The sequence below is a fragment of the Nomascus leucogenys genome, chromosome 18, assembly GCF_006542625.1.
Source record: "Nomascus leucogenys isolate Asia chromosome 18, Asia_NLE_v1, whole genome shotgun sequence".
NCBI classification, from domain to species: Eukaryota; Metazoa; Chordata; class Mammalia; order Primates; family Hylobatidae; genus Nomascus; species Nomascus leucogenys.
Genome location: NC_044398.1, coordinates 53,053,913 through 53,114,860, shown reverse-complemented (window position 1 = coordinate 53,114,860; position 60,948 = coordinate 53,053,913). Strand labels below are relative to the sequence as shown.

General features: G+C 42.2%; 1 non-coding gene across 1 annotated transcript; it reads left to right on the top strand.

Moving 5' to 3' along the window:
• Positions 1-813: 813 nt before the first annotated feature.
• Positions 814-36,810, top strand: LOC105738955. Its single transcript, XR_004026797.1, has 5 exons — positions 814-869; positions 1,525-1,663; positions 2,638-2,788; positions 28,182-28,217; positions 35,058-36,810. It is a non-coding gene; the product is annotated as an uncharacterized LOC105738955 (transcript).
• The last annotated feature ends 24,138 nt before the right edge of the window (positions 36,811-60,948 follow it).

Here is a 60,948-nt window from a genome sequence, read left to right as displayed (position 1 = left end):
TATGAGGAAGGATCAGAGAACAGCTGACCCCATGACTAACACTTAGTATGTGCAAGCTTGGCTTATTTTTGTTTCTCTCCCTCCCTTCTCTTCTGATTAATTTTATAAAGTTTATAGGGACAGTTTCAGGGGTGATAGATGATGATGGTATGAGATTTGCAGTAGAAGGGAAGGAGAAGGCTCTGGAAGGGGAAAAGAGGACCAGCAGGGTCCCTCCATCACCTCCAGGTCTGCAGGAGGTGGCAGGAGGGCCTGGAATGAAAAACAGCCAGCGGCCGGGCGCAGTGGCTCACGCCTGTAATCCCAGCACTTTGGGGAGCTGAGATGGGCGGATCACGAGGTCAAGAGATCGAGACCATCCTGGTCAACATGGTGAAACCCTGTCTCTACTAAAAATACAAAAATTAGCTGGGTGTGGTGGCGTGTGCCTGTAATCCCAGCTACTTGGGAGGCTGAGGTAGAAGAACCACTTGAACTTGGGAAGTGGAGGTTGCAGTGAGCTGAGACCGCACCACTGCACTCCAGCCTGGTGACAGAGGGAGACTCCACCTCAAAAAAAGAAAAAGAAAAACAGCCAGCACATGAGAGAAGAGGTGAGCATTGTCCTCAGGGAAGAGTCAGTTTTTGTCAGAACAAGGAGGGACTCTTTGGAAGTTAGATTTGGGATGTGAGGCGTTTTGCTATTAGTGGATCAGGCTGATGGCACCGTGGAGGGGTTTCAGGAGTCAGGAACAGGTGGGAGAAAGTTTCCCAGTGCGGGTTGTGCAAGCCTCCTGGCCCGGAGAGTGTGGATGTGACGAGTGGCTTGAGAGACAGGGATGAAGAGCATGAATGCGAACGTACAGCACTGAGCTCGCGTCTGCCACATGGTAAGCTCTTAGAAGACCTCGGCTTCTTATTCATTTTGTCACAAATTGATTAATTATTGTGCTGAAGGACATATTAGAAAAGGGTCAATAGCAATACTTCTAACTTCCAATCTGTACTTACGCTTGGCATTCAATCGATGTTATCAAAACCTGTGCCAGCTCCAAGGAAAAGAGAACACTGTTTTCTGATTTAGTTGCTTCCTGAAAGGAGCTGAGAGCTGTAAAACGCAGGCAAGATTGGACTTTTCAGTAATGCTTATATATTGACTTGCAAAAACAATATTAGAACTTTTTTTAAATGCACACATTATCTCCTTAGGGTAAGGGAAAAGGTTTTATCTTTTTATTTTTGCATCTCCCCTTTGAGTGAACATGGTTCTCTTTTCCTTAACTCACAACTTTACAAGGTATTTGGAAAAATATAAGGGAGAGATAGTTTCTGTTTCTCATCTCTTTAAGCAATATCCTCTTGTATACCAAATAATATCTTCCTGTGGTTAATGATATGAGAAACAGAATGCCTCTCCAGAAACCTTTTCACATCCCAGATTCAGAGTTCCTGGGCCCAGAATGTAATCTGACATATTATACTACTTAGGTAAATCCCTAATCTCAAGAGTGATGAGAGTCAAGTCTTTTTCTGTTTGTTTTTTAGAGATGGGCCTCCTTCTGTCACCCAGGCTGGAGTGCAGTGGTGTGATCATAGCTTGCTGCAGCCTCAACCTCTTGAGCTCAAGTAGTCCTCCTACTTCCTGAGTTGCGACTACAGCCATAAACCACTGCATCCAGTTCAGGTTTTTTGTTTGTTTGTTGTTTTTCTTAAAAAACACTAGTGATTCTATTTTGATTCTGACAACTTTCATAAGGTCCAGGGACAAAATAAATGTGTTATTTCCTGGGAGGAGATGGATTTATAAGCCCATGGGCACCATTCAGAGGCCATGTGCCCTGGAAGCACCAAGGAATGTTGCTTGCTCCACCTTCCCAGGTGCTCGAGGCAAACCCTTGGGTCATCCTTGACTCTTCTTTTGCTCTCACACACACATCCAATCTATGAGGAAATTAACTTGGCTCAGGTAGTTTAAAAATCTATCCGAATGTTGCAGCCAGGCATGGTGGCTCATGCCTGGAGTCCCAACTACTCAGGAGGTTGAGGCGGGAGGATTACTTGAGCCCAGGAGCTCGAGGCTGCAGTGAGCTATGATCATGTCACTGTACTCCAGCCTGGGCAACAGAGCAAGGCTCAGGCTGGTCTTGAACTCCTGGCCTTTAGTGATCCTCTTGCCTTGTCCTCCCAAAGTGTTGGGATTACAGGCACGGGCCACTGAGCCCTGCCTAAAATGTTCAATGTCAGTGACTTGGAAGAATGTTCTGGTGGATGAGAAAGCCCTGGATGGGGAGAGGATTCAGGCATTTGAGAGGTCAGAGAGAAGCAAGGTATCCAAGGACAATGGAATTGGCTGCTTGTTGCTCAGTTGCGTTGAGGCTCTACAGTAGGATAATGAAAAGCTGTAGGCAGTTAGGGAGCAATTGAAAGCCAAGTGTGAAGGCCTGAGGGCCTCCAGGAAAGGGGCCCATATTCTCTCCATTCAGTGTAGAAAAAGCAGAAGACCAAACTATGGATTTAATAGGCTTGCCTAGCTTCAAAGATGATCATCATTACACAAAGATCAGAGCACTGGTTGGGAAAACATGGAGCTCTTGTGCACGGGATGGGGACATTTGGGTGGATGCCTCCAAATATTTTGAGCTCTCAAACTCTTCTAAGCCCTCAGAGCCTGCAGAGGTGGCTCACCTTTCCCTGTTATGATCTGAAACTCCCCATATGGGCCAACACCACAGAGTTCTGTCCCCACAGGCCAAGGAGGGCTTCCCAGGATCCTCAACTTCTTGCCTGGTTGCCAGACCAATCACTAGAGGTAAGTCACAACATCACGAAGCCGAGAATATTATGGCAACATTGATGAGCTAGAAAGAGACTGTACCTCCCCCAAACTGTGAAAAATTCACCCCTATGTACTAGAAGGAAGGAACTGGATTTTGAAGGTGCTTGATCAAGAAGGCAGGATAAAGGAGAGTAAAGGGACGTGAGGGCATTTTCTCAGGATATGGGACTTAATGCTTGGCAAAGACCCTAGAGGATGGTGCAGACTTGCTGCTTGGGTGGTTCAACAAGCCTGGAGGGTCCATGCTGAGTGGAACTGAAACAGATTTTTAAAGGCTCAGGGAAGTGAACATGCTGGTATATTATGGTGATCAGAAGACCCATCAGAGGATTATGATGCCCAGGGAGGTCTGGAGAACACAGCACTCACCAAGCCATTGGGAAATTAGCTGAAGGCTTTCCTCTGCAGACCACAACTGGTGGTGTGAAAGGCTATTGTGGAGTTGAATCCACAGAGAGTAGTGATGATGGGGTGAAACAGATGGGAATCTTGTGAGGATACTTCTTAATACATCTAATCAAAAGATAGCCAACACAGGCCAGGCGCGGTGGCTCCCTCCTGTAATCCCAGCACTTTGGGAGGCCGAGGTCGGTGGATCACTTGAGGTCAGGAATTCAAGACTAGCCTGGCCAACATGGTGAAATCCTGTCTCTACTAGCAATACAAAAATTAGCTGGATGTGATGGTGTGCACCTGTGGTCCCAGCTACTTGGGAGGCTGAGGCAGGAGAATCACTTGAACCCGGAAGGTAGAGGTTGCAGTGAGCTGAAGTCGTGCCACTTCACTCCAGCCTGGGCGACAGAGTGAGACCTTGTATTAAAAAAAAAAAGAAAATCCAACAAGGATGCACAGGAGGCTGAGGGTGTTTGCTCTATCAAACATTTGCAATTCCTTGTCTAGTACCTGGAACCTGAGGCAGTTTTCAGACCTGGAATCCCCCCAATAGAAAGGGTGGCCATGTTCCCAGGATGAAGGACCCAGCAACACCACACCAAGTCCACGATGATATAATTCCTTTTGTCCTTCCCCAAAGGACATTTATTCAAGTGACTCTACTCTGAGGAAAAACTCCCAGATGTTTTGAAGATTACTGGATGCCCTGCAGGGATGGATGGAGGCAGGCATTGAGGTGTGCAATGACTCAGATCCTCACTGGAGAAAGGACTTATCTGGCAGCTTCAAGGAGTGTAGGCAGCCAACAGCTTCCAGCTGCAGCACCTGGAAGATCTGCTTTTGAACTAAGGCCACACTTTTTCCAGGCAGCTCCCAGCCAATACCAGCACCATGGCGGTACCAAGGCCGTGTCTGTCCAACACAGGAATCCTCTTTGCTCCAGAGCTTCCCATCATGTTGGCCAAATCCGTGTCTGACCCACCAAAATCTGAGGCTCTCTCGTCTATCTTGTTTTCTACCCTTTTTCGTTTTGTAAGTGTCAAATCTGCATCGTGATCTGAAGGCTTTCCATGCTTGGGCAATCTTGATATTTCCTCTTAAGCTTTTTACAAACATTACCCCCCACCCCAAATCTCTTGCACTTCTAACTCAACCTCATTGTCTGCTTTCCTTAGGATGCAACTGACATGATGCTCTGGTCTGCTGGGTTGTAGTCTGTTTAGCTACAGATAAGGCAGTCGGGTGCGGTCAATGGCTTTGCAGAGGCTCACTAACACATGGAAATGTTTATGCCCATTTAAAAAGTTGATTCACAAAGTAGTACCAGATTTTCTCATTACAGTATTTTAATGCAGGGGCTCTTACAGTTAAAATATTCTGGAAGTTAAGTAGGAAAACTACATTGAAGATAAATCTAAGTTAATTACAGATGCAAAATTTTTGTTTTAAATGTAAGCATCTACCCTACTTCCTTCGACCAGAGTTAGGCTGGGGTTCTGTGAATTGCACACAGACGTTTCTTGCTTGTTACGGAATTTGCTTTTTGTATTTCGGAAGCAGCTAAATTCTGGCAACAAAACCAAACTGGTCTCACATTTAGATTAAACACCTTCTATGGCTGAGCCACTTCTTCTTGAATGTTTGATAGTCACCCAAAATTAAGGACGGTGGTGGATACACTCTTCACCTTCTGTTTCAACACTCTCTTGCCTTTCTTATTTCCTAGTGCTATTTGTGGCACTGCAATCATATATGTTTACTAGGTTTAGACAACAGCAACATCTTGGCTGCCACTTTATTTTATTTATTTATTTATTTATTTTTGAGACAGAGTCTTGCTGTTGCCCAGGCTGGAGTGCAGTGGCGCGATCTCGGCTCACTGCAGGCTCCGCCCCCTGGGGTTCACGCCATTCTCCTGCCTCAGCCTCCCGCGTAGCTGGGACTACAGGCGCCCGCCACCTCGCCCGGCTAATTTTTTGTATTTTTAGTAGAGACGGGGTTTCACCGTGTTACGCAGGATAGTCTCGATCTCCTGACCTCGTGATCCACCCACCTCGACCTCCCAAAGTGCTGGGATTACAGGCGTGAGCCACCGCGCCCGGCCTTGGCTGCCACTTTAAAAAAAATATTTGAGATCCTTGACAACAGCTCAATTCCTCGGATTTAGGAAGAGGTCACATGGCTTCTCCCAATGGCTGAGACAAGGGTGGGAGTGGGAAGGTCTTTCCGTTTCTTCATCCAGGCACTTAGTAAATAAAACCAGTTCCTCAAAATAGCTTTTATACAAAGAACATAATCTTTTACCTAAGATTCTTTATTTAGTTTTCCATCATCCAGTCTTTTCCTTTTTTCTCTTTTAAAGCTCGAAGCCCATGGACTTTGAGATTTGTTGCATCTTTATCCACAAATCTCCTCCCTTTAATAACCAATCTTCTCAGAACTTAAATTCCAGCCAAACCAACACCTTCAATACACCTGGGCCATTTTTCTTCTTCGGATGCTATTACTAGACCGTTTTCCAACCATTCTCATTTTATCAATATCTCCTTCAATCTTGAGATTCCTTCTTAAGAACCATTTCCTTCTAAAGGTCTATTCTAACTGCCTCCAAATGATTTCTTCTTCATCATCATTATCTTAATGCTTCCTTAGCCATGAGCTTGTTTGTACAAGTGTAAAGATAAATGGTGACTGGCAGAATGCCTGTGCTTGAAAGATGCAAACGGGCATATTTGCCAATTTCTTCTCTCTTATAGAACTGTGGTCAAACTACTCCGCCTTCATTACAATCACAAATGTGTGAGAATGAAGGAGAGGCTGAGCATGCCTGTAATCTTGGCATTTTGGGAGGCTGAGGTGGGAGGATTCCTTGAGCCCAGGAGTTTGAGACCAGCCTAGGCAACATGGTGAAACCCTGTCTCTACAAAAAATACTAAAAATTAGCCTGGCATGGTGGTGCATGCCTGTGGTCCCAGCTACTCAGGAGGCTGAAGTGGGAGGATCACCTGAGCCCAGGAGGTGGAGGCTTCAGTGAGCCCTGATTACATCGCTGCACCCCAGCCTGGGTGACAGTGAAACCTCGTCTCAAAAAAAAAAAAAAAAAAGAATAAAGGAGAATATTCAAAATCACCATCTGAAATTTGAGGATTGAGGGACTAATTTGGCTACTTTGTAATTGTTTTATTATTATTATTTTTTTTTTTGGGACGGAGTCTTGCTCTGTCCTCCAGGCTGGAGTGCAGTGGTGCGATCTTGGTTCACTGCAACCTCCGCCTCCCGGGTTCAAATGATTCTCCTGCGTCAGCCTCCCGAGTAGCTGGGACTACAGGTGCACGACACCACGCCTGGCTAATTTTTTGTATTTTTGGTAGAGATGGGGTTTCACCGTGTTAGCCCAGATGGTCTTGATCTCTTGACCTCGTGATTAGTCTACCTCGGCCTCCCAAAGTGCTGGGATTACAGGTGTGAGCCACTGCACCCAGCCTGTGATTTTTACATAGTTGTTTGCTGTCAGAGCTAAGGATTTTACTTGAGTTAACAAATAACTATGCTATAAGTAAGAAAAATGCTGAGCCAAAGACGTGCTAATACTTTTCCTGGTATTAGCTGGTTTCCCCTTGAGTTAGAACATACCTATGAGAACACACAGGAGGAAATCTCTCAAAATGTAACTGACATCAAGCTATTTATGTATATCTGTTTGCTTATCATCCATTGAGTCAGACATCTGACATCTTTGTTGCCTTTTTGTTTCTAGGTCTTGGTACTGTTGACATTTGATCAATGTTTATTTCTCGATTTTAATTCTTAGCCTTTGTTTCATTTAATACTTTAGTTCTTCACGCCAGAATTGTCTGGAAGGCAACTGGAAGTTTAACAGAGATAAAGGAAATTGAGATCTCAGTATATTCCTCATAGTTCTAACATCTGCATTTCAGGAACAGAAAACAAACGTCTTAAATGTTTTGCCAACTGCAATTAAACAAAATGATCAACTACTTATCATGAGATAGTTCAGGGATGTATGTCTGCAATTCACACATTTCATTTCCTAGCTTGTTCTTCTTTCACTAAAGAGGTCACAGTGGGAGTGACTTTTAGTCTAAGTAATAAACGGTTACCTTTGCCTTTGTTCTCTTGTAATAATTGTTGCATTGGGTAAGGATTACATGTGATATGTGCATTGTGATCTGCTTCAGAACAGGAGAGGAAATGTGTTGGTCTTCCCCAGGATCACCTCTGTGAGCCACTTAAAACTCTAGTAGACAGAGCACTGGAGAGTGACCCCCAGAGAACTGTTTTAACTGGCTATCTGCCTCCTCACCATCTACCCCTAAATCCTAATGAGACTAAATAGTCTTTTGTTTTTATGTGTGTAGAAGCTATTCCAAAGCTTTTTAGATTCATTGACTAGTAAATTTCCAAAAGATATTTTTGAAGCCTTGCTTAAAGTTTTTTAATATTTTTATTTTCTCAGGTAAAAATAGTTTTTAAAAAGAGTTTGTCAAACAGATATTTTTTTTTCCAGAAATATTTACTGTAGCAGATATTCCTCTCTCCTTCCTTTTTGGCAAAACTTCAATTTCATGTGGGAGTTTATTCCTTTCCCGTATGAGTTAAAGTTAAATCTTGACAAGTCAAAGCCTCTAAGTCAATATCCTTGACAGTGATTGGCTTAAGGGGAAGCATGAGATCCTTTTCTGGACACTATGTACATGGGAAGGTCTGTTAGGGGTTTATGCTGGTCTGTTTCCATTTGTCCCACTCCATCCAGAACTCATCTGTCTTTTTCTGTTTTTCTCTGTGCCCCAGGAGGTTGACCTCTAAGGATTGCACTGTGAGGTCTTCCTTGTCCTCTGGCATTCCACTGGATTTGGCTAATGGAGGCATTGCTAGGAGGGCAGAGTATTCATAATTCCACCTCAGACTCCCTTCCTCCTGGCTGCGATCCAGACAGTAGCCACATTCCTCTAAGGCACAGCTCCCGAGTCGGGCAAGCTCTCTTCCTCAGCTACAGCTCTCTTTATGAAGGGTGGAAACTTCCTTTCTCCTTTCTCCTTCAGGACCAGAAGCAGGGTGGACTCCCTGCTATAATCCTTGGCACTTCACCTTTTCTCCTTGGTTCTCTTAACTTTGCTTGCTTGCAGTCTTTAAGCAGCCCCTCCATTAAATTCACATCTATTAAATTCTCTTAACAGTGCGAGCTCTTCCCTGCTCAAAGCTTGACTGATATAGGGGGGCTTCGAGGAATGGTTCTTGAAAAGACTCACAGAGGAGGAAGACATAGTCTCTCTTGTACTGGAGGTCATTGTGTCAGCAGGTGACCCTGGGACCTTGGAGGCAGCCATTTTGAACAATGAAGGGATCCAGGTGAGAAAGACCAACATGTTGTGGATAGCAGAGTCAAAAAATGGAAGGGGAGTGTGTCCTTGAGGCCACTGTGCCTTTGAATGAATCAATTTTGGAGGTGCCCTGAAAGGGGACAGTGTGCTCTATGATCTAGTACACATTCCTGATGCTTTATGTCACTTTGAGCAACAGTCTTGTGTTCTGTGAAGTTGAACAATTTCTCTCTCGTGCCCTTTTTGAGATGGGGTCTTGCTCTGCACCTAGGCTGGAGTGCAGTGGGGGGATCAAAGCTCACTGCAGCCTCAATGCAGCCTCAAACTCCTGGGCTGAAGTGATCTTCCTACCTCAGTCTCCCCAGTAGTGGGGACTACAGGCATGTACTGCCACACCCAGCTAATTAAAAAAAAGTTTTGTAAAGAGGGAACTCGCTATGTTGCCCAGGCTGGTCTCAAATTCATGGTCTCAAGCAGTCCTCCTGCTTCTGCCTCCCAAAATATTGGAATCGCAGGCATGAGGAACGATGGCCATCGGAAAGTTTTCTTGAGTCTGATAAAGCAAACCCACAGGGTGCAATAACAAAACAATGGGATAGGTGTGGGGGAAATGTACTTAAATAGAGTGAACAGAGGTACATCTAAAGTGACTTGAACGATGAGAAGCTCAATGAGAGATGAGCAGGTGGGAAAACTATCACTACTACTTCAGAAAGAAAAGGGACATTTAAACTCCAAATATGCAGACAGAACATAAACTGAGAATAAATGGAAGGGCTAGAAAGTTAAATGGAATATTAAGGACATTACTTTTATTTTTTCTCAATATTTGGTAAGCACTGGTGTGTGGGTGTGTGGGTGTGTATGTGTGTGTGTAGTGTCTTTTTCCATGGCTTATGGCTTAAAATAAATTTTTTGGTTGAAATTATACAAAGCACTAATTGCTGCATGCATATGTAACCAGGTGGCATTTAGCCCAGTTTAGGCAATGGGGTAAAGTCAGTGAAGGTTGGTGCCAGGACCCTGTACCTGTAAGACTGAAGTGGTTTTCAGGACCCCTGCTCCACTCCCACGTGCTTCACCAGTTCCTGGTCTTGTCTCTGCCTCACCCCGTTCTGGGTTGCTCTGCTCTGGTCCTGGTCATGGGCCCTGGCCTCCCTCCCGCCCTGGCCCTCCAGGCTGGCTTGCCCTGTGCTCTCCGACATGCAGTCCTGGGCTGGGGTTCCCCTTCTCCTTCCTCCTTATCCTTCTACCTGGTATTGCACCTCTGTGATTCTCTAGAATAAATTCTCTGTCCTTGAACTGCTATGGTGGTGATTTTGGTCTTGGTAAGCCCTTCTCCTTAAAAAAAAATAACTTTTTTTTTAAAAAAAAAACAATTTTCTCTAATATATTTTGGGATAATTTTAATTTTAAAAACCCCTGTATGGCATTTTTTTCTCATGGGCTGTAAATGCTGAGTGTGTTTTATGCTTGCCCCCTCTCTGTGCTCCTTGTCTTACTCTGGCCCCTTATTCTAGACCTTCCTCCAGCTTATGGCCCTCCTTTGCTTCTTCACCTCTATTTTTGAGACAGGGTCTTGCTCTATCACCTGAGCTGGAGTGCAGTGGTGCAATCATAGCTCACTGCAGCCTTGAACTCCTAGGCTCAGGTGATCCTCCCACCTCAGCCTCCTGACTAGCTTGAACCACAGACACTCACCACCATGCCAGGCTAGTTTTTAAATTTTTGCTAGAGATAAGGTTTCACTACATTGGCCAGGCTGGTCTCCAACTCTTGGCCTCAAATGATCCTTCCACCTCAGCTTCCCAAAGTGCTGAGATGACAGGTGTGAGCCACTGCACCTGGCCCACTCACCTCTTTGAATCACTGTCTTCTCAATTCTGAGTCCTTCTAAATTTTCCTCACCAACACTAGATTGAGAAGTGGGAAGAAGAAACAAGAGAATAGGAGAAAGAGAGGCCCAAAACGATTACTTTCTAATGCAAGCAGAAGAGAATCAAGGTGAAAGAAAAGATCTTTTGAGGCCTGGAGTTGAGTGAGCCCATGAGCCAAAACTTAGAAGGAAGGCGGGAAGCAGGGATTGTGATTTCTTCTTGGGTGAGCTATTTGCTTAAATGATGCTGGAATTGTAGGCCATAGATGCAAATTATAGAATCATTCCCTGACTTGCCCACTAGGTTGGGCAAGTTGGGGAAAATAATCAACTTATCCCTTGAAAATTAATTCTTTCCGTTGGACAATAGCGAAAGGGCCTAAGAAGATACTGAATAAATGCTTTCTGCTGATGTGGGTGCAGCCAGGAGCCATTGCACTGATGTCTTGAGGCCTTTGCAGCTGTAGAGTTCAAGAGTTCTTAATTAGGAACACATGTTCTGAGAGTCCACACAGTCACCTCTTGTCACCGTAAAGGAAGATGTTAAAGGGTATGGCTCTATAATGAAGAATGGCCTGGTGCAGTGGTTCATGCCTGTAATCCCAGCACTTTGGGAGACTGAGGCGGGAGGATCACTTGAGTCCAGGAATTCGAGAACAGTCTGTGCAACAAAATGAGACCCGTCTTTACAAAAAATAAAACAATTAGCCAGATATGATGGTGCATGCCTGTAGTCCCAGCTACATGGGAGGCTGAGGCAGGAGGACGGTTTGAGCCCAGGAGGTTGAGGCTGCAGTGAGCTGTGTTTGTGCCACTGCACTCCAAGCTGGGCAGCAGAGCAAGACCTCTCAAAAACATAAAAATAAAAGGAACAAACTTGCTCCTTGTGATGTATGGGGCAAGATGTTTTGACCCTTTCCTTTTTTCTTGGCTTTGGGACCTTAGAGGATTCACTTGGCCTCTCTGGGCTACCAGTGTTGTAATCTGTAACACTGAGATGATTAATTCTGTTCTGCTCACCTCTCAGGGTCGGAAAGGATCAAATGATACAGATGACAGCATGTTGTGGCACATAGCCTTCCACACTAGTGAAAGGTATCACTGAGGTTTTACTATGATGTGTGACCCAGTTGCACAGTCACCAGGCACTGTGAGTGCTACTGGCCAGGTCCCTGCTGCAGAGGAAGGCCAGAGCAAGCTGCAGTCCTCCCCATGGGTAGCTTCACTTGGCTGGAAAAAAAAATCACTTACCCAAGGTTGTGTGCCTAGACTGTGCTGAGAAGCTGAGGGAAACCGAGAGACATCTCAACCAGGGCATTTACAAACCAATGCCTGGGAGTACCATCAGACTTACCAAAGGACCCTCAGGTTAATATATTTGATAACATAGCCACCTGGCAGTTCAAAAATGAAGTCACAGTTGTTTAAGAAAATTATAAATAAATGTGTTTTTGATTCAAGTTCATCTTCTTGGCCCCTTCTCCTAAGCATTTCTGCAATCTGCCCACTTCTCTCCATCACCACCACACCTTTATTCCAGGCCTGCCTCACCTCCCATGTCCATCAAACTCTCAGCCTCCCACTTGGTCTCTTTTGTTCCAATCTCTTTCCCCCAGCAACCTACTGTCCATGCCCACCCTTCATCTTCTCTGCCTTTAGTCAGATCCTGTCACTTCCCTGCTTAGCATCTTCTAGTATTTCCCCATTCCTCCTCCTTCTCTACGGAACTCAGACTTCCAGCCTCCCTAAGGCTGGACTAGGTTGCTCCTGTATGCTCAGTGGGCATGGTCACCCACCTTCCCTCCTTGATCTCACTTGGTGGCCTCACATCACACTTCTCTGAAGAAGAACTCTCTCAGAGTCCCACTAAATCTTCTCATCAAAACTGCTGACTTGAAGCTTGGACAAGAAGGTGGAAGAGGATATGGAAAGAATTATTGCATACCCCCACTAGATATCAACCATGTGTCTTTTTTTTTCTCTTTGAGATGGAGTCTTGCTCTGTCACCTGGGCTGGAGTACAGTGGCACGATCTCGGCTCAACCTCCACCTGTCAGGTTCAAGTGATTCTCAATTCTCGTGCCTCAGCCTCCCGAGTAGCTGGGACTACAGACGCCCGCCACCACATCCATCTAATTTTTCTATATTTAGTAGGGACAGGGTTTCGGTGTTTTGGCCAGGCTGGTCTCGAACTCCTGATCTCAAGTGATCCACCTGCCTCGGCCTCCTAAAGTGCTGGGATTACAGGCATGAGCCACTGCACCTGGCCCATCTCCTACTAAATCTATAATCATCTCCCTCCACTGTTTCCCCTTTCTTCCCTCCAGGTACAATTGTCATGCATCCCTTCCCTGTCCAAGGCCAATTCCTACGCTCATGCCTTGCACACAATCCTTGCACCATCTCAGGGACTTCCTTCTTTTATTATCTCCTCTATCTCTAACCTCATCAAGCTTCCCGTTTCTCCTGGATTATTCCCATCAGCATGCAAACATTCTGAATGTTTTTCCTTGATCCTTTAGAGGATGTCCAGCTATCATTCCATTTGGCTGCTTTTTATGCCTAAAATTCATGGAAGAGTAAGCTGGGCATGCCATCTCACCACCTCACTTCTTCTCCATGCCAGTCGGGCTCCCCCTTCTGCTGCTTGATGGTGACTCCTGCTCCAGGTGAGCAGTGAATTCCTCCTTCTCACACTCAGGGCTCAGCTTTCTTTTTTCTTTCTTTCTCTTTCTTTCTTTCTTTTCTTTCTTTCTTTCTTTCTTTCTTTCTTTCTTTCTTTCTTTCTTTCTTTCTCTCTCTCTTTCTCTCTCTCTCTTTTTCTCTCTCCTTCCTTCCCCTTCCTTCCTTCCTTCTTTCCTTCTTCCTTCCTTCCTTCCTTCGTTTCTCTCTCTCTCTCTCTCCTCTCTCTCTCTCTCTCTCTTTCTTTCTTTCTCTTTCTTTCTTTCTTTCTTTCTTTCTTTCTTTTCTTTCTTTCTCTCTTTCTTTCTTTCTTCTTTTGAGACAAAGTTTCACTCTGTTGCCCAGGCTGGAGCGCAGTGGCGCGATCTTGGCTCACTGCAAGCTGCACCTTCTGAGTTCAAGTGATCTTCCTGCCTCAGCCTCCCAAGTAGCTGGGATTACAGGCATGTACCAGCACGCCTGCTAATTTTTGTATTTTTAGTAAAGTTGGGGTTTCACCATTTTGGCCAGGCTAGTCTCGAACTCCTGACCCCAAGTCATCTGCCTGTCTTGGCCTCCCAAAGTGCTGGGATTACAGACATGAGCCACTGTGCCTGGCCTCAGCTTTCTGCCTTCATCTTGTTCCTTGCTCAAGGGCAGTCACCACCTCCCCTGGATTTCTTTGTCTTTCCCAGTTCCCTCGCTAGCTCCTCCTCCCCCCCTCCTAACACAGCTATATGACTGTGTTCCTGAGCCCTCCACTGCTCTTGCCACACTCTTTGTGGGTGGTCCTAACTTGACCCATGGCTTTAAATAGCATTTATTTGCTGGTGATTCCTGAATTTATAGCCTCAGCTTAGACCACTGTTCCTCTGAACTTCAGACTTGTGTATCCAACTGCCCACTCTCCACTCCCATGTAGCAATTTCACAAGCATCCCAAAGTTAATATATCCCAGAATGAACTCTTGATTCCTGCCACTTCAATCTGTTTCTCTCCTGTCTTCCCTGTCTCAATAAATCACACCTTCATCCACCTGTGGCTCCATTCAAAACCTGGATGGCCATTCAGAATCCTGGATGGCCTCGGTGTCTTTTCCCTATACTTACCTTCATAGCCAATTTGTCAGAAATTCCGGACTATTCTACCTCTAAAATACATCTTGAATCTGTCCACTTATTACCTCTTCTCTCACTATAGTCCAAGCCACTGCCAGTTTTTTCTTCTCCTTCTTCTTCTTTTTTTTTGGGGGTGAGGGGCATGGTTTTTCTCTGTTGTCCAGGCTGGAGTGCAGTGGCACAATCATAGCTCACCGTAGCCTCCACCTCCTGGGCTCAAGCAATCCTCCCACCTCAGCCTCCCAGGCAGCTAGGACTATAGGCCAGTTAGCTACTATGCTCAGTTAATCTTTAATTTTTTTTTTTTTTTTTGTAGAGACAAGGTCTTGCTATGTTGCCCAGGCTGGTCTCAAACTACTGTCTTTAAGTGATCTTCCTGCCTTGGCCACCCAAAATGCTGAGATTACAGGTGTCAGCCACTGTGCCCAGCTCACCGTAAGCTTCTTAAGTGGTTTACCTGATTCCACTTGTGGAAGGCTTCAATTTCTTCCTATGCAGCATCCAGGGAAAGTGTGATGCCTGTATAAATCTTTCAATGGCTCCCCATTGCCCAGCTCATATGGCCCTACTTGGTTTGGCCTCTGCCTTTCTGTAAGCCCTCCTTCTCTCACCATGTCTCTGCCCCTCCTCTTTCCACAACCCACGGCTGGCCCTCCTCATATCTGTCTGTTTCACTGATTAATGCTGTCTCTGGTAACTGCCCCAGTGCAGAGACTGTGCAAATTAATATTTGTTTTGATTGTTGAATTTATTGCCACGTGTTAGATCTTAGAGTAACTAAGATGAACTAAAGAAAGCTTCCATCAAATAGAAGCTGTCAGTCAAGTAAGTGACACAAATGTGTACACAGAGAATATTTACAATTCATTTTGATGGGGTGAACATGAGGGGAAGCCAAGTAAAGGCTTCTCAGGGAAGGAACACTTGAATTGAGTTGATGAACCTCCCCGTAAATCTAAACCATCGCATAAAAACAATAACTTCAGGAAATAGAATGGAAAAATATGCTAAATTATTAATATTAGCATCCCTGGCTTTTAGCTTGGTGGAAGTTTTTTTTTCTTCCCTATTTAGATATTTCCAAATCTTCCAGCATGAATTATAAAAATAGTGAGCTTTTTTATGATAAAAAAGTTAAAAAAAAACCTGGAGGAAATAGTTCTTACACACACACACACACACACACACACACACACACGATAAAATAAAAACAAATGAAAACAAACAAAAATCCCTGTTGAGCAACGCAAACACACATCACACTTTGATATTAATAAAATGAGACACACTGGGGTGTCTCATTGTGCATTTTCTCATGTGTTTCTGAAGTCAGCTACAGGTACTGGAAATGAAGCTTCTTCTCAAAATAAATTTTCCAAAAACAACAAAAAAATTTGAAGAAAAAAGTGAGAAAAAGGATGAGAAATGTTGAAATCTTTTTACTGAGTTTATGAGTTGAGTGGGTAGCAGGGAAAGGATGGGTTGGGAGGGAACGGGGAGGAAAGGAAATAGGAGTTTTTGGTGATGTTCCACTCATAAAAGTCAGTGGATATTTTTACAGGTACCAGCTAGTCCTTCCTGAAAATCCTCTAATGGCGACAGGCTGTGAAGCAGCAATAGGAAGATAAATGCTTTTCTGAAGAGTAATTTTAGTGTCGTGTGGAAAATGTGAAGGGGAAAAAAAAATAAAGATCGAATGGAAAATCCATCCACGGGCCAACCCACACCACAGAAGCGTTGGGGACCTTGCGTGTCCTAATTAGCCCCTACACCCGGAGCAGCAGCCCCAGCAGAGGCCTCTCTCTGGGCAAATGCCCTCGTCCTTTGTGGGGGGCAGTCTGTGTAAAAAGCATTCATTTACTCCACATGCCTTGAATGTGGCTATCATTTTGAGGGTGCAGAAGAATTGGAAAGTATAAAAAGCTAAGACCACCAAGCAGTGACCTTTTCCCCTTATTCTACAATGCAAGTCTATTTTTCCATTATTGGTATTTAGATGTTTCTGAATGGAGCCTTCCTAATGCAGGCAGTGTTGCAGGGAAGCTGCTTGCAAACTCGAACCACTCTCCAACTCAGCTTTTTTTTCTACCCTAGTCAACCGTTTCGCAATCACGATGAAGTTCACGCAGATCTCACCAAGACTCATATCTCTTCCTTTTGTTTTCTCTCCGTGCTGAGATGATCCTCATATAGTGCTCTTCAGAAGTTCAGAATTTTCCCATGCTCCTGTGGCAAGCTTTAGAGTTTCCAGTGCTGGAGCACCACCCAGCTGGCAGAAGCTAAAAACAAGATGGCGTCGTCATGAAATAAACCCTAGAGTATGTGGGAGATTCATAGCTTTCTTCCCCTCTTCTTTACTCATACAGCTTCTCTTCCAAGTCAGAGAATTTGAGATGATAGAAAATTCTGAGGATTTCCTGAGAGCTTTGTACTGAGACATCTTTAAATATCTAAGAGAAACATGGGCAACTGTAATTTCCTTCCTAGGACCACCTCACTAGATGATACCGTTCTGTTTTAACAAGGGTAGCCAAAGGCTGAAAATAAGAGTCACACCCCATGTTCAGAACATTGCCATTTTATGTTTTGAGGTACAATTAACCCTTGAACAACTTGAAGGTTAGGGCGGTATGCATACTCCTCCATACTCCAAATTCTGTGTATAACTTTTGCCTTCCCAAAAACTTAACGACTCATAGCCCACTATTGACGGGGAACCTTATCCAAAAGATAAACCGTTGATTAACATATATTTTGTGTGTTCTATGTATTTTGTACTGTATTCTTACAATAAATAAGCTAGAGAAAAAGAAATGTTATTAAGCAAATTATAAGGAAGAGAAAATGTATTTGTTATTCATTAAGTGGGAGTGGATCGTCATAAAGGTCTTCATTCTAGTTTTCTCTGTGTTGAGTAGGCTGGGGAGGAGGAGAGAGAGGGGAGGTTGGTTTTGTTGTCTCCGGTGTGGCAAGGGTGGAAGAAAATCCACATATAAGTGGAAACTTGCAGTTCAAGGGTCAACCGTATATATTTTTTTCCAGTCAAAGGGACTTTCTAGTCCCACACAGGCAGTCACTGAGTTCTAATGGTTGACTTTTAAAACACAAAAACTATAGGATTTACAGGAATAATTTCACATTTAATTGAAAACAGGAGACAATCCCAAAGGACTTAGCATAAAGGAGATGGTTCCTGGTCCAGTCTTAAGCCACCTGCTGTAATATGTCCAAAGTCCCTTTTTGGTCCAATAGTCCAGGCAATAACTTGGAATGTTTACTTCTCTTGTCTTTAATCCTTAGCCTAAGGGTTTGTCTGTTTCTGAGTTTTAATTGTTGTCTTTTGAGGAGTTTCATTCAGGTCTGGCTAGATGTAGAATTAAGTTGGAACCTGATTTGAAGGAGTTTACTTTATTCCTTTGGCTATAATTGAAAATGGTAGCTGGGACCAAGGGGGTGCTGACAAGATTGCTATTTTGGCCTCTTGTGACCAAGAACCTGACTTGATGAAGCAGTGATGTGGGATTATCGCGTTTGAAATGATGAACTCACATAAGCTTTGGTACAGAAGTCGTCAAGAGCCTCAGGAGCACCAGGATCCAGCCTCGCCCAGCTGACTTAGGGAGAGCAATGGTTCCAGGTTGCTGGGGACTATTCTGGGTTTAAAAGGGAAAGTCTCAAGCTCTGAAAAACCCCTTAGTTCTGGGCAAACAGGAGAGTTGGTCACCTGGAATTTAAGTCTGAACAAATCAAAACCAAAAAGCAACTAGGGAAACACTGATGATATCAGGTTTGAGTTTTCCTCCTGTGTGGGATGAACCCTGTTCTCAATCATTTTTCTAATTGGGGTGGAGAAGAATGAGATAAAGGGAGGACAGGTGGAATATATATATGTGTGTGTGTATATATATATATATATACACACACATATATATAGTTTTCATGACTGTGTCTCACTCTGTTGCCCAGTCTGAAGTGTGGTGGTGAGATCATGGCTCACTGCAACCTCCACCTCCTGAGCTCAAGTGATCCTCCTGCGTCAGCCTCCAGGGTATCTGGGACTACAGGTATACGCCACCATGCTTGGCTAATTTTTTGTATTTTTTGTATTTTTGGTAGAGACTAGGTTTTGCCATGTTGCCCACACTGGTCTCGAACTCCTGGAGTCAGTGATCCACCCACTTTGGCCTCCCAAAGTGTTGGGATTATAGATGTGAACCTCCGTGCCAGGCTTACATACATACATATATGTGTGTGTGTGTGTATATGTGTGCGTATATGTGTGTGTGTGTGTATGTGTATATGTGTGTGTGTATATGTGTATATGTGTGCGTATATGTATATGTGTGTTTGTGTGTGTGTGTGTATACTTGCAATGAGACTGTGTTTTCAAGGCAGCTTGTCTTCAGTAGTGGCCAAGGTTAGAGAATGGACCAACCTGTGATACCAACAGAGGTTGAGCCTAAGCTAAGGAAAGCAATTTGGGATGAAGAATGAGTCTTTCCTTCCTTCCGTCTTTCCTTTCTTCCTTCCTCCTTCTTTTTTGTTTTTTAATTTATGTATGCTGTGTAGACAGCAAGGCTGAAACTATCAGAATGTGGGAGAATCTCCTTCTCCAGAGGCAGCCACCCTCTGTGCTCCAGTACTTGACATGAGTGTTCATCATGGGTCTATCGCTCCAGAAGACCAAGGCTGATTCGGGGGCTGTGGTCAGCCTTCATGATGGAACTTGGCCTTTTGGCCACTTCATTGTGTTTGTGAATCTGTCCTGGATAGTGACCAACTCTCATGGTTTGTCCAGAGCTAAGGGGTCTTCAAAGGCTTGAGATTTGCAGGTTTGGGCTGTAATATTAATATTATTTGTATCTCTTTCTCATCTACAGGGGTTAAATTGAATCCAAATAGTGTGCTGTTTACCTCTATTTCTCTCCATCTTTACTCAATCAAAAGTGAGAGCATTATTCACTAAACTGTGAGATATATATATATATATATATATATATTTTTTTTTAAACTCTCTGGCTCTGTTGCCCAGGCTGGAGTGTAATGGTGTGATCTCGGCTCACTGCAACCTTCACCTCTCAGGTTCAAGTGATTCTCATGCCTCAGTCTCCCAAGCAGCTGGGACTACAGGCATGTGCCACCAAGCTCAGCTAATTTTTGTATTTTTAGGGAGAGATGGGGTTTTGCCATGTTGCCCAGACTGGTCTCAAACTCCTGGCCTCAAGTGATCTGTTCACCTCAGCCTCCCAAAGTGCTGAGATTACGGGTGTGAGCCACTGTGCCCAGCCCCACTGTGAATAATATAAAACCCAGATATGCCAGGGTTTCTAAAAAGGGACATTTCCTGTGGACAAAAATGGCAGGACTTGTAGTCCTGCTCATTGAGTCTTTGACACCATTGTGTTCAGGCTAAACACTTAAACTTGAGTTCAACAAATGGAAAGGGACAATTGCAAGGATATAATTCTAAAGAGGAACATGATGTTAAATAATCTGGCTTATAAAATCATATCACTACATTTTCCAATTACTGTCTGTTCTTGGTCACCTTCCCACATGGCTTTACCCCTGTGTTCACAGGACAGTGGCATATTTGATCCTACCTCCTGGGAGGGCCAGCAAGAGAAACAAAAGACAGAGGCCCATAAAGACAGAGGCCCATAAAAACAGAGATATTCCTTCTCATTCCTTTTTTTCTTTTTTGAGGCAGGATCTCACTCTGTTGCCCAGACCAGAGTATAGTGGTGCAGTCACTGCTTACTGCAGCCTCAAACACCCAGGCTCAAGCAATCCTCCCACCTTGATCTCTCAAAATAGTTGGGACCACAGGCATGCATCACGATGCCTGGCTTATTTTTAAATTTGTTGTAGAGATGGAGTCTCACTATATTGCCCAGGCTGGTCTTGAACTCCTGACCTCAAGTGATCCTCCCACCTGGGCCTCCCAAACTGTTGGGATTACAGGCATGAGCCACCACATCATACCCCCTTTCATTCCTATCTCGGGACATTTTCAGGGTTCCATTTTGCTTCTAAGATCCTTCCTCCTCTCTGATGCTGGGATGTCCACTCCCTGCAGGGAGGGGCTAACTCCCACCCTGAACTTCGACCACTCTTACTCCAAGTCCTCAGTAGGGCCAGCATCAGACTCTAGCAGACCAAGCCCGATGGCCACACAAAAGGCAGATGCCCCCATCAGAGGACGGGGCATTGTGTTGTCATATGACACTTTCCTATTTTCCAGAGTATGGCATGCAGATTTTTAAAATAGAAATCAGGGAATGGAGAAATTATATAGCTGTGCGTATGTGACTGTATCTTACCTGGACATCAGTTTGCCCTTTGCTTATGGTAAAATGATATAGACGATATCGTCTTGAGGGGTCATGGAGATTTTCAGACTCTTTGAGCAGACCTTTGAGATCTTCCTTTGTGAAACCATTTCTTAGTGGATTAGTATCCTTGTAAATTATGAAAACATGGCACCTAACGATGAACGATGACCTCAACACAAATAAAATGACGAGAGCCAGGCTGCTGTGGACCTCAGAGGTTCTAGGGAGGTCTGTTCTCATGACCGCATGCATTTGAGTTGGCCTAAAGATAAGAAAAATACGCTCCAAAATATTAGGCTGCGGTTGCTTCACTGATCAAAAGGAGGCGGGAGTTGTTTTGAAGGTTTCGTCTGGTTTCTACCAGGGTGGCATTGCAGGTCCACTCAGACCAGTTGTTTTGTATCCTCAGTCAACATATCCAGATACTGAAAGGGCCTAATGCCTGAAAAGAGAACAACAAAGCCCTCCAAGCTGGAGTAAATCTGACAACAAAACAGATTGCAGCAATAATAAGAAAAAAAATCATTAAGCCAGACATGTTTGAAATATAGGGACTCCCTGTGGAACCACAATGAAGACAGATCATACACAAAAGCATTCAGTGTCTCCATTGTAAAATCAAAGCTCCAGTTTATGGGGCGACTTTGAACATAGTTGAAGTAATAGGTTCATTATTCTGCCTAATCCCCACTTTTCACTGTGAAACAATGTTAAATGTTAGGATTTTTTGGAGGTATGAATTAACAAATACTGAGTTTCCGTGAAATTTTTAGGGACATGTTTTCTTTTCCCCATTAAAAATTTCAGCTGTTTCTTTAATGTGGTTAATCTCCAATGTTTTCCCAAAGAAGCAACTGATGATTAGACAGCGAAGTCAAACAGTTAATTTTAGGAATATGTGCTATGACCCAGAATTGGTGTGTAACGTTAGTTACAGATATAAAATCTGAAAGTGGGAACTGCCATGGAATCTGGCAGGAAGAAGGTAGCACTTGGGCTAAAAGGGGTCCAAAAACGAGTGTCATTGAAATTTTCACTACATCTTAAAATAATGTGATTTTTGAAAGATTATTTAAAAATTTAATGAAAACCTTAGTTTACACAAAAATTTGACAATTAAGTAATATTTGTAACAGTTTGGTGGGAGTAGGGCAGGAAAAAACTTTGCCAAATTGGACTTTCCTTTAAAAGAATCTTTAGAATTAAAATGTTACCACTAATGATGACATAATATATTGGCAGAAGGAAGATATGTTGGAATGATGTTAAAACGAGCAAGTTCAACGTATTTCTTGGCCGTCTTATGATCATGGACATGGGTTTATTAAAAAATTGTTCTTGTAATGATTATGGGGAAAATTGTAACCTCGAATATCAGACAGTCTAAATTTAAACATTTCTTTTTATAGGTTTCTGTGATAAATTGTTAATATAGTGCTCCTTAAATAATTGGTTATTAAATATGGCCCTGGGTTGTACAATAAGAATAAATGTAGTATCACTTTAAATAATCTTTGAAAGACTATTATCCCAGATATTTAGTTTTACCAACACAGGACCCTATAAAGACTTGCAGGGCAGACATACTTCTTTTTTTGCAGATTTAAGAAATGTAAGCTTTTGGCTTGCCTAAACCTGAGAACCGCTAGAGTGAGTAGCCATCTCCTCATTCCTCTGGATCAGTGCCCACTGTGTTTTGGTGATTGAAGAAGACGCTTTTGCTTCTGGGTTGCTCTTGAATGAGACCTAAAGCTTTAAAAATATTCTTGGCCAGGGCCGGGCATGGTGGCTCATGCCTGTAATCCTAGCACTTTGGGAGGCCAAGGTGGGTAGATCACAAGGTCAGGAGATTGAGACCATCCTGGCTAACATGGTGAAACCCTGTCTCTACAAAAAATACAAAAAATAAGCCGGGTGTGGTGGCGGGCGCCTGTAGTCCCAGCTACTCAGGAGACTGAGGCAGGGGAATGGCGTGAACCTGGCAGACGGAGCTTGCAGTGAGCCAAGATTGCACCACTGCATTCCAGCCTGGGTGAAAGAACAAGACTCTGTCTCAAAAAAAAGAAAAGAAAAAAAAATTATTGGCCTAGTTTCAGGTTAAAAAAATAATACATCCTCACTCCTTGCCATTCTGTAGTGAATGAATGCACTATAAATCTTCACTTAACTTTATTTTTTTTTGAATTACAACTTTTTTTAGAGGCAGACAGGGTCTTGCTCTGTTACCCAGGCTGGAGTACAGTGGTGCAATCATAGCTCACTGCAGCCTCCACCTCCTGGGCTTAAGTGATCATTGACCTTGGCCTCCCGAGTAGCTGGGACTATAGGTGTGTGCCACCATGCCTGGCTAATTTTTGTTTTTCTTTGTAGATTCAGGACCTTGCTATTTGCCCAGGCTGGTCTTGAGTTTTTGATCTCAAGCAATTCTCCTGCCATGGACTCCCAAAGCTCTGAGATTACAGGAGTGAGCCACCATGCCTGGCCCTAATTCTTCATTTTAATATATAAAATCTAGGTGCCCTTTTATGTCCTATCTGTGGAATTGCCTGTTTGTTTTCATCTGTATTATATTTCCATCTGAGGGGAGTCCTAAGTTGCTACTATGATCAATGAATAATTTATCACTCACCATCATTTATTGAGCATATGCTGAAAACAAGTTGGCAAAGAACCGAGAATGAACTGCAGATATTTAAAGAACTTTTAGAATAATGGAAATTCTTGTAAAAGGGCTTTTGGGGAACTGTCTTTCATTATTAGACAAAAGAGGTTTTGTCTAATAGGCAAAGTATGGAGTTTGGGAGAAAGGTAAGGTGAGGATGTTACTTTGGGAGTCCCCAGCGTGGAACCAGTCATCTAGGGTGTGAAAATGGATGGAAAAGAAAAGCTGAGGTCTGAGAACTGTAGTATAGCAATGCCAGAGTGTAGAGCAAGGCTCACTTTCTGGCTGCACAGAAGTTTAAAATCATATAGCTTTGGAAGCCAAACTTAGGAAGTATTCAGGAAAGGGAGATTGTTCAACAGTGCCAAGCACAGTGGATGCAACAAATAAGACAACATTGGCCATTCATTTTGTCAATGGGGAGGTCATTTTGATCTTGACAAGGGTGGTTTCTGTGGATTAATGAAGATGAAAGTCTAAATGGAGTATATATTTTTTAATTTTAATTTTTTGAGGCAAGGTCTCACTCTGTCACCCAGACTGGAGTGCAGTGGCACGAACGCAGCCCACTGTAACCTCCACCTCCTGGGCTCAAGTGATCCTGTCTCCTGGGCCTACCAAAGTGCTGGGATTGTAGGCGTGAGCCACTGCGCCCTGCCTAAATGGAGTATTTTCATGAGAGGACAAGAAAGGAGAAAAGAAAGATGGTCAACATAGATAATTCTTTAGAGAAGTTTTATTACAAAAGGGAACAGAATATGGGAGGTGCCTTGAGGGACATGGAGTTAAGAGATTTTTTTTTTTTTTTTTTAAAGATGGTAAAAAGTTGCAGCCTGTTTTTCTGGTTTTGCTTTGTTTTTTTAGAGACAGGGTCTCACTTTCTCACCCAGGCTAGAGTGCAGCGGTGGGACCGTAGCTCACTGAAGCCTTGAATGCCTTCGCTTAACCAATCCTCCCACCTTAGCTCCCTGAATAGCTGGGACTACAGGTGCACACCACCATGCCCAGCTAATCTTTTCTATTTTTTTTTTTTTTGAGACAGGATCTCACTACATTGCCCAGGCTGAGCTTGAACTCCTGGGCTCAAGCGATCCATCTGCCACGACTCTCAAAGTGCTGGGATTACAGGTGTGAGCTACTGCGTGGCCAAGGTTTTTGATATTATCGTGGCTAATGTCATCAACTCCTCAATATTCACTCCACTACAATGGATTGGCCTAAGCCAGTCATGGTGACTGTGCAACTCATGCCAACGATGGGTTTTGGAATACACGAGTGACCTCACTTTAGTTGATGGATATGAAAAGAATTCTAATGCAAAGGTGGAGAGCTGGCTTGAGGGAGGCTTCAGGGAAAACTTCTAAATTCCTGTACAAACCATTGAAGAGATGATTCCTCCTCTTCTTTCTCTAGATGCTTTTAATTGTGAGGCCTGGTGCTGATTCAGCCGTCTTATCACCAGTCTGTGATCGAGGCTAATACATATGGAGATCCAAGAGGAAAGAAGTGCAAAGAAGTGGACCCGGAGCCTGAAATATCACGCCTAAGGCAAACCTTCTCTTTAGGCTTTTTGTGATGTGAGCTAACAAATTTCCTTACTTTACAGCCACTTTTAGTTGTGATTTCCTGTTACTCGCACCTGAAAACATCCTACTGATACTGATAAGTCCTGAAACATTGCTCTTCAGAAAGCTGTGTACATACACACCTTGAAAAGAGGTCACAATGTGTTGCAATACATCCTTAAAATAAATAACAAATACTTATGTTTCAATAAATCTAAATGCCATTCGGTATAATGAGTGTGTTTGTCAGTAAGACTTTATGTCAAAATTAGTCTGATCAACATTCGAGGTGTTGCATGTATCAGGGGCCCAGTAAGTATTTGCTGGCTACACGTGACTGATGCTGTGGGGAGGGTGCCGGGGGGAGGTTTACTCTGTGGCCTCGGGCCTCAGGGTGGAGGCAGGTTGTGTGAAGGCACTAATGTTGAAGGCAGTGTCACTCCTGATGGATCACATATTGAAACTAGTTTTTGAATATCTCTTGAATCTTTTCTCTCCATTCCCAGAGAGTCTGCCTTTGTTTACCCCCTTATAATATCTTCACTGGATTCTTGCCAAGACATTCTAATTGTGCTGTCCTGAGACTTCCCACTCCTCTGCAACAAGACAGTCTTATTCCTCAGCACTCTCTCCTTGTAGGTTAAGTCCCTTCCAAGATCCTTCCCAGTTCCTTCCTTACAAACATAAGCAATATGGTGCTCTCATTCTTCTGGTTTCCTGGATATTCCTGATATCTCTGCATCTTTGGGTTGCACAGCCTTTGACCTTTGAGCTGGATACAGAGGACATGCACTACAATTTGATGGAGGAATGAATAGGGCAACCCAGTAGTATATGCATGGTTGTCTGAAAAAAAAAATTTGCTATGAACTGCTTCAGGACAGAAATGGAAAGCTGGAGGCCTGGGAAGTGAATTATGCCTGCAGGCAAGTTTTCTAAAAAAATGTGTTTTTTTTGTTTTTTGTTTTTTTCACTCTGTTGCCCAGGCTGGAGTACAGTGGTGCAGTCTCAGCTCACTGCAACCTCCACCTCCTGGGTTCAAGTGATTCTCCTGCCTCAGCCTCCTGAGTAGCTGGGATTACAGGCGCCCGCCACCACGCCCGGCTAATTTTTGTATTTTTAGTAGATATGAGACTTCACCATGTTGGCCAGGCTGGTCTCAAACTCCTGACCTCAAGAGACCCGCCTGCGTTGGCCTCCCAGAGTGTTAGGATTACAGGCACGAGCCACTGTGCCCGGCCTAAAAAATGTTTTGAACACGTTGCTGGCATTAAGAAATTGGGAGATTTTATATTAAATCATCTGGATTTCTGGCTTCTTTTGACGTCATTGGGCTCATTCCCAAAGAGCAGTAGCCAGTTGGGGCCCAGTAGGGTCCCTCCTTCTGGGGGTTCTCAGTTTGACTCATTCCTTAGCCAGTCTTTCTGTTACCTGCGTGGTGCACTCAACCTTAGCTTTGGGATTGTTCCAGAACTTCCAGTGCTCTGCTCTTACGTGTTCATGGTCCAGGCCTCTGTGGACTGTGTCAGAGGCCATCACTGCCCTAGTTTGGGGATCAAAACTCCATTATACATTTGTCCTTTGGTGCCCAAATGCCTCCTTGTTTCCTGCAACAAGCCAAAATTTGGAAACCTGGTTTCTGATTAGAGCTCAGCTTGCTTTTGAAGTCTCTCACTTTTCTGAATTCTTCTCACTTTTCAGAGTGTCAGCGTCCTTATTTGTAAAATACATTATCTGGACAGATGAGTTGTGAGGTCGTGGACTGTATGTGGTTATTGTGAATTTATTTTGAAACGTGTCTGTGTGTTATGTGTCGCTTAGTTGAAGGGTACAGGGCCAGTGGGGAGGGTACTCTATCTAGCAGGACCCTTGCCTGACATGGGGGATAATGGCCTATTTCCCGCCTGTCAAACCTGAAGCCTAGGGAATTTCTGAAATACTGAAACCCACTCCTTTGGCTTATGGCTCCATGTAAGCTGTAAAACACACACTCAACACTTGATACTTTTCATTACGATGAAAGGACTCTCAAGTACAAGTGACAGAGTATGCTGATCTACGGTTAGGGGCATAACACTGTGCTTGACTGTCTTCAGAAGAGTTTTGCCCAGTTGTGGCTTTAACTTGACATCCAGACAACAAAGCTCCCTGATCACATTTAATAAGAAAATTTAATGACCCCTTATTGAGTATTTCTGCTGCCCCCATAGATTAACCTTTAACAAATGAAGTTTTCGTTGCCACCCAGCCTCAAGAATGTTCTCTCTGTGATGAATGTGTCTAAATTTGTGTGGACATGAGGACTCTGGAGGCTGGGAAAGTCCCATTGTGTGTGGTAAAGTTCCCAGGGAGCAGCTCTAGTGGAATTGATGTCACCAAGACACTAGGAATAACTTCCAGGGCCCACAGCCTCCTAATCACACTCATCCACACTAAATTACAATATATAGGAGAAACCCATTTCTCCAGGTATTTAAATACTAGACACACATAAGCAGCCAAATAATTGCCCCCAGATTTTTCAATACGTGGTCATCTATTTAAAAATGGAATGATGGGCCGGGTGTGCTAGCTCACACCTGTAATCTCAGCACTTTGGGAGGCTGAGGCGGGAAGATCACTTGAGCCTAGGAGTTCGAGACTAGCCTGGGTAACATAGCAAGACCCCATCTCTACTAAAGATTAAAAAAAAAAATAGCTAGGCATGGTGGTGTGTGCCTGTAGTCCCTGCTACATGGGAGGCTGTTGCGGGAGGATAACCTGAGCCCAGGACTTTGAGGCTGCAGTGAGCTATGATTGTGCCACTGCACTCTAGCCTGGTGATGGAGTGAGCCCCTGTCTTGAAAAATAAAATAAAAATCAAACAATGGGTTACTGTGGGTCACAGCAGCACAGCAGTTGTTGGGAGTTGTTCATGATAATGTGATGGGACAGTTGGTGTTGTCATGGAGACTAATCCACATTATATGGACAAGAAAGAGTCAAAAAATGTCCATATTTTATTTTGTGAATACCTTATAAGCATTACAAAACAATGCTTATTTACCATTTAGCAGGAGATACTCTAGATGTACAAGCTTGAAGAGAATTTGAAAGAAAGAACTGACAACACTGCAGGATCTTTCCCAAGAGCTGTTGCATCACTGTTTCCTGGGGTTTAACTGGATGATATCACAACAAATCCTTCTACATGTTTTTGTTATACTGCTCCCTGTAGGTCAGAGAAATTTTGATTTACAATCATTTTTATTTATGATTATGAATGATGACTTTGAAGATATTTTAAGGCAATGAATGTGTAATGGAAATTTCTATTCCTTTCAGGTTATGCTGTATAAGTACACAGCTTGAATTATGTTTAGTCTCTATAATTTAAGGTTTAATTACTGTTGTGATTTTTTTTTTCATTTTCAGGTAAACCTAGAATTGTATGATTGGAACTCAATGATGGTAAGTACTTATTACACACCACAGTGTATTTGCATGATATATGATATATTTTTATTAAGTGAAAAAGTTTTCTAGTATATATACACACACACACACACACACACGTGTACTTAACACTTACTTATTCTAATGAAACTTTACGTTCCTTATTATATACTATACCTTATGTGCTCAAAGTGCCTTTTTGCACCCTTGGATCTGTTTGAAATCAAGATTTCTGGCTTGTAGATGTATTTTTAATTGGGAACAGATGAGGCCCTGGCCAGCTGGGTGAATTATTTGGGACTGTGGTGTGTGCCACTCTGGCACTCTGCACCCTATGTGTTTCTTCTGCTTCCCTAGGGAGGTGATTGGTGAGTCTTAGGGAGGGGCCAGGACAAAGGTCCTGTGGCCTGAGGAGGACAGGTTATAGTTTAAGCTAACACCTTGTACATGCTAGGAAGTCACCAAGGAAGGAAGTGGCCTTGTCCCCCGGGGGAGTTTGCACTTGCGTGCCTGTGGCTTGTCACATATCCAAGGTGACTGGAGAGACTGGCTAGGTCCTGGAGCAGTCTCACCTTTTAAATTTTAAGTTAATTATTACTTTTTGAAAGGAAGTTTCCCTGTGTTGTGCAGGCTGGCCTTGACCTCCTGGGATCAAATGATCCCCTAGTCTCAAGTGATCCTCAGGCTGAGATGACAGTAGCTGGGACGACAGGAATGGGCCACTGTATTAATCCTTTCTCATACTGCTGTGAAGAAATACCTGAGACTGGGTAATATACAGAAAAAAAAGAGGTTTAATGGACTCACAGCTCCACATGGCTGGGGAGGCCTCATAATCACGGGGGAAGGTGAAAGAGGAGTAAAGTCATGTCTTACATGGCAGCAGGCAGGAGAGGGGGTGCAGGGGAACTCCCCTTTATAAAACCATCAGATCTCATGAGACTTGTTCACTATCACAAGAACAGTATGAGAAAAACCCATCTCCATTATTCAATTACCTCCCATCAGGTCCCTTCCATGACATGTGGGGATTATGAGAACTATAATTTAAGATGAGATTTGGGTAGGGACACAGCCAAACCATATCAGCCACTGTGCCCGGCCAAGCCTACAGCACCCAGTATTTCCAGGTGGTCTCCCATCCAAATACTAACCAGGCCCAAACCTGCTTAGCTTCTGAGTTTGGATGAGATCAGTTGCATTATCTTCAAGATGTAGTATTTGCACCATCAATTCTAACTTCTACACAATGTGCAGGGACATTGAATAGATCTTGTCCAAATCCCAATTTTTCTCTGTCAAGCATTGCCTCATCCCATAGTAGGAATGAGATAGAGAACATAATGCCACGGTTCAACCACCCTAGAGTGACAGAAAAATGAGATGGGTGGAGATAAATACTACTACAAAAGCTCTCCTGTTTCCTAAGCGCTCAGCATTCTATAGCAGATGGAAATAAAATGGGCATCTATTCTGGACTCCAGTGTTACCTTGTCCAGGACTTTGTGACTGTCATCGAGGCATGACTACATACCTGTGTCCAGTTAACAACCAAAATAAGAGTAGTGGCTCCTTCTGATCTCCACTTCCCCTACTTGGAGGATGTGTGTGCGTGGGGAAAGATTGCCTGCTGAACCTCCACATACCTTTGGACCCCAACATCCCCCTCAACTTTGCACTTGCTATTTCAGGTCAGTTAAGCTGATATTAATGTTCCTTCTCATCTATTCCCCTCCATTTTTGATGTTAAAACCAAAACAAAAACAAAAACAAACAAAAAAAAAAAATGAAAATTCATGGCCAGATGCCATGAATGAAGAGGGCTGGTTAACAGTGAATATGTGGCACAGTGGCTTACGCCTGTAATCCCAGCACTTTGGGAGGCTGAAGCAGGAGGATCACCTGAGGTCAGGGATTCGAGACCAGCCTGACCAACATGGCAAAACCCTGTCTCTACTAAAAATGCAAAAATTAGCCAGGCGTGATGGCAGGTACCTGTAGTCCCAGCTACTGGGGAGGCTGAGGCAGGAGAATCACTTGAACCTGGGAGATGGAGGTTGCAGTGAGCCGAGATCGTGCCATTGTACTCCAGCCTGGGCAACAGAGTGAGACTCCGTCAAAACAAAACGAAACGAAACAAAACAAAACAAAACCCAGTGAATATGCATGAGGGAGAAGCTTTACTATCTTGTGAATAAAAGGAAATGTGTTCTGAAGGCATCAGGTAATTTATCTTTGAATCTCTGGGACATTGTCACAGGACTGTGGGGCATTTAAGCCCAGACAGAATTGTCTGAGATTATTAAACGAAGGAGTCCTGCATTCATGGTGACTCAAACTGTTAGCACTTCCTTTCTTCTGGGATCCAGCCTGTTGTGGCCTCTTTAGTATCAGCAGTGGCTGTGCAGAACATTGCCAAGCCCTTAGCAACCTATTCAGCAGCTCTGTGGGGATGGCTGGGGAGCCCCAGGTTTGCAAATGCAACTGCGAGTCAGCCTGCAAAGTCGGCACCACGGTGCCCTCTCCCTGCTCGGCTCCTTCCAAGAAATTCCCAGCTACCCTGCTGTTTATTAAACAGCTCAGTAAAGAAAGCACAGGGGGAAAAACAGCCATCCTATATGAGCAGAAGGCATTCACAAGTTGCCAGAGTGATTTTGTCCGAGTGTTCGGCCTGGAGGTGGCTGAAAGAGGAATAATGAAACAGAACGGGCGGTCCGAGCGGACATGAAACAGCGATTACACAGTGGGTATTTCTTTGTAGTTAGGCACTCTCTTTGCCAGCATGAAACTCAACTTGAACTTACTCAACAGTTTAAAGTCAGGGATTCCAGAGGCTTAGCTTTGGAAAACACGTGAAGAAATGTTCGGGGACAATGCTGACATTTACAAGGCTGATGCAAAAGATCGCATGTGTGAATGGAAATGCTTTATCATTATGGATTTATCCTCTAATGATGCATGCTTGTAAAGCAGTATCCTGAAGCAATAGAGATATTAAAATACATAAAAAATTATCAATAATTTTATACACACACATATGCAAAAGCAGCTGCATTTTTACAGATTAGCTATTTAACTGGTCAAGGGCAGTTAGGCTTAATTAATGTGAACTTACCCACTAAAGTTAATAAATTCCCCCATGGGAGCTATGAATCGAGAGGGTGAAAGGAAGTTGTCTATTTAATAGCTAATTAAATCACTAGTGTTTTCCTACAGTATCATTTTCTGGGTTTTGCAAGCTAACAAGGAAGCATCACTGTGATTTTTTTTTTTTAATCAAGAAGATTTAAGACAATTTTTGCTCTGTAAAGTAACAAAAAAAATAATTCATATAGACTTCATGGAAGATTTGTTTGTTTGTTTTTAAAAAAACCTTGACTATTATAAGTATTTCCCTAGTTGCCTGTAATCTAAAAAGTCAAGACATTTGCTATTGGATTAACAATGCTTTGACTGACTCACATACTGATTTTGAGTTATTATTTCAGCTAAGATGAAAGAAAGTTTCATAAAGAAGGCAGTGAAAACCCAGGATCCCTGGCCCCCAGGGTGGTTTTGTGGTAATAAGTTAAGAGGTTAGGGAGCTTTAATCAGTGACTTTGGCATCTTTACTCAATATATGAAAGAATTATGAAGGTTCCTTAGGTACTGAACTTCCTCCCAAGGAGGGAGCTTATAACTCAAAAACTTAAGGATTTAAGTGCATTGATTAAAATTCAGTTGTGAGAGAAGGGAGAATTCTTGTTTGAGAATTCCCTGCATAATCATTTGACAATCACTATAAGACTTTCTTATAACACTTTACTAAGGTAAATTTAAATACAGTAAAGTGAAAAAAATCTGAGGCAAAAAATGTGATGACTTTTATACATATGCTTACAACCACTGACTACTGCACACTTCCGTGTTCCTCAGCTGAGTGCGATTCTAGTCTTTAAGAGAAGGTTTTTGTTCTGCTTTTTTTTTTTTTTTTTTAACAGCCTGGCACTTAAAGTGAGCCAAATATTTCACCAGGCGTAGTCAGCTGTAGAACTAGTGATTTTGTCCAATGCCATAAGAAAAATAGGCTGTGATTAAACTCATTAAGTAATAATGGTTTACTGGGGCTGGGCATGGTGGCTCACGCCTGTAATTCCAGCACTTTGGGAGGCTGAGGCAGGTAGATCACCTGAGGTCAGGAGTTTGAGACCAGCCTGGCCAACATGGTGAAACCCTATCTCTACTAAAAATGCCAAATTAGCCGGGCGTGGTGTATTACAGGGCATGCCTGTAATCCCAGCTACTCAGGAGGCTGAGGCAGGAGAATTGCTGGAACCCAGGAGTTGGAGGTTGCAGTGAGCCAAGATCATGCCATTGCATGCCAGCCTGGGCAACAAGAGCAAAACTCCATCTCAAAAAAAAAAAAAAAAGAAGAAGAAGTAATAATGGTTTATTGGACTTGATTTTGGTACCTCCTTGAAAGATTTTGAAGAGCAATTTTGAGCATGTGAATTTTTGCAATGAGAGATTATTTTACTCCTTCCTAAGATAGGATTTCCCTATAGTCTCAGAACGAAGGATAGTTCTTTGAATAGTATATTTCAGCCTTAGGGAATCACAGTTTAGTACTTAATTTTATAGTGGGTGGATGAAAATTTCCTTATGGGTGTTCATCAGTTCTCATAATTTAAAATCGTAAATTAAAAATCACTAATTTAAAAGGGTTTAATGTCTCCATTGTGGAAGGCATTTGGGATCTTGGTGTTTGAGTTGTTTCCTGACCCAAAGGCTCAGACAGTGGAAGTATCATTTCCCTAGTCTCCAGCACTCTTTAAAAACAGAAGTACAAGAGATAATATATGCAGTGCCTGGCACACAGCAGGGGGGAGAGCAAATGTAAACTCCTTCCTCTTCCCTCACTATCCTTCTCCTCCTTGATTCCACTTCTAAATGTCACAGCTGAGTACAGGTAGCTGTGAATACACCGAGAGATGTCAGACAGTGGAGACAGGTGAATCTTGAGTTAAGGCGGAGACAAGGGTGAGGTGTTGGTGGAGAACATAGGTAGGGTCAGGGTCTGGAAGGTGAGTTGGTCTGGTGTCCTGAAATATAAGCCTTGTTGGCAAACACAGGCAAGAGAAGGTCCAAGTGATGAGAGTTGATGTTAAGGACCAATGGATATTGGGAAACAGTTGAGCAATGGCGATTAGTTGAGCACAATCATTCCATTCAATTCAACAAACATTTATGGAGTCCTTTCTACGTGCAACTAAATGCTCTAAGATTTCTGAGTTAGGAACAGCCTAGCATGTGACAAGTATAATTGATGGCTGATTGCCGACCTTGGGCAAGGACAATCAATCTCTGCTCTGGCTTGAGTAATCTGGTTTGGGTAGATAAGGATCACAGTGAGCTCTGTGTTGGGGGAGGGTGTAGAGTGGGGGGTGTCACGTTTCTGCATGTGCTGATGGTTGCAACCAAAGACAGGGCTTCCGGGAGACCTACTTTGTAAATGTTCCATCTGGTTGGGCTGTTCCCATTTGTATCTGTCTCCCTCTGGTGCTAGATTTTTTTGGTTTTATGTGTTTCTAAAACAGAATCCAGTCAATTCCCTCTGAGGTCTTCAACTGGAGTTTGAGTTGGGAGGGCCATGCTGTGTAGAGTTTGGAGCCACGTGGGGCCTGCCAGCCCTATTAAGTTGCATTCTTTTGAAGTATGTATCTCCCCTTGCCCCAGCCCTGTTCCCCACCTGTGAAGCAGCCTTTGACTTCCATAAGTTATGGAATATTATGCACATAAGAGAAAAGAGCTTCATTTTATTTTCTGTTTTTTTCCATACTTCGTCAACAATTAACCATGTTAGAAAAAGTAGAGCTGAAATAATCCCATCAGGAATTGGCACTGGGTTTCTGGAAAACTTAGCCCTAACCACCTCTTTTATTTAGTGTGTTTGTCTGGAATTGAGAAAAGCTTGAGTGTTGGTTTATCTTATGTTTCCAACTAAGAGTAATTTCATAAATACTAGAAACCTTGCAGGGAAAAAACCTATTTTCATAAAATGATTAATGCACTAGGCAAGGGAAATTTGAATGAGGCACTAGGCAAGAGAAATTTGAATGACTGGAGACTAGAATTGGGCTCCTTGATCTTTTTCTGCATGCAGCATTTTTTTAATTTGGAAGCAATCCCCAAAGTTTGGAAATCTGTTTAGGTTATGAAACCCAGTATTAAGATGACTGTCACATCTTCATTAAACAAAAAAAAATACAATTTTGTGCCTTCTGAACTGAAATGTGGTATTCCCCATCTCTATGGAGTAGGGGATGCGGTGGGTTCTCCAGCATATAAATATAGGATCTAACTGCACACACCCCTTTATGCTGAGGGGCCTCCCAGTTATAAGGCTGATGTTGTTTTTTATGACAAGAAACTATTTGCAAAATTTGATTTAGGAACCAATTAGCTAAATTTAAGATTATGAAAATGAACCAGAAAGAGAAGCCTCTGATAAACAACTTTGGCTATTGGGAGGCGGGCCCCTCACATCCCATGGGGCCTCCAATCAGAGGCCTCGAGAGAATTGCTAGGAAGCCCGAGAGTGGGTGAGGCCTGGGCCCCTGGAGACTGCTCCTGGCCCCTGGCCTTCCTCCACTTTGGGAGAGACCATCCTGTCCTGGAAACGTGCTCCGTGGCGCAGGTTTGGCCTTCTGGAGTCCATGTCTCTGGAAGCCGCATCCACATCCCACTTCCTGGTCCACACTGAGTGAGGCTGGGAGAGGGTTTCCAGGGGCACTTCCGGTTCAGCTTGTTTCTATTTTAATGCCTGGAGACAATTAAACACCAATGTCTGGTGCCAGTATTTTTTTTTTTCCACAGTTCACGCTATTCTTAGAAACAGTTGAGCCAGTGGCGGTGGAGTCTGAAGGCTCTGGAATCTTTTCCTTCGTGTGGCAGCAACTTATTTTTCCTGCGGAGGCTCGGTGGTGCTTTTCTTGGGCTCAGGATTGCGGCTTGGATGGCTCATTCCCTGGGAGTACACACAGTGAGCCCTTTGGAAAGGCAGCAGCAGGACAAGGATCAGTGGCAGGCAAAGAGGCAAAAAAAGCAGGACCCGGGTTCCATAGGCAACTGCTTTACTTACAGTTCCAAAAACGGTGCTTGTTCAACTATCCTGAACTTTTGTAGAAGTTCAAACTTGGAAATTGTAGTGATGAAATGAGAGCTGTGTTTTAAAAATTACTTTTAACTGTCTATGAAGCAAGTCTACATTTTGGCAAAATGGGCTGCTTTTAATCTGGTCATGTGGGATTTAAAAAAAAATTTAATTCAGCTGGATTTTGCAAAGCCCTTGCATTGTATGACATGAGGTAATTTAAGGTATAGTTTTGTCTTCAAAGAGAAGAAGTAAGACACACGCATGGATTTTTAGAGTAAAAATAACGAGAGAATGTTATTACCCAAGAGCATATATTAGAAAGCTCACTTGCGGTGATGTTGAACTGGGAACATTCCAGAAGGACTCCACGTGAAGCAGTGTTTGCTTTTGTATGTTTGAAATGCTCCATAATAAAATTGAAAAACTGTAAGAGCAAAATAAATAATAATACGGATTATGAAGTAATTAAAATGAAGCAGAGAAAAAACCTGTAGGATGCAGCTAAATAAATGATACTTTAAATCAAGCTTATCCAACCCGTGTCTTGTAGGCCACAATGTGGCCTAGGACATATTTGAATGCAGCGCAACACAAATTCGTAAACTTTCTTAAAACGTTGTGAGTTTTTTTTTTTTTTTTTTTTAAGCTCATCAGCTATCATTAGTGTTAGTGTATTTTACGTGTGGCTCAAGACAATTCTTCTTTTTCTGATATGGCCCAGGGAAGCCAAAAGACTGGCCACCTCTGGTTTAAATAAACATTTACAGCCTCAGTCACATATATTAGAAAATGAGAAAGACTGAAAAATTTGCCAGCTACGTGCTTGACACAGCACAATAGAAAAACAACAGCAAAGCAAGCAGAAAGAAGGCAGAAGAAGGAAGGAAACCATAAAGATAAGGAGAGCAATTAATGAGCTAGAAAACAAAGTAATAATGCAGAAAATCAACCCAACTAAAAGCCGGTTCCTTGAAAAGAGTGATAAAGCCATCTCTGGCAAGAACGACCAAGGACAAGAGAAGAAAAAGCATGAAAAAGAAACAGAGCATAACTACTGATGGAGATTTTAAAGCCTGTAAGAGAATACTATGGACAAGTTCCTGACAATACATTTGGAAACAGAGAAACCAGACAATCTCCTAGAAAAATATTAATTACAAAAACTGATGAAAGAAAAAGCTGGAATATACCTATAATCAACAAAAGAAGTGAATCAAGTTAATAATCTACAGCCTTCCTTCCCCGGATGCCTCCCTCTCCAAAAAACAGGCCAGACACAGCCAAGTTTACAAAATCTTCAAAGAACAGATAAGCACTACTTTATATAAACTTTTTCAAAGAATAGAAAAAGGACAGCTTCCCACATCATTATGTATGCATAACCTTGATAATAAAACTGAACAAGTAGAGTATAGCAAATTGTTAATTTTGAAATGAATGTAATGATCTTAAATAAAATATTAGTAAACCAAATCTATCAAAATATTTAAATAATATATTTTTGACCAGTTAGTGTTTATCCTAATGTTGCAGGATGGTTTACATTAGGAAATCTTTTTAATGTAATTCACCACATCTGCACATTTAAAGATGTTCAAATGTTGCTATATATTGCTTACTGTTTTATGTCTGTAAAATATAAAAATATAGTCAATTACTGTCTATCTCTGGTGATGGAGAGTAAACAATGAAATGGGGATGCTTTAGCTGACACTAAAATATTTTCTTTTTCAAAAAATAAAAAGGTAACTAAAGGAAAGATTGTGTTAAGGATAACACTTCTTAGATCTAGTGGATGAACCCCTTGGTCATTGTCATTGTTTTCATTTCTTCTGAATAGCTGAGATATTACACAACTAAACATGTTTAAGAAAAAAAGATAAAAGGGCAAAATCTGGAACTTAGATGATATCCAGCACTGTTTCTGTTGATATATTTCATTTATATTCATTTATGCACTAAATGAATGTTTCTACTAAAAATATAAAAATTATCTGGGCATGGTGGCACGTGCCTGTAATCCCAGCTACTTGGGAGGCTGAGGCAGGAGAACTGCCTGAACCCGGGAGGCAGAGATTGCAGTGAGCTAAGATCGTGCCACTGCTATAATAGATTATCTGATTTAATAGATTATCTCTTCCATTTAAAGTTTTTTCTAAATTAGTCTCCAGCCCTACCGTTATTGATGTGTCTCCATTCAGTGTTTGCCAAAACTAAAATTGATTCACTGGCACCTTTCTGTCTGTCCCTTCCAACTCCCTCCTCACCCCCAAGCCAAGAATGTTGCCAGCCAAAGTTCCGCAATTGACAGGTTTGTTGGTAATGGGGGGTCTAGGGTATTTTTCTGCTCCTGCCCGCTAGTGTGGACTCAGACCCTGGGTCCACCTTCACACTGACTTTCTTAGGACTTAGCAGGGAGAAATCATCCTCAACCTTGGGGCTAACGATGTGACCCTTGCTCAGTGACTCTAAAACCACAAATACTCTTCTAGCCAAGGTCAGAGGTCAGCTACCCATGGGGGACAGGAGGGCAGCAGAATGGACACCATCACTGGAAAGATTTGTTAAATTTTCATATTCCCAATTTGTTTGCTGTTCATTTAGGCAACAACTGCTCTCTGTTCCTCAGCCTATTCACAATTGTGAATTTACAATTCACAGCCTATTACCCCTATCATCCCCAAGTCTCTCTGCATTTAATAGTTCAACACACACTTGTTCAGCGTACCGAGGTCCAGATATGAGGATTGGCACTGAAAATGTCGTGGAGCATAAGACCTATGCCTAGCCCTGGTGAAGATTCCTCCTTTATGGGTGAGACAGACACACACTGGAGGTAGAAACCATCTCAGCTACTTTATTCTTTAGACATTTCTGGTTTAGGTTCTTTTTACATCTTAGTTCGGTTCCAGCTTTCTTGTGAAGATTTCCCAGATTTGCCTCCTCTGGGTTCAAACATACATATCCATGTTGTTACCAGGCATTAGATCTGGCACTTAGTCCCCCACTGCGTTGTTTGGGGAAAGACCACAGTCATAGACGAAAGAATCCGGGTCTGGTCCCTGATCCATCTTCTTAGCCGTGTGATTTTCCTTCAACTCTCAAATCCTCGTCCTTTCCTTTGTCAAAGGAGGGTAATCCCCATGCCTCACAGAGCTGTCATGAGTATTCCGTGAGATAATGTATAAGGGGACCAGCCTGGGGTCTGTCTTACCCATAGTCACTCATTATTAGTTTCTGCCTTATTTTTTCATATCTTTATTTCTTCTTCATCTATCAAAGAGTTAGTCTATCAACTCTAATTTCTCATCTGCCTCTGAAATGCTGAGATTCTGATATATTGTTCTTTGATTATTAGAAAACTAGTTATCACCTATGTATATTTTATTTTCTGAGCATGATTGTAAGTTTCTTGAGAGTTGTTATAATTTTGGCATCCTTGCTGTGCTCCAGGCAGTGAGGTCTCTCTGTGTATATCACTCATCTATGTGTCATCTCTATGTCTGTTTGTCCTGTTTTCCATTACTAATGCAGACTCCTTGAGAGCATAAATTATAAAACTTCCTGGCCATATTTCTTCAGTATTTGCTACATTGTTGTACAAAGGGGAGTTCGAGAAACGTTCAGAGTGGTTGGGAATGACAAGCCATCTTCCACCGTAGGCCTAGCTTTCTTTAAACACTATTTCTGGAATTACTTATATTCAGAATAATTAATCTTCCACTGAAGCACTCAGAGTGCAATGTTCCTCAGATATCCTGTTCTGATAATAGCATGATTCCAAGTTGTCGTCATTTTATTCGTTTGATTGATCCTTGGAGCATGTACCCATGAACTATTTATGGCAAGTAATTGAATTTCAAATCTTATCTCTCTATGATAATCTGATATGCGTTCCTACTGTGCTTTGGCTCCAAATATAATAAAAATCACATTTCTGAAATCCAAATTTTACCTCCAGGGATCTTTCTGCTTTTGTTAATGAACAGTTTACGTACACTGAACTCTCTGAAAGAGTTTAGTCAAACAGTCTTCAACCCTTCCACTCTTTGAAAACTCATTATTAATATATACTAATACAAAACAAACAGCAAGTCCTTTGTCATGAGAAACACTCCCCCAGGCCGAAGGAGTTTAATATTTAGAAAATGACACTCACTCTGTCATTCTTCAGAGAACTTACTTCTATCAGTAAACATATATTCAGTTATTATTTTCCCAGATAGCAAATATGATTAAGGTATTACAGCATTTCCTTGTTAGTGCTCAAACAAAGTACTGCCTCTTTAAGTGGGATCTTATCCCCCAAATTAACAATTTAGTTCATAAGTGTTTAGTTTGAACCTCTTCTAACACTTAACACCTTGACTCAAGTAGGCCCTTGGTCCCTGGTTGTCTCAAGGATCTGTCTGAAGACTTTCAAAAATCTAAGTTTAGTAACATTATTACTATAGCACAAAAATCAGTCTCTCTCTCTCTCTCTCTCTCTCTTTTTTTGAGACAAAGTCTGGCTCTGTAGCCCAGGCTGCAGTGCAGTGGCGCAATCTTGGCTCGCTGTTGCCTCGATCTCCTGAGCTCGAGCAGTCCTCTTGCCTCAGCCTCCCGAGGAGCAGGGACTATGGGCACGTGCCACCACATTCGGCTAATTTTTGTATTTTTGTTTTGTAGAGTTAGGGTCTCACTATGTAGCCCAGGCTGGTCTCAAACTTGTGGGCCCAAGCAATCCTCCCACCTTGGTCTCTCAGAGTGCTGGGATTATAGGCATGAGCCACTGTGCCCGGCCAAAGTCAGTCTTGAGCCAGTTAGGAAGAGTGCTGCCTGCCACACATGAGCTTTGAAAACAAAAAACAAAAAACCTAAAAGTTTGGCTGGGCACAGTGGCTCATGCCTGTAATCCCAGCACTTTGAGAGGCCAAGGCACTTGAGGTCAAGAGTTGGAGACCAGCCTGGCCAAAATGGTGAAACCCGTCTCTACTAAAAATGCAAACAAATTAGCCAGGAGTGGTGACACGCGCCTGTAATCCCAGCTACTCAGGAGGCTGAGGCAGGAAGAATCACTTGAACCCAGGAGGCGGAGGTTGCAGTGAGCCGAGATCACGCCACTGCACTCCAGCCTGGGTGACAGAGCAAGACTCTATCTCAAAAACAAACAAACAAACAAACCTAAAAGTTTGTTTTATAAGTAATGAAAGTGTATACTACATCTCTAAATAGACTTTAAACCACTTGGCTTGCATCAAGGACTAACTCTGAATTATCTGGTTTCTAATGGCTATAATTGATAGCTTGAAAAAATTGTGGTTCTTCTGTGTGTGGTGTGGGTATGTGTTTCAACATGTTAAAATAAGTGACTTTGTTGTATAACAGCTTCTGGATTTGTTTGAGATATTAAAGATTAATTTATGCAACCTAATGAAGCATGCTGAACTCCAGGTTCCTTAAAAGAGAAGTGAGGTTATACATAGGTATAAGAAAAAAAGAAGGAAAAATCCTGATTCACCCCTGTCTCCCAGCCCTCCCTATTCTTACCGCCTGAGCATTTCTTCCCCAGGATGGAGGGGCCTTGACACTTGAGGTGTCTGTGCCCTTTGGGCCGTGAATTGTCTGTCCCGAACACACATTTTAAATCCTTTATTTAGATCCCTTCTCTAAAAGAAAAACAAAACCAACAAAAACCCCAGCAACTTAGCTGAGCATGGTGGCATATGCCTGTAGTTCCAGCTACTTGGGAGGCTGAAGTGGGAGAATAGCTTGAGCCCAGGAGTTTGAGGCTGCAGTGAGCAGTGATTATACCACTGCACTCTAGCCTGGGTGACAGAGTAAGACCCCAACTCCAACGCTAAAAAAAGAAAAAAGAAAAAGAAAACATTGTTCAGGGATGAGTTAGGTTCTAGAAGTTAATTTGAGCTTTCAAGATATGCATCAAAGTGGCCCTACCCTTTGACTGGGGTTCTGCCTTCTTTGTGATTGCTTGGCCATGTGTTTCTCCACTCATAGCCTCTAGTTTTGATTGAGAGTAAGCTTGTTCCTTGTGGGGAGAGGGGACACCCCTCTAGTGACTGTTAATTCATTAGTGGGAACTTATATCCCATTTGCTCATTTTCAGTAAGTTTCTGAAATGGGGGCGTGATCACTGTTGGCATGCTCTCCTCATCAGTACTGAGTCAAGCATAATCTTAGAAGTAGTAATAGCAATAATAATAATAGTTAACATTAATTGAGCATTTAATTTGTGTTAAGTGCCATAGTATTAAGTGCATATAATATGGTCATTTAATTCTTTTTTCTAATTTTTTAAATTTTGGTTTTTTTTTTGAGACAGAGTCTTGCTCTGTTGCCCAGGCTGGAGTGCAGTGGTGCGATTTCAACTCACTGCAACCTCCACCTCCCGGGACCAAGCAATTCTCCTGCCTCAGCCTCCCTAATAGCTGGGATTACAGGTGCTCTCCACTAGGCCTGGCTAATTTTTGTGTTTTTAGTGGAGATGGGGTTTCACCATGTTGGCCAGGCTGGTCTCAAACTCCTGACTTCATGATCTGCCTGCCTTGGCCTCCCAAAGTGCTGGGATTACAGGCATGAGCCACCACGCCTGTTGTCTTTTTTCTAATTTTTAATTTTTAACTTTGTGGGTAACTAGTAAGTGTATCGGCCACTGAACTCTTATAACAACTGTGAGTTAGGAACTATTATTTTCTCCATTTTATTGATGAGGAAAGTGAGGCTCAAAGAGTGTAAGTCATTTGCCTCAGTTACTAAGCAGTGAAACTGAAATTTGAAAAAGCAAGTCTTATATCAAAGATCTGGATCTTAATCATTTTATCATATGTAATGCACAATGTATCCTAGTTGGAAAAATGTTCATGCAATAGAAATGCAGCTGATAACCCCCTTAACTCCCATATCTTACATCAGTCATCTCCCAAAGTTCTTAGGAGATTCCCAGATCTTTGTTTTTATGCATTTGTGGTATGTGTATATATAACATTATTTCCTTCTGTGAGATTTGAAAAATATAAACCATATCACATCACATGTTTTAATCTGTAACTAACATTTTAAGAAAAATATAACAACAAATTTTAGAGATTCTTTTCAGTTCAATACAAAGGTTGTGCTTTATTCTTTCAAAATGGTTGCATGGTATCCTATATTATGGATGTACCCTATAATATTCAATCATCTCGCTAGTGTCCCATCGTGATTAGATTTTTTTGTAGTACAAACCGACTGATGTCTGTTTCGCCTATTCTCAACTTCCAGGATTAGAGAAACACAATTAGAACTTTAGAAAATTGCCTATACAAGGCTGGGTGTGGTGGCTCATGCCTGTAATCCCAGCACTTTGGGAGGCTGAGGCAGGCAGATCACAAGATCAGGAGATCAAGACCATCCTGGCTAACATGGTGAAACCCTGTCTCCACTAAAAATACAAAAATTAGCCAGACGTGGTGGCACATGCCTGTAATCTCAGCTGCTTAGGAGGCTGAGGCAGGAGAATCACTTGAACCCAGTGGGGTGGAGGTTGTGGTGAGCTGAGATTGCACCACTGTACTCCAGCCTAGGTGACAGAGCAAGACTCCATCTCAAAAACAAAACAAAACAAAACAAAAAAAAGAAAATGGCCTATACAGGTGGTGTTTGACTTTTTAAAAAAATTCTTGCCCCTTAATGTCCTGGGGTTCATTGGAGGATACAGCGCATCTGGCCCAATGTGAGGTCACATCACCACAGTGAGGGCAAGTCCCTCTTCCTTAACAAAATGCTCACTGGTTTCTTTTGCTTTGAGGAGAAAAATGACCTGGGAAGGAAATTTCCTTTAATATTCCAGTTTTAGTCACCCCTGAACACTGGCCAGCGACCTTCCTCCTATATGAACCATTGTTACTAGAGAGAAAAACCCGATTGCTTCCTATGGATGTACACACACACACACACACACACACACACACACACACACAGGGTGAGACCCTGTCTCTCCCTCACTCTATACATATATATATATGTATATATAGATATGTATATATATGTATATATAGAGAGAGATCATACCATTATATCTATATCTATATATATAGAGATATATAGCTCTCTCTATATATAGATTATACTACCATATATATATTTAGTGGTCTGTCTATAGTGGTGTGATAGATATAGGCATATCTATATCTATCTATCTATATGTATATAGTGGTGTGATTCATATATATAGAGAGAGAGACAGGGTGTCACTCTGTGATCATATATATCTAGATATGTATCTCTCTCTATATATAGATATAATTAATTATATAAAATTAATTATATATAATTAAATATGTATAATTAATTAAATAATTTATATAATTAAATATATAATTAAATATATATAAATATATAATTAATTATATATATATAGAGAGAGAGAGAATGCAGTGGTGTGATCTTGGCTCACTGCAGCCTTGAACTTTCAGACTTAGGCAGTCCTCCCACCTTAGCCTCACAAGTAGCTGGGACTTCAGATGCTTGCCACCCTGCTCAGCTAATATATATATATATATTTTTGTAATTCTTGTAGATATGGGGTCTCCCTGTGTTGCCCAGGCTGGTCTCAAACTCCTGACCTCACGTGATCTGCTGCCTTGGCCTCCCTCAGTGCTGATATTACAGACGCGAGTCACCATGCCCTGCCCTCTTGTAGATGTTTTACATTATGCTAAGAAAACTGGTTTTTAATCTTCCCCATCCGGTGCAGCAAAACAACATGGCACATGGATACATATGTAACAAACCTGCACATTGTGCACATGTACCCCAAAACCTAAAGTATAATAATAAAATAAAAAAAAAAGTAAAAGGATAAGAATAGCTACAAAAAAAAAATCTTCCCCATCCAGTTTGTGAATAGTTCAGTAGCAGCATCAGTGGTTTCTCTACCTGTGGTTTCACTGACATGTGCATTAAGATCTTCAGCTTCCTTTGGATTCACATTTCCGTGGAAAATCATGGGTTTTGGCTCCATAGCTTCACACCAGAAATTCTCCATATTTTCAACTTTTGCTGAAATTTTACCTCTCATCCAATGAACGATTTTCCCCCCAGCTGGACCCTTTATTAAAGTAGTTTTCTAACACTTTTCTTATATCACTGTAAAGAATAAGCTAGCTTTCTTTATATGGTAGATCTGAGTTAACTGCAGAGGTTAACATCCTACCCTTCCAGGTGTCTAGAACTCCTTGTTAAGACCCTTGACTTTCTTAGGTGTCTTTAACTCCTTTAATTATCAGGAATACTAATAAAGTAGCAAATTTGCCCATTTGTCCTCAGTTGTAATTAGGATGGTTTCATTTGCTTTTATCCCTCTTCCTCAGGGCTTTGTCAATCTATGTAAAATACTTTCTAGCATCCTAGATTTGGTCATTTGTTTTAGAGAGCCATAGAATTTGAGAGATGATCATTCTTTCAGCTGTCATTTAATATGCATTTAAAAACCTGTGTGTATTAGTCCATTTTCACACTGCTCTAATGATACTACCCAAGACTGGGTAATGTATAAAGGAAAGAGGTGTGTAATCGACTCACAATTCCTCATGGCTGGGGAGGCCTCAGGAAACTTGCAATATGGTGGAAGATGAAGGAAGGAAGCACCTTCTTCACAACGTGGCAGGAGAGACAGGAGCAAAGCGGGAAGAGCACCTTATAAAACCATCAGATCTCATGAGAATTCACTTAGTATCACAAGAACAACCCCGGGGGAAAGTGCCATCATCATCCAATCACTCCCCACCAGATCCTTCCCTCGACATGTGGGGATTACAGTTGGAGATGAGATTTGGGTGGGGATGCAGAGCCAAACCATGTCACTATGCGATTAAATGAATCTCCTGAGGATGGATTAGAACTCAGATCACCTCATTCAAGGCCAGTGCTGCCCCACTTCACTTACAGTGACCTAAGTTTCTGAGTCAGAAACTGGAGAACAGTTACCATAAAAGGAGATGCAGATTCTTTTGGTCAGTGTTGAGTAAATGTGGATATTATCTCAGCTGGGTTTTTTTGGTGGGTGGGGTTGGGGTGAGGGGAATAGGGATTATCACACACTGTAAACCCTAAATGAGTAAAAGGCTGTCATAGGCCTTAAGAGTGGGTAGATATCAAATGAGGTTTTGGTCACTCCAGTTGAGAACAGGCATGACCGAGTCTGAGTTTATAGGGCTCTGTCACTCCTCATATCCTCTAGAATCGGAGGGACTGGGACTCTCCTCCTGAAGACAACTCTAAGGATTTGCCAAGAGCCCCAGGCAGCCCTTGTGGAGCCTGAGATGGGGAATGTGTTTCCCCTGGCTGGGGGCTGGGGAAAATGTTTTGTTGCTCCAGTTACAGAATGCAGTCAGGCACGTTGTGGCTCTGGGAAAGGCCCTTGCAGCTGTCATAACCAGGGCATGAGAAACTTCCAGAGCCTTCTTTACCCTCAGAGTGAGGGCTTGAGCAGTTTCTTGCCTACATCAAACAGAGGTGGTATGGTTTTAACTGTGCATTCCAAATCTTTGTGGAATATTCCAGACAAATCTCCCGACAGGAGACCTGCATTGGAGACCACATTACCAGATAGTTCCTGAGGCAGGGCCCTGAGGGCTGAGGGTCTGCAGGGGGCAGAAAACCATCCGGGTCTCCTTCGGGCACTGGGTTCTCCTCTTCGCGGTGTTTCTCCTTTCCTTCCTCTGTGCTCTTCCTCTTCTTTCTCTTTGCCAGAATGTTAGAAGGGAGTGGTGTCTTCAGGGCTCTCTTTTCCCCACCCCTCCCTTCTACCTGCACCTATTGACTCATCCTGGAGAGTTACACAGTTGGCTTCTAGTGCACCCTGGCTGGCTGACACTTAAGCTGGCCCTTCTAACAGACAGGCCCAGTCATTAGCCACACGGTGCATAGAGCCTGGCAGCTGCTGACTAAGGCTAGGTGAAGCTTGGGGTGTGGATGCTAGCAGGGCCTTTGCTATTGCTAGTGTGGAGCACTGGAAAGCCAGAGGTACCGAGAAACAGAGGCAAAGAACTAGGAAACAATCTGAAGAAGCAGACATGAGCAATTCCTCATTTAAACTCTGTTCTGTCATCCTCAGGCCCTTCTGCGTGTGTTCCGAGAAGCACCACAACTAGGCCATGCTCTGCTGACACTTAGTGCTAAGTTTAGAAGGTGACGCAACAAACCAGAGAAAAGACAAAAACATATATATACAGTTGCCTCCATCAACATTGGTTGTTTTTTTTTTTTTTTTAATTTTTTTTTTGAGACAGTGTCTCACTCTGCCACCCAGGCTGGAGTACAGTGGCGTAATCTCGGCTCACTGCAACCTCCACCTCCTGCGTTCAAACAATTCTCCTGTCTTAGCCTCCTGAGTAGCTAGGATTATAGGCGCTAGCCAGCACACCTAGCTAATTTTTGTATTTTTAGTAGAGACGGGGTTTCACCACGTTGGCCAGGCTGGTCTTGAACTCCTGACCTTAGGCGATCCACCCGCCTTGGCTTCCCAAAGTGCTGGGATTATTGTTTCAGATTTTTAATTGTATTTATTTATTTATTTATTTTTCGAGACAGGGTCTTGCTCTGTGGCCCAGGCTGGGGTGCAGTAACGCGATGACGACTCACTGCAACCTCAACGTTCTGGGCTAAAGCAATCCTCCCACCTTAGCCTCCCAAGTAGCTGGAATTACAGGCAAGCATCACGATGCCTGGTTAATTTTTAAAAATTTTGTAGTAAAGGTGAGGTCTCCCTATGTTGCCCAGACTGGTCTTGAACCCCTAGGCTCAAGCCATCCCCTTGCCGCAGCCTCCCAAAGTGCTGGGATTACAGGTATGAGCCACTGCGCCCTGCCCAACTTTGTTATTTATTCTGTGCTGGGTGTCATATGTATGGAAGCATTTCCTACTTAATATTGACAATATTATGGCTGCATAGAAAAACTCATTTTCCTCCAGAATGACCACAATTGGAAACAATTAATGATATAACTTTGATGATATTATACATCTAACCACGTGCTTTCCTAATGATCGATCAGCATTTATTCTCAGGGCTATGATCATCTCCACCACTCTTGGGCCAGGAGAAGAAGGTCTTTCTCTAAGGTACACAGAGATGTTTTAGGGTACAAATGTGAACTAAAATTAAATGTTTCTTTAACTAATATTAAACCACATGTCTGATTGTGCAAAGCATTTCATTTTGAGGCTAATCCAGATTCCTTAATTGCCGTGACTCTTTCACTTCAAAACTCTCTTTTTTCCATTTCTCTTCCTTGCTGAGCCCTAGTGTGCCGGAAATAGTGTATCCTATATTTGCCAGTAATGGTTTTTGAGGTGAAATGTAAAAAAATGATGCATGGCTTCTCTGAGACTCTGGGAAATTGAGTGTATTGATTTGTCTTTACCATGTGGTAAAAAGGGTTTTTGATGTATTTACATTTTAATCTTCAAATCTTGTCACAAAATAAAGGTGGCATGAAAAATGAGCTATGAAAGGACAGATTTGGTTGTGGAAGAGAAACTGGCCAGGGCAATTTTTCCTACATTTCTGAGCTGTGTAAAGATGAAGGTCTGATAGGAGCTGACACTCATGACAAGGCCTGGGGCACAGAGCAGAGCTCCTCAAGGAGGCAGAACAAGGGCCCGTTCATTCTGGAATGTGGTTTGTGGGAGCACGAGGAAGGAAAACCATTCTGCCCCAAAGTTTTCTCCTATCAAGTCCAACAGGGTCCGAAATGCTAACATGTGAGATTCAATCTTCCACGTAAAACACTCCTTTCCTTGGGTTCTTACCGAAGAAGGAAAAAAAAAAAATCCAGATACTGAATTATATTGAAACTAACACTCTGGTGGAAATCTACTTAGCCTTAGTAGCTGAAAATATCGTGGGAAGTATTTACAAGTTTGTCAGTGATTCTATGAATAAAGTTTTTTTTGGAACACAGCCATGTCCATTCATTTATATATTTTCTATGGCTGCTGTTGGCACTACAATGGACCATACTTCTCAGAAGGCCTAAGATGTTTATTATCTGGTCCTCTAGAGAAAAAAAGTTGCTGATCCTTTGTCTATAGTTATGCTATCTAGTACAGTAGCCACTAGTGTCATGTGGCTATTCAAATGTAAATGCCTTAAAATTAAATATGATTAAAAATACGTTTCTTCAGCCGGGCACGGTGGCTCACACATGTAATTCCAGCACTTTGGAGGCCAAGGTGGGCAGATCACCTGAGGTCAGAAGTTTGAGACCAGCCTGGCCAACATGGTGAAACCCTGTCGCTACCAAAAATACAAAAAATTAGCCAGGCATAGTGGCAGGCGCCTATAATCACAGCTACTCGGGAGGCTGAGGTGGGAGAATTGCTTGAACCTGGGAGACGGAGGTTGTAGTGAGCCGAGATCGCAGCACTGCACTCTAGCCCGGGCAACAGAAAAAATTTATATATATATATATATATATATATATATATATATACACACACACATATACACACACACATATTTCTTCATTTGTACTAGCTACATTTCAGGTGCTTATTAGCCATATGTGGATAGTGGCTACCATATAGGTCAGCACAGATACGGAATATACCCATCATTACAGAAAGTTCGCTTTAAACCTACATATGAATGAAAACATAATGTATTAATCAGTAACACATTAATCTTGTGTATAAATCTACTCACAACCCAAACATATCATGTTCTTTGATCTCCATCACTTTTTAAAATCAAAGGTAAAAATCACTTCAGGGAAAGAGTTAAACTCATTGCCTGCTTCTGAGCAGTAGGGTAACACCTCACTCTGAATAATCCTCCATACAGAATTCTCTCTGGAAAAATGATTATTTCCTTCTCATATGTGAGTCTTAAGGGACGCAGGCATTCGGGCTATTTCCACATATTTCACTTGACTCCTGCATTCACAATTCCTTGCTGGCCTCTAGGTAGGAGAGAGATTCTGTGAACTATGGATTGGGTTGCCCCTGCTCAGAAGGACGGTCACCCAGCCCTCACAAGCCTGAGAACCTTTGGCTGCCGCCTTAAGATGACAGCAACGAACTCTTCCAAAGGGAGAGCTGGATATCATCACTGCTCATCACTGCTGCTCGAGTGAGCTGCTTGTCTGAGGAAAGAGTTGAGGGGCTGGGGGAATCACTGGCCCTCGTCTTGGCCAAGGTTTGGCTTTCCGCACAATGATGTGTGACTTTTTTTTTTTTTGAGACAGGGTCTCATTCTGTCACCCAGGCTGGAGTTCAGTGACATGATCACAGCTCACTGCAGCATTGACCTCCAGGGCTCAAGTGGTCCTCTCAGCCTCCTCAGTAGCTGGGACTACAGGCACACCTCATCATGCCTAGCTAATTTTTTTTGTATTTTTTGTAGAGACAGGGCTTCGCCATGTTGCCCAGGCTGGTCTCAACCTCCTGAACTCAAGTGATCCTCCCACACCTGCCTCCCAAAGTGTTGGGATATAGACATGAGCCACCTTGCCCAGCCGACATGTGACATATGGAGCTGGTAAAGGAAACATGGGACCTGGAGAATCTCTTTCTGATCTGATTTGAGAATTATTTTCATATTAGGTAGGGTAAAAGGCTGAGCTGCCATAACACAGACTCAACGGTACAGAAGTTTAAAAGATGAAGAAGTTTCTTTTGTATAACCATCCAAAATAAATGTTCCAGGTGCAGCCTGTTCTGTTCCACAGTTATTTAAGGACACAGGTTTCTTTCGAGTCATTGCTCTGTCCTCCCCTGCCCCCTGTTCTCTGGGAGAATTGTCATCTGCATGGCTGAAGCTGATTACAGAGGCATGTCTGAGTTTCCACTTGTGAGAAGGGGAAAAAGCCTGGACGAGACATGCCCACTCCCTGAACGCCTGGGTTCCTCATTGCTTGCTCGTGATCCACTGGACTGGACACCATACCTAACTGCAAGAGTCGCTGGAAAATGTAGTCTAGACTGTGCTCAGGAAGAAGTGGAAAATGAATTTCAGTGAACTAATGGCACTCTCCACTATACCTTCCTTTCCTTTCCTTTTCTCAGTTTTTTTTTTTTTTTTTTTTTTTTGGGTGGGGGGCGGTTTCGCTCTTGTTGCCCAGGCTGCAGGGCAGTGGCATGGTCTCGGCTCACTGCAACCTCTGCCTCCTGGGTTTCAGCCATCCTCCTGTGTCAGCCTCCCAAGTAGCTGGGATTACAGGCACCTGCCACCACGCCCATCTAATTTTTGTATTTTTAATAGAGATGGGGTTTTACCACGTTGGCCAGGCTGGTCTTGAACTCCTGACTTCAGGTGATCCACCCACCTCGGCCTCCCAAAGTGCCTTTTCTCAGTTCTTAATATTTTTTTTCTTTTCAAATGCTATGACTCCATATCCATCAAGATAGTATATTGTTTCTCATCTTCCCCTACTTCTACCTCCCTCTCTTTCCAAAAAGAAACAAAAACCCAGAAAAACCAAGAATGAAAGAGAATTTATTTTTTCAATCTTTTTGTTCATATTTCAAATATCACAAATTCCCAACAGACATAGACTGGGTTGAAAATAATTACATTTCTATGGAATGAGCCCTTTCTATCTAAATGCTAGACTCTCCCAAATGGGCGCTCTTTCATGTTTTCCTGGAGCAGGGGTGGTGTGGGACAGCGACCTCTCATCATATCGTCAACAGCCAGAAACATAGATACAACCGGAATGTTTTCTGGAGCCAATCTGCTGTGTGCAGGCCTCAGTGTTCCGTATCGTTTTGTTCCCTTCATTCCACTAGAGTGGCTCCAAGTCATGACAACCGGTGGGGATAATTGACGTAAAAGTGCTCAACCCCGAGTGGCCAAGCTTCCCCCAGACAATTGCTGGATTGTTCGGGGACCTGTTGATGCAACAAACCTCGTGCTGAGAAGCTTGCCCCGTAATTAGCAAGCAGTGCTGTCAAGCTCATCAAATGGTTTTGTGTGATGGAGTGAACGAGACAAAGCACTCTCCTCTCCTTCGCTGGCAGGGAGGACAGTCGGTTTCTGAGTGGAGCTGACACTTCTGTAAAGGGAACTAAGTGAATGTGGCTTCCATTTCACACTCGTGCTTTCCGGACTGATACCAAATCTGTGAGCCTGGGCTCTCGAGTTTGGCTCTCTGGTACCGGGCTGATGGGCAGCAAAGTCTTAATGAAGCTCAGAGAAGGAAACAATGGCTTTGGGTTGTGAGCCCTGTTTTCTTTATGCCTCAATGACCCTGAATAACCTCTGGGAATTCTCAAAAAGGAGCATGTTTTGCACTCACTCAACACAAAAAGGAAGTTCAATACTTGATAGTTTTAACCTTGACGTTGACTTTGCCTATTTGGGGAAATTAGAAATGATGCAAGGTGATCTCTAAATTACTCAGTGCTAGAAGAATACCGTTCACTGTGTATATTGAACACTGTGATTAAAGCAAATGTAAATTTTATATTTTTTATTTGCTTTTATGAAAACATACAGTTGTAAAGAAACATTGAGGAGTGTTGGGGAAAGCAGCAGATGAGAAAAAACATGGGTAGAAATTTAACTTTTAAAGGCCTCAGCTGCCTTGACTGTAAATTGGGAACATTCTTTATATAATCTTTAGAATGTTATTCAACCCCAAATATGTATGAACGGATGGATCGTGTCCTTTACAAAGCATTGTAATATATATAGTTATGTTCTTAAAAATCCCTTTCCTTCTCTCTGTACATATATATTGATATTTATATGTTTATAAATGTATGATAGATGATAAAGCTCTGTGGACACATTGATGCATTAGATATTTTTCCTATATGCTCATACCAGTTAGAAATATAGATGCATTTAAAGCCTGACTCATGTTTCTGAATTGAATGAGAATGGAAATAGTTGCTTAGCACCATACATATAATCCAAATAATAATTGTTATTACTATCAACATAACTGTGATGTGATTACTATAACACCATTAAAGAGGTATCTAAAAGGCAGAAATTTCTATCTTGCATTTTATATGTGTTAAAATAACTGTGACAGGAGATCTTTTAAAATAGAAAAATTCCCATTTATTTTAATTTTCACTGTAGATTTGATTCTTATAAAGTCTTTAGCAGCTGGGTGCGGTGGCTCACACCTGTAATCCCAGCACTTTGGGAGGCCGAGGTGGGCAGATCATGAGGTCAGGAGATCAAGACCATCCTGGCTAACACGGTGAAAACCCGTCTCCACTAAAACTACAAAAAAAATTAGCCAGGCGTGGTGGCGCGTGCCTATAGTCCCAGCTACTCGGGAGGCTGAGGCAGGAGAATGGTGTGAACCATGGAGGCAGAGCTTGCAGTGAGCCGAGATCACACCACCGCACTCCTGCCTGGGCAACAGAGTGAGACTCCATCTCAAAAAAAAAAAAAAAGTCTTTAGCCAATTATGGCACGATAAAGTTGGGGAAAAATAAACAGTCATAATTGTACATTGTTTATGGTATTTCTCAAACCATTCCATCTCTTGGTGGGCTTTAAATTATTACCACTTGAAGTGAAATGAAACCTCTGACATTAATGGCACATGGGCATGTGGAGAATGAATTAAATATGAATATGTACTTGGGAATTTTGTGTATATTTTTCCTAATTTAGATTAATAGTACAAAATACAAGCTGCTACGTAACTTCTGAGATAACATGGGGTAGAAAAATATTTTCTTCAACTTAGAGGATGGCCCAATTTTCAGGTTAAAGGAACAAAATTTTACTTTTAATTACTATACTATTATTATACTATTTTATAATCTAGACTTATCAGAGATGAAATAGGTTGATATAGACAGGAAATATGTCCTTGTATTACTTCTTTGCTTTATTTTTCTCATTGTATTCTCAGTTTATATCACCATACCTGGCACATTAAACGTTAATAAATATTTGTTTAGTGAATGAACAAATGTATGAATTTGAGAATAGGTTCCTATATCTTTGTGAATGTAATGGTTAATGTTATGTGTCAACTGGACTGAGACATGAAGTCCCAGATATTTGGTTAGACATTCTTCTGGGTGTGTCTGGGAGGGTGTCTCTGGGTGAGATCCACATTTGAATGAGTGGATTGAGTGAAGCAGGTTGCTCTCTTCAATGTAGATGAGGCCTGTTCAATCCTTTGGAGGCCTGAGTAGAACAGAAGGTGGGGAATGGAGAAGTTGCTCTCTCTGCTTGATGGCCTTGAGTGGGGATATCTGTATCCTTCTGCTTTTGGTCCCAGACTGCAACTCAGACCAATGGGCTCTCCCGGTTCTCCTGCTTTTGAATCTAGATTCTTTTGTTTGGTCTTTCCCTGTAAGTTTACTTTTTTTTGGTTATCTTGTACAGACAAAGGACGAAATGTCAGGTATATTCAGAGAAAAATGAAACATAAATATCCTATGTCAAAGTACATTATAGAATGTGTGTGTGTGTGTGTGTGTGTATGTGTGTGTGTTGGGGGAAAATTTATGAAGAGATAATTTTGAAAGCACTAAAAATATTGCCTTTAAGGGAAAATGTTGATAAGTGTGGTAGTTTAAAAAAATGACTGCAAATTTTTTGACATTACTCCCATTAAGAGTTTGGGTCTGTATCCTCTCCCCTTAAATCTAGGTAGGCTCATTACTTTCTTCTAGCTAATAGAATACTGCATGACTTTCACGACTCAGTTGGAAAAAGTGACACAGTTTTCACCCTGTTCACTGGGATACCTGCAACCGGACCCTGAGCTGGCCATCTTGTGGCGAAGTCCAGACCAGCCGGAGATGGCACATACATGTGCTCTGACTGAGGTCCCAACTGACAGCCAGCATCAACCATGAGGCAGACAAGTGAAAGTGCTTCTGGAAGATTCCAGTCTCTAGCCATTTCGTCACCCCTAGCTGTAGAGTTTTTCCATTTGAGGTTCTAGGTGTAGTTGAGCAAGCCATTTTCCCTGTACTCTGACCAAAACCCTGACCCACCAAATTTGCAAGCATAAAGAACTGGCTGTATGAAGTGGCTAACTTTTGGGGGTGATTTGTTCCACAGCAATAGTTAAGTGGAACAACGAGATGTGGAGAGAGGGATATGCGGAGGCAGAGAGCAAGAGCCAGCATGAGGTGTTACTCTCCCTTTTCCTTTGGTACCAAGTGTTCTGTTGTTGCTGTTTTTGCCCTGTACAAACCCTGGTGCAAGGTAAACAGATTGGGAATAAGGGTTTAGAAGAAGCCTCAGCATCAATTTCATATATATACCAATACACACACACATATATATATGTATATATTTAGTTAACACCAGTCACAAGAAAACTACCAGGTTAAATATACATATATATTTATATGTATATACGTTTATATTTTTATATATACATATTTTATATATAAATAATCTATATTTATATATACAAATATCTATATATTTATGTGTATATAAATATATACATTAAATATAAATATATGTATTTAACCTGGTAGTTTTCTTGTGACTGGTGTTAACTAATTGCAGCCAGGCATGGTGGCTCACATCTGTGATCACAGCCACTTGGGAGGCTGAGGCAGGAGGATCACTTGAGGCCAAGAGTTCAAGGCCAGCCTGGGCAACATAGCAAGACCCCATCTCTAAGAAAAAAAGCAACTGGAGAATCACCTCGCTTCCACCAATGTTATATTCCTTTATGCAGCTACAATGGAAGGAAGAGGAGATAGGGAAGAATTCTTGTGGTCAGCTGCTCCAAGCAGCCATTTATGGGAGACTGAACATAAATACAATGCCAACAAATCAGTGGCCACCTCAGCAAAAGTACTTTTATAAAAGCTGAAGTTTCAGGGATGGGGATTCTGTTTTTGTAAACACAGAGATAGAAAGAGATCAGTTTCTTAGCTAACAGCTAAGGACTGTTTTCTATATGGACTGTGGGGATGGGTATCCTCTTGAGTATCTGGCAGGGGAGGAGAATGGCACAGATGAATTCAAACCAGGGATACTGTGTGCAGGCCAGGTGAGGCCCATGGAACTACAGGAGGCAGGGTGGCTTAGTCCCAACTCAGAGGAGGGCCCAGCCATTGAGAGGCAGGGAATTCTGCTCCAGAGCCCGCCATCTTGAAGAGCAGTATGGTTCTCACAAGGCGTGGAGATGCTTTGCTACACAAATAAAGAGTACAAAGGGATTTGGTGCTTACAATATCCACTGTGAGGTTTTTTCCTAGGACATAATTTATAGATTAATCTTTTTTTAAGAAAAATAAAATGATCTCAACTAAGGGAGAAAGTCTTCCAACCCAGTAGACTTCTTAAATACTTCTTCTGAATAGACTGTTTTTCTAATTTCTTCCCTAAGTTTGTATATGATATATTATTACACCAGCACGTGAAGCCGGCCAAATGAGCCCCAGGAAAGAAATATTGCTCCAAAGTAAATATAAGGACTTGCTTAATACCGCATGATCAGATATCTTGCAAATAAGACACACAATTAAAATATCATTGTATATGAGATTGAGAGTTGCAGATTGTATGAGATAGTCCCACTATGCTGAAGTGGAAATTTGATATACTTGTTGAGCTTTGAGAAGAATTCTGGGAAAATGGAACTTTGAACCTGTGTGGGGAGGAGAGAAGGATGATGTGAAAATATGGCTGAAAACTAGGGGCCACAGAGGAATGAAGGTAGATCATAAATCTGGAATATAGAGCAAATGTTTGGCAAACCATTCTAGCTGCATAAAGGTATATAACATTTGTGGACATGAGGCTGTTCTCAAATTTTAGCTAGCACCAGTCGCAACAAAATTACCAGGTTAAAGTCTATTAAAGCAAGCATATATTTAAAAGAATATTTTCATGGAAAAGAAATTCAAAGGCAAACAGTGGTCCACTTATTTTAAGCAAAGCAAGGAAACGCCATTAGAGAATTAAGGACAGGATTAAAAAAACTCATCATAATGTGATTTTATTTTGCAAAGTTCATTATTTAACTTATATATCTATCAATAAATAATATAAACACACACACACACACACACACACACAGAGAGAGAGAGAGAGATGCCTGAATAAATTTACCTTTTAGTAGCAACAGAAAAGTAAGCAAAGGGCAGGAAAATGAAAACGACAAGCCCAGAGGCAAATAAAACAAACTTTCAGGGAGTGTCTTCTTATTGCATAGCTTGAAACAAAGTCATTGCCTGGGATTAAAAAACAAACAAACTTTTTTAATGTAAACACTTGTTACATTGTGATATTTTTTACTTTAATGAGGCAGCGAAGACAACTTTGGATATGTATTTAGATGAAAAGTAACAAAGAAGCTTAGGTGTCCCAGTAAATGAAGATTATTAGGCACAAAAGGAGATTCAGAGATTTCCCTAGAAAACACAGTCTGATCTTTTTAATTTCTGTTTTCTTTTTTTGCTGGGGAAAGTTTAATGTAAATCCTTCCCTTTATGGGAAGTGATCGACTTTGTTCTTTGTTTAATGTAGACAGGGTCCTGGTCCCTGACATTGTGCATTTTTACATATTTAAAGGAGTTTTAAGGGACACTAAGACTTTTCTTTCACTAAGGTCTTACAAACGACTGACACTGCTCCAGCAAAACTGCACACTTTGGTCTTCAAGGATCAAAGACTGAAATGGAGCTAATTTCCTACAACGATTCTACAGCCCGGTGAGTTCGATAAGTAGGAGAAGGCTGCCCATTGCCATTTACTGAACCAATTAAAAATAAAAACTTAGCTTTCAATAAGAGGTATATTTTAGAGCATGATACTAATTAGGGTTTTTTTTTTTGTCTTTAAACAAAATGTAACCTTATCCTCCTCTTTTGAAGGTTAGCAATGCTCACAGATTTTGTTAATCGGTTTATTAAGTTTTTCTATCTTGGAATCATTCATGTTCAGCCTTTCTTACATTCATATCCTTGTGTAACTGTTGACTTTAGATTGAATTTTTTGTTTGTTTGTTTGTTTGACCAACAAAATGAATAGAACCTGGGTTGGAAGAAAGCTTACAAGAAGTATATTCTAAGTTAATACGTTAAGATGTTCAGTCTGGAGACTGGGAGGCGGTTGAGTTTAGACCATGCACAGCCAGTGAGGTCATGACAAGGCAGACCCTTACAGCTTAGCTTCACAATCTGGAAATCCAACATGCATCTATTTCAGTAATAATCATGTTCTGGGGAAGGAAGGCACAAACCCAGGACTCGGATTTCCATAATGCACAATGACAATTACTAGAATGACTTTGATCTGGTGAGTGTTTCTAGCGACCTGTGATCGAAGGTTTTCGCCCTGTAACCACTGTGTTCTGAGGCCTAACAGGCCTTATATTCACCTTTTATGAGGGTTTTTTCAAAGGTGTTTGAGTTAGGAGATGCCACAACCAACCAGATGGGTCAGAACTTTTGCCTATATTCTGTCTTTTGACACGTCGTTGTTTGAATGACTTTACTGGCCTTAGTGAAGTATATGGCCTTGTATAATAAAACCACAGGCCTTTGGGTAACAAGCCTTCTCTAATTTTGACTCACTCAAGGTTCCTAAGTGAAACACTTTTTCATTAGCATCTTCAGTCCTAGCCAAGTAGCCCTGGACTCAGAAGTAAGGTTTTCCTAAACATTTGTCGGGGAGAGAAAAAATCCTGGGACAGATTTTATCTGGCTCCCTGAGTACTTTTGAAGCCTTGGATAGAACTGGACATATTTTAGACTTTCCTTTGTGTGTCGGAGAAGGTTTCAGCAAGGCAGGCCGCTAGATAAAAGAGAAAAGTCAGCCTATTTGGAGATGAAAGTCTTCAAACCAGGGCATGCCAAATTCATTGGAGAATATAGCCTCAAAGGAAATGTTTGCTTTCTTTTGAAAATTCATTATTATAAAGCCCATTGTGTCATTAGGCCAGTTGTGTGATTATTGAGAAATAACTAGAGATAATAAACGAATGTCTCATCAAAGGCATGTTAATGCTGGGTGATCTTATTGAACTTGTGAGTTGTAGATGCCCTTAAATGCCTTCTCTATGAAAGGACACAGTCCATACCCATCAGCATTTTTAATTAGGAAAACTCCCAGAAAATTATGGTATGGATGAAAGTTGAGGCTTTAAAAAAAAAATTCTTGGAAACATGGAAAATATTTTACATCTGAACTTCAGAAGAAAGATCTATTTTCATGTTCTGGTTTTGGCTCATCAGACTGGTCCTGCGCTTTGATAAATGGCAAAGTTACCTAGTTAATGAGCACCGAACAGATCCAGCCACTGTCCCTGCTTGGGCTCTGTGCTGGCAGGAAGCAGTTTTTTTCTCCCCCGAGGCCAGATCTCATTTCCATGACTGAATCTTGTGAGATCTTGAAGCACTAAATCAATAACTCTTATTCAGTCAGCCCTGAAAGGAAGGCAGTTATCAAAAGGAATGCAGGCAAAGCAGGTGATAGAAGATGAAACTCGGCGATTATTTTCAAAAGAACCAGCAGGCTCTGAAGTCTGTGGATGCTTCTCTGACACACCCCAGATCTTCCCCTCACATCCAGTTTGGTGCCAAGCTGTGCCTGTTGTCAGTATAGTGTGTACAATTCAGTTGCTTGAAGCAGAAAAAATGTGAAAATGGCCTATCTTATGTCTTACTTACCTAGTCAAAATGCATATGGAAATGCAAAATGCATATGCCTATATTAAAAACAAAAAACATATCAGCACAGAAAGACATGAATATCACACTCCACTGAGCAAGTATAACCTCTGTAGTGAGGCACGGTGTACTTCAGGAATTGCCTCCCTGCCCGCTGCCACCCCATGTAAAACAAGAAAGTCAAACATAAGCACAGAATTTTCCAAATATAGAAAGGATCTTTTGATGATCAAATATACAAAGCATGTCTCTGAGTCATAATAAGAATAAAATAAGGGGCTGAAAATAGAAAGACCATTTCCTCCAAGAAACCATCCTGGATTTGCAAGAATATTCCCTGCCTCTCACCTCATGCCTTCTTCTTCTTCTTTTTTTTCTTTTTCTTGAGATGGAGTCTCACTTTGTCACCCAGGCTGGAGTGCTGTGGTGATCAACCTTGGCTCACTGCAGCCTCCACCTCCCAGGCTCAAGCAATCATCCCACCTCAGCCTCCTGAGTAGCTGGGACCACAGGTGCGCACCACCACACCTGGCTAACGTTTTGTATATTTGGTAGAGACAGTATTTCCTCATGTTGCCCAGGCTGGTCTGGAACTCCTGGCCTCAAGTGATCTGCCCTCCTCAGCTTCCCAAAGTGCTGGGATTACAGGCGTGAGTCACCATGCCTGGCCACACTTCGTGTCTTCTGTTTAATGCTGAATGTTATAGCAAAGGCTAAGATAATGTATTTCATGGCCCTTGGTTCAAAATTTCAGGAAGCTCAGATCCTAAGATAGCAGAGAGGAAGGAGACCTGAAACATTTTCAAAAGCCAAATAACTATCATACTCAATCTGTTCAAATGAGTAATCAAATTTCCCTATCAAAACAAGGCTAAGTGTTTTTTTCCTCCCTGTACGGAAATAGTTTTTCAAAGGTAACAGAAAAGTTCGCAGAGTTATGTTTAAGTGTTTGTGTCTGCAATCACAGTTTTTCTTTTTTGTTTTGGGAGACAGGGTCTCACTCTGTTGACCAGGGTGAGGAGTGTAGTGGCATGATCATAGTTCACCACAACCTCTGCCTCCCTCCCAGCCTCAAGCAATCCTCTGGCCTAAGCCTCACCAAGTAGGTATGCACCACCATGCCCAGCTAATTAAAAACAATTTTTTTTTGTAGAGACGGGGTTTTGCTATGTTGCCTAGGCTGATCTTGAACTCCTAGGCTCAAGTGATCTGCCTGCCTCCGTCTCCCAAAGTGCTGGGATTATGGGCGTGAGCCACTGCGCCCAGCCTGCAATCACATTTTCAATGTCTGTGTTTTTTAAAAGGCATTCCATGATGAGTCGTTCATCACAGAATACAGAGAATTATTTTCTAATGTACAAAACTACCTTGAAAATATGTGAGTGTTGGGGTTTTTATGTTCAAAGAAGTATATTTCATATTAAAGCTTTAAACAGATGATTGTCTCTCTGATATGTGGTAAATAATTTCTGTTAATTTCTTACATTTAGTTCTGTTTAATGTTGGTTTCAGTTTTAATTGTGTTTAAGGCGTATCTGCACTTAGTGGGCTCAGGGCCTGGAAGACACTTAGGAAGCATAAGAACCATAACCTTCAGCTTCTCATGCTCCCTTCGTGTATGGCTGATATAGTTTGGCCCCATGTCCCCACCCAAATCTCATTTAGAATTGTAATTTCCATAATCCCCATGTGTGGAGGGTGGGGCCTGGTAGGAGGTGATTGGATCGTGGGGGTGGTTTCCCCATGCTGTTCTTGTGACAGGAGTGACTCTTCACGAGATCTGATGGTTTTATAAGCATATGGCATCTCCTCTGCTTGGACTTCTCTCTCCTTCTGCCATGTGAAGAAGGTCCTTGCTTTCCCTTCACCTTCCACCATGATTGTAAGTTTCCTGAGGCCTCCCCAGCCTTTTGGAACTGTGAGTCAATCAAACCTCTTTCCTTTATAAATTACACAGTCTCAGGTACTTCTTTATAGCAGTGCGAGAATGGACTAATACAATGG